This window comes from Melanostigma gelatinosum, assembly GCF_949748355.1.
Source record: "Melanostigma gelatinosum genome assembly, chromosome: 4".
In the NCBI taxonomy this organism is placed as follows: Eukaryota; Metazoa; Chordata; class Actinopteri; order Perciformes; family Zoarcidae; genus Melanostigma; species Melanostigma gelatinosum.
This window is the reverse complement of record NC_136637.1, coordinates 6,593,744-6,665,832: the sequence shown is the minus strand read 5'-3', so window position 1 is coordinate 6,665,832 and position 72,089 is coordinate 6,593,744. Positions and strand designations below refer to the sequence as shown.

Below are 72,089 nucleotides of genomic sequence, written 5' to 3'. Positions count from 1 at the left end.
AATTAGGGAAGACGATGTGAGGATGGCAAAAGACAACAGGAAAATTAAATAGTCTCTCTCTCTCTCTCTCTCTCTCTCTCCCTGGCCCTCAGGGTCTATGCAGCAATTCTAATTAAGCCCATCCAGAAAGAGAGGAGCCGGATTGGGGGCAGCTTCTCATCAGGGTCCCTCCATGAGCCTCTTTTGTCATGAACACACAGCCAATTACAAAGCTCAACAATAGAGTCGGGGAGTCTTATACCCTCCACAAAAACGAGAGACTATAGAGATCTCAGAATATCTATAGGCACGGAGTGACTTTGCGAAAACACTCTCCCCTTTCTAGTAAGTGAAATCAAAGATGTATTCTTTTTTGGGTGGAAATTAGACTTAGAACTACAGTGCAGGTTCAATTCCCTTAACACATCACTTTATGTTTCCAAGGGAACTCAACAGATCCAGTAATAGAGTGCTTAGTGTGCCCCACTAATTAACACAAAATATATTTCACTGTAAAATAGATCTCCCAATCTAAATCAAGACAAGCCAAAGAAAATCTCACTTGTTTATCGTCTTTTGCATATTAGTCTTGGCGGATAATATGTGTGGCTGTGTAATCTCCGAGCTTGCCAGACCTTAGATTATGGAGCTGTCTCTCATTTTATTCATTGTGCACACAGGGTAATTTCCCAGAGATAAGTGTTCTTCTATCGGGGTCCAGTCACATAGCTCCGAAAGCAATCTCCCTTCCCAGGCTATTTTGGCGACACCGAGTGGGAAGTGGGTGCAGGACGACGCTGGCTGAGCTTTGTGGTTGCCTGCGTTTGGATGAGGCCTCCTGACAGTCACGGCCAGGTGGGCCAATCTTTCAATCAGACACCCTATTTACCATTGCAAAGCTCTACTGCCCTGCCTCATTTGTAGCTTGTGATGAAAAGCTGATAACAGTGTACATTCACCCTTCCACCACTTTCCTCTGATGGAGGGGAAACATCCTCTGGGGGCCTTGGACTATTATTTGTTGTGTCACATCAAAAATGAATGCTCCATCGGATTTGTAGGAAAATCAGACGACGTGTCAGAAAGTGCAATTAGTCACCCGAGAGAGGATTCTATTTCACGTGTGATTTCTGATGGGGATAAGTGAGGCAAGATTAATGCTTCTAAGAAAAATCAATGAGTGGAGGAAAAACATCTTTTGTGTGGTGAATTTGTATCCGAGATGTTGCTGCTGGTCACACACACACACACACACACACACACACACAGAAATAGATGTAAAGCAAGAAAACAATAACCATCCCTCTACATGGAGGAACAGCCAACCTTGTATGATTAAAAACTACCTGTACTAATGAATGACATTGTTCAAAAATTGATGGATTCGATATGAAAAATCAGCTATTTGTTTTTATAATTTAGAGTATAAGCATATTTGTCTTTTGTAGAATTAGAAAATATATCAGTGGTCGTCCATGTATTCAATGTACAATGTGTCAACTTGTGAATCGTGGCAGGATTGGTTTACAGATTGTTGGATTCAGACCAACCAATCAGAACACAAGGTGTTGCTGTGATTTGGTGGATGTGGGTGACCAGTGGTGGAAGAAGTACTCGGATCATTTAAGCAAAGTTGCAATAGGCCACTACAATGTGGGAATACCCGGTAACGCTACAGAATACACGAGCAATGCAATTCATCCCAACCTGCAGTGTCATTGTTGACGGTGTACCACTACAGTTCCAGTCGGTGCAAAGGAACTAGATGTGAAGTCAGGGAATAAGGGGGTATCAATCTGGGAAGTCAAATATAGTTTATATCAGGTCATTTTTTAACTAACAAGTACCTATTCTAATATTAAGGGGTACAGTATGACCTAGAAATAATTACACTGCAAATTGGCAAGAATTATGCTATATATATATAGCGGGCTGTACTCTATAGTAAAAAGTACGGAAGTATTATCATCAAATTGTACTTGAGTGTCAAAGGTTAAAGGTTACCTTGCTATGACAAAAGGCCCCTTTCAGAGTGTCATGTTTATACATATTGTACAAGGAACATGTGTTCTAGCTGGTTGAGGTGGAGCTAACTTTAACTTCTCACATCCTGATCTACTGAAGTTGAATTGATACAAAGGCATATTTCATAAGATGATTTTTGTAAGTTAAATGAATAGTTTGACATTTTTGAGAGAGATCCTTATTCAAGTTCTGGTCAAGAGTTAGATGAGAAGAATGACAACCACTCTCATATTAGTACAGTAAATATTAAACTGCAGCCAGCAGCTGGCTAGCTCACCTTAGCATAAACATGTCATACCGGGGAGGCAGCTAGTCTGATTTTCCAAATCGCTGTAGAATGAATTTAGGAGAGTAAAAAGTACGCTATTTATTTGGGTAAAAGTATAAATTCGCTGTAAATGAAAAAAATCAAACAGACTTTAAGTTTAGTATGTCACTGAAAATTGTCTAAAAAAGTACAAAAACTGAGTTCATGTATTTAGTTATTTTTCACTGAAGTTTGTGACCCATAACATATCTCTCTGAGTACAGCTGCAGAGAGATTTGCATTGTCTCATTCTGAACTCTGTTTCATTTAAAACACAGCGCTGTATACTGTACATCTTTAGGATGTCAAGTTTATTTTCTGTGAGCTGAATAACCTCCTCTACATGTGTCCAAGGGACATAAGGAGACCTGATGTCTGCCACATCACAGTCACAAAAGGAATCCTGTTATGAGAGCCTTAATGAATAGCACTGAGTGTAAGTTTCTGATTATAGAAAGTAAACATCTTACCTCAACACACCAAACGGAGCCCCCCCATTGGTCAAACCATTTCTCCTCCCAAAGGAGCTAATGTAAGATGAGGTAAAGATGCAGTTATACTTCCAATGTCACAGTTTACCCTCTCATAGTCAACATCTTTAATGGAAACATAAAGAAAACACCTGGCATGACGTAACGGTCACTGAAAAAAAATTCAAATCATTTTGTTGAAATGGTTTTGTGTATGTAGTTTCCACTCATAGAGCCGATAGATCTATATCTATAATCTCGATTATTGACCTTCTGCTAGACGGACTGTTGAAATGGAAACACGTGTTGCACCAACTTGTGTCAAGAAGTCAAAGGAAAACCATTTCAGTTCCACCGGAGACTCAGGACACAGATGTTGCATACCTCGTGACCACAACAAGGTGTAACTATTGGTTCATCACAACTTGGACTTCATTTTCATATTTCCATCCATTGGTTCTATTTGTTATGGTAAGAATCACGCCACAGCACTGATAAACAAAACAGATCCAATTGGGGCAGTCTCACAACGAAATAAATCTCCTGTTTTGTCAAATTCAGAAAGGAAAACAAAGGCCAACAATAAAATGAGCCCAATGGATGCATTAAGAGAGCTGGTTATGGGCCACAACCTTTCTGTCAATTTGTGTAAGTGGCCACTTGCAATATTGCAATACAAAAATCCCCTTTCGACCACAATTATAAGAGAGATCTTTGAAGTGTTTTCAGGACACCTACGATGTTTCAAGACAAACGTTTCATCAATCCTGGCCGAAATAACCACTATTGCTGCTTTGTACATGTTTTGGAAGTCCCAGATATGCCGGGAAACCAAACGTCGCCATGTCTGGGTTCATAACATCATCTGGAGGCGCTCGGAGAACTACAGAGAGCTGTATTCACTGTATGTAGAAAGCCACACGTCGGCTGGTTTACTACAGCCGTATGAACACAAAATAAACTGATTTGCTGTGATTTCATTGCAAGAAACGGATAAAAAGGAAGACAAAATTACAACATGATGCAGATTTGTAAAACGCCTTGATTCATGCTTTGTTAGGTCTGTCAGCAAGACGAGAAGCAAAGAACTCCACTACTGATTCAACAACATCAGGACGTCTGTGATGACGGGAGGAAGATCCTAACTTGACTTCTGATGCCTGATTGAAACACCTGTGGTTGTGCATATGCGTCCTGTGCATGTGAGTGCGGGCATCTCTTGCCATACATAGTGGATTGCACCTAGCATGTCATTTCTTTTTGATTTGGACCCGTGTTTTAAAAAAGAAATGGTGGAAGGGTTGGATGATGAGGAGGCACTCCTTTACTTGGACTTAATTGGGCAGTTGTTGCTATTGTTGTAACAGGTTGTGAGGTACTTGTCTGGAAAACTCATCTCCGGGGTCTGAATCAAAGTTCTTCAGCGTCCGCGCTGCCTGGTGAGTCAGCCCATTTTTCAGGAGGTGCACATCTCTGCAGCTCTCTGCGAGCTCAGGAAACCATCTTCTGTGGCTCTGTGGAAGCTCTGCACAAGCGTTTCCACAGAAGTATAAATTAGGCATATGGTAAGTGTGGAGCTGCTATTTTAGTCACCTTATCAAAGGTAAAGATATAAAGTCCAAGAATGAAGTCCAAAAGATGGTCCTCATATAGCAGCATCAACACACACTGTAGATGCTGCTACTACTATCAGTTTGAACTTCAGAGCAAAGTCGAAATAAGGACATGTCCATGCCACTTTATTTCCCCTGTACCTCTAGTCCCACTGAAGCACCCAGAGCAAACACAGATGGAGCATGTTGATGTTTTACCTTTATTTATCATAGGAAAGGTTTCGCTAAGCGTGCATGTTCTTTCTTGTCACCGCAGACATCTAGATTTTGGCCTTTGAGCAGCATTAGCGGAACAAATGGCAGCAAAAGCGGTTGTTTTTGGAGGCGAACACATTACTCATTCCTTTTCAGCACCGAGAATGTCCCGGCTGGTGTGGGGAGTCCAACAGATACAAACCTGCTCCGCTCACTTTCAGGCTACTGCTGCCTTCGTACAAGTTCACTAAACTCATCCAAAACATACTTTGTGTTAAGATAATAGCATTATTGCTCTTATTGGTGGGATATACAGTTTAAGATATATATTGTATCCGTAGTAAGTTCTCCAAACAGCATGTTGCCTTTCTCCCCTGCTGATTCCGTACAGTCCAACCAGTTTCTGAATAGCATCATCATGTACCCCTCTTCACTAAGAAGAAGAAAAAATGACACTCCTCACAGACAAGACAAGCACGAAACCATTTCCTGGTGTCACATGGTTCTACTCTGTGAGGCAGAAACAATTCTTTCTTTCATTAAAATGAAACATGAGATGTCGGATAATCTCATAAATATGTGTTGTATTTCTTTTTCTGCACTCGTGCTGGTAGGGGGAAAGAGGCAGGCCTTTGTTTGGGGGCTTCCTGGCTCACAGGAAGTGATTGCAGTGGGACAGTGAGGGACACTCATCTCTTGGAAGGGGGGGGGGATGTATCCCTTTTTGATCAAGGCTTGCTGACGGATCGCCCGGAGAAAGGCAAATGGGGATCATACCGGGGCCTGATGACAAGAGGCCAATTTTGATGTCCCTTTTCTCTCATTGCGGTGCTTCTCTTTCAAGCCCAAATCTGGTTGAGCAGCCTGGGAAAATGGCTTTTTACTCACCTTCCTTGTCACAGAGTAGAGAGGACACGTAAGAGCTAAATTGAATTTAGATGAATGTTGAGACGAAATAAACTGCTTGTGTCTTAATTCTAGTTGCAATGAATAGGCTCCTGATTGCTTTATAGACATATTTTCATCTATTTTGCCGGATGAAAAAAACTCATCAGAAGTCTTTTAGCTGTGGTCATTTTTCTGCCTTTATCGCTAGATTTGATTCATGCACTATTCATTCACAAAAGACAAAGTCTGCCGCAAAAAAGCACACAGAGAAGGAGAACATTCAGGACCTAAAACTCCCTGAAAGGTGGACAGAGTGAGACTAAAGCGCTGAAATAAAAGCTGCCTGCGAGCAAAAACAAGGGCACTGCTTCGTTTTATCCCAAATAGTTTTATTGAAAAATGTTGACCCATGTGAGAAACATTATATTTGAGAAACATCAAGCTCCATATTCAGTGTAACTATAACCTCAAAGGCCACATGTATTCACAGTGCTTATAACGTATTAGTGGAACAAACTCCACACTGTACTCGCTCTACAAATCCCACCTGGCCTTATATTGGTTGCAGATGTGGCTCTCTAATTCATAATGAACTAATAATGGGTTTGTTAGTGCAAGACTGTTTTCCTTTCCTCCCCCTTGCACACATCTAGATGGAGATAATCTGTGCTGGAGGTGTGGCGGTGCAGGGAGAAGATATTGCACCATACATGAAACATACCGTACTTTGGAATGTGTTGTTGCAAGATAGCAAATGTGATACACTCATCATGAAATTGAATGGATCATCAAACAACAGGTTTTCTTCCTTTGGGAGTCACCTTTCTGTATCCGCCAAGATTAATAATGACTTATTTTAAAGGTGGAAAAAAAAAGAACATGAGCTCTCCAACCAACACAAGAGAGAGTTCAGCACCCTGTTTAATTGAATGTCTTTGACTGTAGTTGTGGCAAATTAAAACCACTTGACACAGAACTGCAAATGAATGACTCCATATTTTGATTGTGCGCTGATATAAAGGAGAGCTCAAGGACTAGACATACAAGTAATAGTGGAACAAAAGACGGAGATGTCACAGCATTAATCAAAAGCCTCATCCTGTCTCTGAGTCAATAGTATTTGAAATAAAATCAGATTAACTATAAAGCACAGAGGTCAATTGTGGTCAGTGCACATATACACTGTAAAACTAATTTCATTTGACAGGATACGCTCTGAATTTGTTTTTGTTTTTCACAAATGTTAAATTTTTTACATACAACAATAAAATCTCTGTAGATCTATAGATATTTGCAGTAGACTAAACATTTGCCATTCACACTACAGGTAATTAACTATAATTTAAGATTACATTAATATAATTAATGGGGGGGGCTGTGGGATTATAGGTGTGATTCCAATAACGGCAGAAATTGTAAATTTTAAAAAAGTCCAAATGTATGGTAAAAAGAGAGATGTAATCATTTCCAAAATTCACAACAGGATTTTACATAATGAAATATGCTGCTTCAATCCATATTTTACGAAGGTAAAAATGTATCGATTTTCTTATATATGTGTATCACATATCCACTTATTTGTGTCAGCTTCCTGAGTCATGTGATGCACAGCATCGGGGTCGTGTGCTTACAGTCCCACAGACTGCATGCATGGCGTTACTTTGCTACCTGTACTTCTATGTATGCTGTGGGTGATTTCAAGAAAGCCTTCCTCATTACTTTGAATCATGTTTTCATATTCATGCTATTTTTTTATTTGCTTCCAAGTCTGAGTCGCACCATTATGCGTGCAGCTGATGAAAGATTAAGATTATTCTTTGGCATACACAGATGTAATTATAGTCTGATCTACTCGTGCTCTAGATGGGGCAATGATACTGTAAGTCTAATTTACACATTCACACAGTCGCTGATTCATTACCAGCTGTTCTTCCTGCAATTAACAGCTGCAGCTGCGTTGCGTTTAGCCTTAATTATGTGTTGAACCTCTTCGCATTCATCTAATATTAAGGTGTACCCCTCATGTGGAAAACATTGCGCTCCTCTGACAGTAGACATGTTTGTGATCGGTCAGCCAAATAAAGAAAAGATGCCCTCAGGCTCCTGGACAACTTGAGTATCTGCAACCAAAATACCCTCATCCACATGTGTTCTACACAGAGCTGAAGAGATCTGAATATGAACATGTACAGCCATGTTTCGCTGGCCAGCTTTTCCTTTCCCAATGTGTAGCGTAATCCTTTTGATTTCTGGGTTGTTTTCATTCGGTGTACTCACAGACTGTTCTATGTTCTTGGATGAGAGCATCAAGCAGTTCTTCGAGGAAGGGCACAGCCTCGGACCGAAGATTCAAGACGAAGGTGGCAGTGTGGACCAGGCGAGAGGAAGAGTTGATGAGTAGGACCTCACAACAAGTGTTGGTCATCTTCCATTGTCGATCAATGTGACTCCATGGTCTATTGAATACAGAGCAGAGCCCAGTAGATGGAACAAGACCTTGAAGAGACATCGGGTGACCGGTGATGGCGACTCATCTGATGAAGACAGAACAGCTGCAGAAGCAATACTTAAAACAAAATATACACACGTCCATTTTTTCCCACTTCATTTTCAGAGGAAACTGAACTTATTTTGCGTTGACCATTATACTGTTTTATTCTTTCTTTTTTCCTTTTCTCTTTTGTTCGCGGAAGCAGCCAAAGTTCTGTGCCCGTGAGGAGCTGTTCTGCTGAGGAGGACATGACAATTGAAGTGAGAACAAAGGACATTGTCAAACCCACGGGGAAGGTTCAGGAAGAGATGTGTTTCTAACCTCAGTGAGTCCAGCGACCTGGTGGTGGAACATGGAAGACACTATCTTTGTGTGCAAGCATCATCCACACCCTCAGAACAGACATGTTCTACCGGCAGTCAGTGGGCTTGTCTGTTACCTGAGAAAGCAGAAGACCTGCTGAGTGACTCTTCTGTCAGATGCAAAGGTCTTTATGCAGGAGTGAGCCTCAGACACTGACTTGCAATTGTTGCTTTTGAAAACGATTAACGCTGATTCATTTTATCTTTGACATTTTCTTCTTTTGGACTCAGGAGGTAGAGCAGTCGTCTGGTAATGACAAGGTTCTGAGCTCAATTCTGGCTTCTAATACATCTTTATTTGTGATATGACTTTGACTATGACTTTTTTCGACAGACTACTTATTTTTGAGTCTCTCTGACATAATATTCAATCAATTGTTTCTGAATTATTTCGACATACTGTGACTTTTCAGTACGTTTTTTGACCTTTTACTAATATACAATGGCTTTGTATTACTTTATCTGACATACAAAATGAAGACTTTTTCATCATACTTCACTCTGACTTTCTATGATTTTATTTGACATACAGGATTATATATTACTTGTTTTCATTGACTATACTAAGGCTTATATATATATATATATATATTATATATATATATATATATATATATATATAATATATTAATATATAATATGATCTCACTTTTTCTTTTTCGACATACTGTACTGAGACTCTTTTCAGCAAACTATGACTTTTTTGACGAATTGACTCATTTAATCATGACTTTTTTACATGCTAATCACATGGCCTTTTTATTACTTTTCATCTTACTATACTGATATAATATCGTATAACACAATAAGTTATCTTTTTCAACTACTACAGTTCATTTTTCTTTTTGGACATTCTAAACAATGCATTTTTATACTTTTCAGCATTCTATACTATTATTAAAGTATGACTTTACTAAAGTATGTCTTTTAATGTCTCTTTTCAACATACTTTACAAACCTTTTTTTGACATACTGTGATTTAAATAAAATACTCTACAATCATTTATTTAACAGTGTACGACCACATTTTTATGACTTTTTGCAACATACTACACTATATTTTTCAATATACTACACTGTGAATTTTTAAGACTGTAAACTATACGATGATATACTATGATCTTTCATACTTCGATACATTTTTTACATTAAATGTATTATAACACACTAAACTATGATTTTTTTTACGACTATTTAAATGACTTCTTTGAACTGTACTTTAAAAGATGTTGTGAAATATTTTACAACATAAAGCACCAAAGTCACATTCACACCACGTCGGCCTTCAGAGACATCCAACACATGGCAGACCTCCCGTTTACAATCACAGTCTCGAAGATAGCGAGCAAATAGTCAATTTATGTGAATTTCATATCAGGCTGAAATATCAATATGGAAATCGCTTCTGCTGTACATGCTGCCAAATTCAAGATCATCCTATAACCCCCTTCAAAAAACTCTGCTTCTGATTTTGAAATACCACAGACGGTGTATTGAGCAGCTTATTTTTTATAATGTATCTGTATGGATTTGGCCAATCGCCTCTGCTCAAATCAGGCTCTGAGGAAAATGGAGGAAAAGGTCTGACCATGGATCATGTTTTTTTATCTATATCCCGTGTGTCTACACAGAATGATCTCATGTATTGGAGAGCTGGGCTAGACTCAGAGATAGAGCCTGACATAAATAATTGGAAATCACATCTACTGTAGAGGTAATGCTTAGTGCCAGGTGCTTTAGAAACCTCCCACATATCCATTATTTTGCACTGCAGAATAAGTGCACTTTGACAGAAAGATGCCACAGTGTACTAAGTGTGTCATCCTGCCCTGTGTTGTAAAGCTGATTCATTATGCGCAACGACCAAAGCTGGAACAGGTGCGGTGTGTTGCATCAAACTAAAACGTCTTCCTGTTGCCCTATTTTACATCGTCACGTCGATGTTTGACCTGTGAGTAAAGCTGCATGTTCTGTATCATTGCAGCGTGTGTGTGTGTCCGTGTGTGTGTGTGTGTGTGTGTAGATAAAGTTGATTCTCATTAGGGAATTTTACCTCTGCAAAAGAGTTTGCAATACGCAAAAACAAGGAAAGGAGAGAATAAAAATAAGGAGAGAAGGCAGGAGGAAATCCAGAGGGAAGAGGACTGGGGATATTGAAATGAGTTGCACCTGTTTCCTTTAACCCAGCTCCAGTTTCCCTCTACAAACGCATGCAGATTACCCATCAAAGCCCCTCGCCGCTGCCTCTACTCAATGGATCCTTTGTTGCCAGTTGTTAGGGAGGCGGCCCACAAAAGTATGTAACACAAGCAGGCCACATTGCTCTGGAACTTACAGTACATGCAAGCCTCCATCGACCACCACAGGAATAATAGTCTTTGTAGACACAGAGTCTGTGACACTCCGTGTCTGCATGTGAGACACTGTTGACAATCTTTTTTTCGGATTTGTGACCACAACAGTTGCCTGAACTGTCAGCACTGTAAAGTGGGCCTGTATGAGCTGTTAGGAGAGAGGAACGAGTTCTGCCACACAGGCCTCACACCAGCTCACTGAGACACAGGCCTATATGCAAATGTGCAAGGCACTGATATACATGTGCTGGTACTGATACACGTAACACATAGTCTCCAGCGGTTTTACTCCGATATATTACGAGACCCTTCTGAGGAATGAACAGTGTGTCTTTGTGTCCTCCAGGTTCTCGAAGTGCAGAGAATATTCACAACGATTTATTAGAATTTCGTAGGAATTTGAAATATATACATATCTTACAGCATAAGTCTGCCGGTGTTCTACTTTTTCCTTATTGTCAACATGAAAAGACCAAAGCCAACACTGGGACTGGACTGGGATCAGCAGGCGCTGATCCCAGTCCAGCGCCTGCTGTATTCCTTCACTGCTCTCCAAAAACTATTAAAAACACATGAATGAGCCCCACTGTTGCACTGGGTGACATGTTACGTCATTACTATGACAACACACATGTAGCTTATTTTGAATCAGTCCCACGCACACTGTCCTGCTGCTGTAAATGTCCTCACTTAATGTGTGTTCATCCGCCGCTGAAAATAGTCCCAATAAATGCATTATTTACTTTTGTCTGAGGAATGTTTGCTGAACGCTACAGGGCCCAGCTGTTTCAGTAAATTGCTGAGTCTTCAGGTAAACATATGTTTGTGACTTGGGACTGAGTAGAGAAATCAGAACGTTCTTGTTTTCATTGGATAGAAAAATAAAATAAATGTTTTTGAAGGTAGGGTCTAATCATTACAACATATTTCAGTGTTGAAATATGATGCATCAACAAGATGATGCAGATTATCTGTGACATCAACACTGATTTGAACTTTAAAGCTTCTAAATATAACGTAACTAAAAGGATCAAACGACATGTTACAGCCCGAAAGGGACAAATATAACAGAATACATCAGTGAGCAATACTGTGAGTTCAATAAATATAAAGTCTTGTATTTTTCCTTTATAACTAATCAGTAAATAAATAAATAAAATCAAAACTTTATTTTAGACTTTTTAAAACTTTAATTATTTCTATAAACACTTTGAGTTACTCACTTTTAACTTTAAAAAATAAAAAGCCAGTTTAACAGTGTTATTCATTGATTTAGTTGATTACATATCTGACTCATCCAATAACCTCGAACTGCTTTTTGTCAAATTTCTTCTTTTTTTTTTTCAAACTAATAACTGAAACATATCACTTGTTTCAGCTTCTAGGCCGCTTCATTTTTGATTCAGCAATACACTGATTGATTTACAGTACAGGTGTATCTCAAGTACTCAAGTACGTCCATGTAAAGTAAATGCTCACAATTAGAATGATGTCTGTGAAATGCACGGGTGTTACTTCTTCTTTGCTGTCATTACCTTCGTCAGGTTGCTGACGTGTTCCTGAACCTGAAATCATCACTGTAGGACATCACAATGAAGAACTCCTGATGAATCCACCGGTAACGATGCTGACAGCTGCTGTAGCAACATGAATGCATTTCAGACTGTACATTGACCTTCTGATTGATGGCCTCCATAATCAATATCATGTATGGTTCCCCCATGTTTTGACCATAATCTGGACCCAGCAGCTTTCCCATGTCCCCCCATATGGTCACCACATAATTAAAAACACTTAAGAGGAGCGACATTTTGGTCACTGTGCTCCTGATCCCGGATCAGCCAGACCTGTGCACAGCTGCTGCAGTCTAATGGCACTCATTTGAAGAAAGTGTCCTTGATCACGTTATTATCAAGACCATTTTGCATTTCAGCGGGAGAAGTGCAGGGAGGAGTGACAGCGATGTGGTGGAACAGTGGTATTCTCCGTCGTTGAATTGGACGCTGATAGGTTCAAACGCTCACCTCATGGGACGTATGTGACAATGAGCGCTGCGGTGGAGGCAGGGGGTAAAGGGGGAGAGAACGCTCTGCATTGAAGCGCGAATTGGAAAAATTAGATCTATGAAAGGCAGCAAGTGATCTAGGCCTTCAACCTACGCCTGTGTACCGCTGTAGCAGCACAAAGAGGGGGCAACAATAAGCACTGAGGAGGAGAGGGGGGGGGGATAAATAATTTAATCCATTATCTACTCTGCAAAGCTCATCAGCACTGCTACACAATGGCCACGATTGAATTGCTGATTGCATTTCTCTCCTACCCTCCAGGAGAAAATGCCCATGCTCCACTATGTGCTTTCAGCCTGCCGGAACAACCAAGAGCAAGAGAAAGACAGAGAGAGAGAAAGACAGAGATAGAGAGAGAGAGAGAGAGAGAGAGAGAGAGAGAGAGAGAGAGGGATGGAGGGGGGGAGAGCAGTGTAGAGTGTCTCCCACCAAGGTCAAACTACAATACAGCAATCTAATTAAGAGTATCGGAGAGTTTCCTGTACAGGGTCATCCTCCCTGTTGTGCTCACAGGCTCATAATGTCCATTATGTATTACATCATGTACTGCTGCATGTAAATGCTGGATGTGATGCTGTGATCTCCCCGTCCATATTATTCTTAATTGATAAGAGTGTAGCTGTTTGAGCAGCAGTGCGTGTGCATGGATCACTGCTCAGGTTCAGCGCCGTCTGAGGTTTGCGTTGTCGGCCGGGTCCAACACTTTGGTCCAAACTGACATATTGAAACAACTGTTTGATGGATTGCTGTGACATTTAAAACAGAAGTGCATGGTCCCTGGAGGATGAACTGCAGTAACTTTGAGGATCCACTGGCTGTTCTTCTAGCGCCACCACGAGGTTAACATTATTGCCTTTTTAGGGAAATGTCTTGACAACCATTGAATGGATTTCTATGTACATGTGATATTCATGGCCCCCTGAGGATGAATCCTATTGTTTGCGGCAATTCCCTGACCGACATTAATTCAGATTTGTAAATTTGAGTGAAATGTCTTAATAACAATTGGATGGGAAGACTCTTTTTAGAAAAAAGTCCAGTCCGCTGCATGATATAAAATGATTTATCATGCAGCGGACGGAACATTGAGTCTTTGAGGATCCCAGATATACTTTCAGAACAGCGATAAGTCATGTCAGATGACATTTAAGCATTTTCAAACATCAGCGGGTATATAGAGTTGAGAGAAATAAAGGCTTAGCTCTGTGACTTTAATGTAGAGTCACAAACTGGAGCAACGTTGTGCCTAAGAAAAGCCTCATCGAGCTTCTAGCACGGCTGTAGATCCTTAGTCTTGGCTCACTGTCCTTTTCACATCATCAAATCAAACGTCTCAGTGCCTCTGACATGGTGGCTTCATTTTACCTTCCATTTTAGTGTGGTTCATTTACATAAAACACAGCGAAAAGTAGTACACATAATAGTTCCCTTCGGCCAAGCGCTTTAAGGTCCTGTGCACAGTCCCAGTGAGGGGCAGTCAAGCTGCCTCTGCTCTGCTCTGTTTGTTTTATGGAGCAGAAGCGAAACCACTTTGGGGTCAGATAGCTGCAAAAACTGTGCTGGGTCTCCCATGGTCTGCCGGAAACGGGTCCAAACCCGATCCAGAGGTCCAGTCCTAGTAATCCAGCCAACTTTCATTGACAAAAAGAGGTCATTACTCTGTGCACAGTTACAGCAATAACTGGATCAAATGCTCTGGATGGGGCTGTAATGGAGACATTTTGCTCATGTTAGGGCTGCTGGCCTCTTGCAGAGGTGGTTGTACAGGAAGAGGCACATATTTAAAAAAAAAGACCAAAATGTCCCCTTTCAAAACATGCAGCAATTTGGGTCCTCCATTCGCACACCCTGAATTAATTCGAGTGCTGTCATTATGCAAGTACAGCACAAATTGTCCAAGACCAAGTGAAACTATTTATAGCTATCACAAGGCCTGAGAGCCAAGTGTGCCTAATGGTGTAATTTGTATTGTTAATGGCAATGCACTATTAGTTTGTTCCATTTGGCTTTGCACAGGTGCATTAATGGGGGGCTTGGTGAACCGGTTCAGTCCGTCCAAGCTCCCACGCTGCTTCTGTGCAGGCTTCTAGGAAGGACCACGGCGCCCTCTTGTGGCCCAGAGCAGAACAGCGAGGCAGAAACCAAAAGTGTTCACTAGCTGGAGTCAAGGTTAGGAGAGAAGCAGGCTATTTCTCTGCAACAAAAGGCAACCCTTTGGTTGAAGAGATGAAATCAAGTAGTGTTATTGTGACAGGAACACCTGCAGAGTCATTAAAACAACAAACAGGTCACACAACTGTCAAAGAACAAAGCAGATCAGACTTTTGAATTATTGTGTTCCTAATTAACCTTCAAGGTCATCAGCCACAATCGATATAGAGTGCAGTTTTTTTTCTTCTAATTGAGATGAAGTAATTATCAGACTGTATTCATCTCGTTAATGAAACAATGTTCCAATATGCCTGCAGCTAAACTGTTAATTGAGTTCTATTTTCTGAGACTGTCCATGGCCACAAAGCGTCAAATATGGGTTGAGGCCTTTGTGCTCGTCTCTGTGTCGACAGGAGAACAGGCTGTGGACTGGTGGAGCGTGCTAGCGCGTGCGCCCGCAGACTCCCTCCCTCCCTCCCTCCCTCCCGTCTGTGCTCCCATCGGAGGGGAGGCAGGAGATGCTTAATACCGCCGACTACAGCAGATCATCCCGTCCCAGTCTGTTATTTCACGGTTTCAGTGGTTAAGTACTCCATGTTGAGTAAGATATAGCGGGGCAATTAATCTGTAATTATGGAGCCAAAAGAAGAGAAATGGAAGTCACTGCAGGAGGGGCAAAGAGGGGGCAGAAACAAGCCCGATTGTCCACATATGAGAGTAGCAGAAGCCACTTTATAAAGAATAAAACCTTCTATCCTGACATAATCAACAGGAGACTTACAATTATTTGTGCGTCATATTTGCATATGACGGTAAAGGCCCACTAGGAATACTACTGCAGGGGCCTCTTGAGTATTGTACCGAAATACCTCCTTTGGCCAGACGTCCTTTTTGGAGCAAAAAAAACTCCTAGTGAGCGTACATGTCTGTGTATATATACTGTATGTCTACAAGTTGTGCTTTTGTTCCTAACAGGATAACACAATATGCCAAATAGTCTTACATTTGTTATTTTAAAGGCCCTTCTAGGGATGGGCATCGGGAATAAGCAGTAGCTAAATATGCTGTGTTACACCGCATTGGATAAGGTTTGTCCTATTACCTATGTTTATGTATTTGTCAATACTAAATAAACCTAACAAACCAGGAAATGTAGAAAGCAGGGATTTTAAAGCTTGTTCATCTTCATATAGAGCATGTGCTTTATCCATACGAGCTACTTCCTCATCAGTATCATGACACAAGCACTCACATTAGACAGTCAACTACAGTAAGGACAAAACAAGCCAGGAAAGTTAGTTATGGATTTATGTTGAGATTGTTGATGGGGTGTGAAACAGAACATGTGAATACACACAAAGAGAACACTGGAAAAACAATAACAAAAAGTCCACAACGTTGTAATAAAGGCACTTTCAGCTCTACCGCCACCTGTGACCACGTCAAAGCTCAACCCTGTACTCAAAACAATCCATTTGTTTTACATTAGCACCTTTCTGCTGCTCCAGCTGTGCTCATTTCACCGGCTAGAACAGCAGCTACCTGTTCCATCAAAGGTGCACGTCACCGTCTCAGTGATTAAATACGTGTCTAAAAATTGAGAACATCTCAGAACATGTCAAATACTTGTCACGCACCAAAGGATGCAATGGTCCAATCTTTTTTTTATTTTGCTACCAATTGGTCCAAGAACATGTAATACAGGAAGTACAAATGCAGCTCTGATTGGGGTTTTTTTGGTTACAGTTTTAACATTTAAACTAAAATGTGTGCACCTAAGTCAATCTGCCAGAAAAACCCATTGACCGATGGTTTTAAACTAGTTGGACTGGTTGAGGTTTGAGGCTTTTATCTTGAGACGCTTCAACCAAAAAGCAAACACAGAACTGCACGACTCAAAGGCTGCTCGTGTTTGGCTTTTGGGAAGTCTCACGTCCAGCTCTCATTTCACCCTCATCTGGGTTTGAATTCTTTCTCACCGTTCAGAATGACTGTTTATATCCACATTAAGTTCTCTCAACAGCTGCTCCCACACATTCCTCAGAGAGTCCACAGTACGGTGTGAGAAAAGGCACTCGGCAGCATCACTTGATGAACTTCCTCCCATTGTAAATGACTCTTGATGGTCTCTTTCCCGGCTTCCTGTTTTTAGCTCACTTTGGGGTAGATCTTTTCATAGAAGAAGCTCTGAGCCAGGACGTAGAGTTCTCCATCTGTTTCCCTGACAGCGTGGGTGCGCACAAACTCAAACTGTTCCAGTGCAAACTCGTAAAACTCATTTTCAATTTTCCAGATGTCGGACTGCTGCAGCCTGGCTATCGTCTCTTTGGTGGGGGGCTTTTTGTCCGTGGTCTTTCGCAGATGGGACTTCTTTCCTGGAGGAACAGAAGGTTTAATGTCAGTCTAGACAACACGGTGAGCAACAGCGGCTCAGTAACACCGACGCTTCACTTGATGATGATGTCACTACCAAGAGAGCTCACTAGTGGACACCACAAACAGGAAAACTAGTCAACCAAAACAATATCACAACCACCGTTTGGATTAATCGGCCAATAAACCTATTTTTTAAACAACGAACATTTACTTTACAAACTAGTTAAACAGTTGAATTAATACATACCAAAATAAAAATATAAATCTGGCACTGAACATCATGAAGATCATCGTTGGAATATGTTTCCATTATATTGTTACAAGTACCACTTCACGAGGTCTTTATCAGTTAATCACACAAGCACAGATATTTTCATCACAAGTGGCCCTCATTCTGTGTGTGGGGCCTCAATATAAGACGGTGACGATCAGCCATCGGCCACTCTCGGAGCCCAGTACCACCGATGGAGGCCGGCCTCTGGTCCTTACCGCTTCTGTAGAGCTGTGTGGCTCCCTTGAAGAAGCGCGGCAGTGCTGCCTCCAGGATCATGATGAAGTCCTCCAGCTCCTCCGTCACTCCGACCAGCAGGTACTCGTTCAGCAGGTTGGACTTGGCCTGCTCCAGGGCCCATCTGCTGCCTGCAGTCCTGCACACAAAACAGGAAATGAAACGTTATCAAGAAACCCCACGATGAAATATGTCCATGTGTGACATGAAACGTTCCGTGATAAGTTTCACTACGTGCTGTAGGGCGGAAACATTTGAGGGAAATATCTAGATACAATATTTCAGAGGAATGTTGCGATTGAAAGTTGAATGGCAATTATTATTTTCTGTTTCTATATTTGTGGTCTACATTAAACAAGATTACACCAAGCTTAACGACAAACAGAATCATACAGCATAATGCAGTGGCTTATGGCTGAGGGCCTTTCCAGGGTTGCTCTTTATGTATTCAGCACATTTACCTAGACTGCATCTGTCACGATAGGGAATTTTAATATTACGATTATTGTCAGAGGAAAATCACGGTTTTAGTTGTTAACCAAAATACTAATAAGCATATAGATACTGAACAAAATAATAAAAACATATTTATTTTCATCACAAACTTTTCCCTTTTATTAGGAAGTAGAAGATTGTATTTATTTTTTTTTTAATCTTGACATTCATATTTGTATTGAGCTACTTAGAGCTTAAGTTAGGAAGTTAAACAGGCCCCTTTAATATCCATTTTATGTCTATTTTATTTATGTGCAAACATTTCCATCAAACAACTCTATTTAAGTTTCTCAGCAAAACTACATTTTACGAGTTTACATTTGAACGCCTCATGATATTGTTATCATTTGCTTTCATCCAATACCCATTTTTCCTGCTTGAACGCACCAAAGTGAATGAATGGAACCTCTGCACCAATATGGCTCTGCTCCCAATGTTGCCGTCAACGTTACTAGCCTTACTAAGTTACCAGCGTTACTAGCCTTACTAAGTTACCAGCGTTACTAGCCTTACTAAGTTACTAAGTTACCAGCGTTACTAGCGTTACTAGCGTTACTAGCCTTACTAGCCTTACTAGCCTTACTAGCCTTACTAGCCTTACTAGCCTTACTAGCCTTACTAGCCTTACTAGCCTTACTAGCCTTACTAGCCTTACTAGCCTTACTAGCCTTACTAGCGTTACTAGCGTAGAAAGCATCAATGTCGATCTACAGATTGCATATTTTTTTACTTAAATGATCGGAAGCAAAACTGTTTCTCACACTGCAACGGTTAAACTGTGTAATTAATCGGCGGTTCACACGACATGTTCTCGGTTTCAGGATCTTGTTGGCAGAGTGTCTTTCCAGCTCTTCTTCTCACTGCTTCAGGCGTCCTGTACTCACTTAAACGCACTGGGCTCTGTTGGTGATGTGGCAGGTGCAGCCCACTCACCAGCACTCTGAATGGTGGCCGCAGAAGAAGGGGATCTGAAGCCAGAGTTTCTCCAGAGCACAGTCAGACCCGCCCGATGACACGCACTGATCAAAGGTCTGAAAGACAACGGAGACACCGTCACACATTCCCGTACGGGCAAACATTAGGCACTGAACAAAAAGGTTTGCTGGGATGAATAAAGACCTTTTTGTCTCCTTGTTTCCTTCGCCGTAGACCAGGTCTGTAGTCGTCTCCGAAACGTAAGAAGTAGTAGTACGACACCAGGCGCTCTATGGGGTCCCTCACCACGTTTATGTACATGGGCTTACCTTTCGCCCCATATCTAAACACAAAGAAAGAGGCTGACACATTTCATTTGCATTGAACAGACACTTGAGGATTAGTTTCAAGTCCAACATACATCAGAACATCAAGCTGCCGTCTAATTCATAGTGTTTATTGAACTACAGAAACAGCGTTTCCATCAGTGGAAGCGTGGCAGCACCAGGGAGGGAACTGAGGCTGCAGGTTAACAGGCGCGCTCTCACTGGAGAACGCTTACACCATTAGGAGAATTACCTGTGATCGCTGAAATGATAGCGACAGGAGGAGATAAGGACAACAATGCAATCAACGCTAAAGCACAGGTTAGCAATCAATACATGGCCTCCCTTTTATCTGCTCTGCTAACTGTCTGGAACGCATCTGGATATTAATGGTATGACAGGAAATGAAGGGCTTTACTTTGAGAAGTCCAGATAAGCTACATGGCCGTGGTAGAAACCGGGCTTCATCTCTCTCCATGAGGTGACATTCCCGACAAAGCGCACCTGTAGCCAAAGATAATGGAAACTAATCACGGAGCAGCAGGGAAACTCCAGCATCATGGAAAAAACAACAGCAACAACAGACAAAAGGAAACACTGGGACAGAGAGGTGAAAATGTCTGGCTTTGCTGAAGACTATAACACATTTGGATTCCTGCTGGAAAGACATGGAGTCTGTTTCACATTTGAAAAGGATGTCGTGAGTCTTTGCAGTTGACTTTGTCAGGTGAGAAGTCATGTCACAGTAAGAGGCCGTTGTGTTCAGCAGATGATCTCAAGAGGAGACCCATCAGCTGAGTGAATGGTCACACACTTCCTAATTAGATGCGCTTCTACCAAAATAATTAGGTAAAGGACAAACGCACTATTATACGTTAGCTAATTCACATGTGAGAAGCATCCGTTGCTTCCCCTTGTTCTTTTATCTGTTTTAATTCCACATGTGATTGTTAGTTGTCCTAACACCTCAGCGCCGCAGGAGGTGAAATGTTACAGTTTTGCTTACGGTTGACTTTAGTTTTAAGTTGGTGCAACTGTGCAATGTGGCGAGTTCAGTTCAGCAGTGTTCATTTGACATTTGAACTTCTCACTCAAACAGATGTTCAACTGCTGCTGATGTTTTTTGATCAGGCAGAATGTTAAACTTGCATTCTCTCTCCTGGCCAGCAGGGGGCGGCGACTCTGGTGGCAAAAAGAAGTCTGATTGTATAGAAGTCTATGAGAAAATGACTATTTCTCTCAATAATCATTGTAAACATGAGTTTATGGTCTCAATCTATAGTTTCAAGTCTTCTTCAATACAGCATGATGTTCATTGAGTAAATGATGTGTCGGTGTCAAACAGACCATAAAGCAGGGTTGCATCTTTACCACAAAGAGCCGAGTTTGGATGGATGTTTCATTCTTGCGTTTTGTTTATTTAGGAGAATATTAACTATACTTACTAAAACTATAGATTAACATGCAGACACAGGTCCTTTCACTGTCCATTCCCGGCTCCGGGTAGTGTCTGCAGTCTTCCTGTCAAGCTGCATACAGATAGGTCCATCAGAAAGGCTGAGACGTAAAGCGTGGGGCAGGAAACACTGCACCACTCTCTGCTGCCGCTGACCTTATTGCTGAGAGTGCACGGAAACAATTGAAAGAAAGGCAACTGGGATGAAATAAATCAACACTCTTTCCGACTGAGCGCATCATCTATCTGGGTTATGGAGGCGGGACAAGAAGAGGAAAATGTTCAGAGACATTTCAGAAAGAAAAGCTGAAGCTAGGAAACTTGACACGGGCAAGGCAGCCTGATGCGAGATGGCAGACGGGATAATACCTCGGACCTAACGAGCCACGAATAACACCTGCATAGCTTTGAGGCATTTACGCCTCTTATACGAATGCACTCAGTGCAACATGTTATCCCCGTAGCAGCGTGGGTTCTCTCCGGGTTCTCCCACAGTCCACAGCTGAGGTAAATGACTCTCGGTGTGGATGTGAGCGTGAATGGTTGTCCGTCTATGTGTGTCAGCCCTGCGATAGTGAGGCCAGGGTGCACTCTGACCTACAGCCGATGCTGGAACCTCAATATTGTTTGCCACCCTTCAGCTCTTTTAGTTATTATTCACATATTTTTAACGACATAAACCCAGATTGTTTGTTGTGGAATGTAAGTAAATGCACAGATTATATAATAATATAGATAGGTACAGTTATTCATTTCCCTCAGGTAGGCTACGGCTTTCATTGACCTGATCATCATGATGTGCTCATGATATGTGCTCATAATCATTAAAAGTATAGGCTCTGCGTGGGACGCACATCCTTAACACACATGAAAGCTGATCAGAAAGATTTCAGGCGCAGTAAAGCGTTTCATGCTTCGATATTTATTGCTCCACCTGGTGGAGAGATAAACCGTTGCAACTGATTACAACTTAATGGCGCCATCGGACTCACGTTCACTACATTATTGCGGGAGATCTCATTTCAGCCGACGACCGGCAAAGTCCCAGCGGTGGCCGGACAACACCTCGGTAGCAACCTGTCAATCACAAGGTGGCTAAAGCATACTCTGCTTTAGAGTCTATTTTACCCAAATGGACCATCATTTACCAAACGAACATCATGCTGTATTGAAGAAGACTTAAACTAGAGATTGAGACCATAAACTCATGTTTACAATGTTTACTGAGGGAATAAATCGAGAGAAGTAGAGTCATTTTCTCATAGACTTCTATACAATCTGACTTCTTTTTGCAACCGGAGGAGTTGCCCCCTGCTGGCCGTCAGGAAGAATGCAAGTTTGCAAGCTTCACTTTTTTTAGACCCTAAAATTTGGTTACAATGCAGGAAAAAGAATACAGCTTTCACACTGTCCATTGGTTTAGTTAAGTCAGGAATCAAACCCTTTCGTTGTTTTTTTATTTAAAATCCATAGAGCTGGAACAGTGACTGCTATAGTCTGACTGCACCATCCATCCATCTGTAATCAACGACTGAAAAGATGTCCTTCAGCGAATGACAGTATTATTGGTTTTTGTGCTGACCATGAAGCCTTTAATGAAATTTTACCATTTGATGGAAAATAAGGAAAAACCGCAGCGCTATCAAACGGCCACCTTTTATCCGGCATATTGTTTCTACAGAACTCACTGACAGATCTACAACGATGAGACAGTATTCAGAACATAAACAGAAGTACGATCTACAGTCGCAGACCTCACCAACAGACACTACTGCTGAAGTTCCACATTGCACAGATGTGAGGTCACAGTGTTAACATCGTTAGATTTTTCCCAGCACATTTGTGTGAAAATGTTTCATGTTACAACCAGAACAGCAGCTTATTTTTAGTTTCACATTTTCAGCTGTGACGATCAAAGCCTGTCATAAGGGGAGCATCTGTTATGACAACAAAGGACTCTTCTGTCTTTGATCTCTTTCTGCTTCTCTACGTTGTATTACAGACCGGATTATTAGTATAATAAGAGAAATGTGCTCGTGTGAGAGGTGGAGTCAAGTTTCTATCCAGCAGCTTTTATAGGCTGGAAATCTGTCTTTGCAGTCAAAGTAAAATTCTTTAAATCATGTAATAAATTCTGACCTTTCATGTTTTGAGTGGTATTTCGATGTTCCTGCATCTGATGGCCGTCGGCCTTACCTGGTCTTGCAGAGACATGACGGGATTGTTTTTGGTCGTATTGATGTGCAGTACGTGGAAGCGGTTCTTCGCGCACAGGTCGTAGGCGATGTTGGTGAAGGACGTGCTGGCCGTCTTGGGCACTCTGTTGTAGATGATGACCGTGTCATCCTTCTCTGCCGGCGGGGACGACTCCCACCCAGCATCTTCGCTGTGGCGCTGCTCCACTTCAGCCACCTCGTGTCTGGCAATGGAACGTTCTGTACGGGCACAAAAAAATAATAATGTATATTTACCATAGATTATCATAGACGTATGCTTTTGAAAAGACCGTCAAATATAAGCCCATTTAAATTTGTCGGTTGTTTGCGGCAAGCGTTTCTAAACAGAGACAATATGATGTTTAATTGATATGATTATGGACCGGCTGACATCCTCTGCTGCCTGGGTTTTAATGAGACAAAAGTTAGTTGATGCTTCTTGTTATTCTCATTTGGCAGCACACACACAGTAGGTGTGAGGCCACCGACACTACAATTAAGAAAAAGACAAAGGAACATCTGTTAAAAATGTAAAATGAAGTCTCGTCTTAATTAAGGAAAGCAACAAAGTCCTACAAATACAATAACGCTGAAACAAGCAATTAAGCTTTTGATGATTATATTGACAGGAGGCATAATTAAAAGTGTTTTCTCCCACGTCTCGTCTCCACTGAAATGTTAATTAAAGCCAATTACTGGAATGGCCTTGACAGCACCTCTTGGATCAGCTGTGTGTCGCTCAATGCTACCCAGCCAGCACTCCCCGTGTCTGAGCATGAGGAGAGAGGGGCCACGTATCTGCAGGATGTTAGTCACGTGCACTGAAAGGCAGACGGAGGCTTTTTGCCCCTGGCCTGTAATTACCCTCTTCTTAAGATGTTATACAGTAAATGAAGAGGCGGTAAACATGGAGTTAGCTTTACTCAAGGGCAATGTTGAGCTTGCACAGCAGCTTGATTCTCGCTATGTCACGAGATCAGAAACGCATACATCACACCATCTGGCAGGTGAGGCTGTTTTTTTCTGATCACTTCTAACAAATACTACTGTACAGTAAGATAAGATGAAACTTTATTCATCCCCAAGGAAATTGTTGTGCAGCAATTGCAACACAAAGTATAAAAGTCTACAATAACAATGTTGTATGCTGGCCTGCAGTCTCATAAGAGGCCAGCCAGCAGTCTACCCGTGAAATGAATAATTAATTACTGGAAGTAAATATATGACGTACATTTCTCCAAACACTACCGGCCTGCTGTACAGTTAGTGTCCCTTTACACCAGTTACAGGTGTTAAGAAATATGTATTATTTTGGTTTGAAGTCAGTCACAATGACTCACTGCTGAACAGTGGGCTTGATATGCCTGTTTGGACTTACAGCATATTCATCAAAAACAGTATTTAAGCCTGAATGACACTTTGAGGGAATAGTTCGCAGAGCAATGGTGATATTTTATGCTAGAAGTCTTCATATGCACTCCAACCTGCGTGTTGTATGACGCTTTGCAGCATGAGCAAGATGACCTCATTCAATTGAATTGCCTTTGTTTGACTGTGAATGTATTGATGAAAAAAGTAGAAAAACTAAATTATTCGTGTGTAAAATACATTTGTTTGGCCTTTTCTAACAATTGCTATCTCAAATAGCTGTTCATCAAAATGAAATGCAGAAAATTATTATTACAAAAAATAAGCTACAAGTAGCTTTATAAAACGAAGTATTTTTGTTTTCTCAAACTAAATTCTTCATAAAAGTCTCTTAATGTGGTGTGTTAAAACTCCGTCATTATGCTGCAAGCAGCAACACTAAATGTAATTCCGCTCTTTTGCAGCAAACATTAACGTCCCGGAGTAACTAATACTTAAAGACCCAAACAGCACTTTGCATCCACACATTAATTAATTATGCAACAATATACGCCAACAAAGTGAACGGGCCACCTTTGCTTTGGTCTTAACGTACCGAGTTTGGCTCTCGACTCCTCCAGTTTCTGGATCTGGTTCTCAATGAAGAGCATCGCCAGTGCGAATGCCAAAACAGCCAAAAGCTGGAACTTTGCGGGCATCATGGTCCTTAGAAGTCCCATCAAACCACCAGATGAATCATTCCGCGGATACGATTAAACAGTGAAACGTCTCAGATCCACTGCTAATGGCTAATAAAGCAGAGCTACCTAAATTGCTGCTAACCAACTAACCAGGTTAATCCAAGTCGATTTACTTTGCTGCTTGGTGTGTAGCGCCATTGGCGTACACTCCAGCCGTCCAACAGGGCTAACTCAACGTTAGCCAAACTAACTAACATTAGCTTCTCCGCTAACTATCATTATAAAGTCAAGTAAGGCTCACGCTGCCGTCATCTTTAAAGAACCAAGACGCTCGTCACTGCGTATGTTTTAAATGTCTAGCTTGCTTGCTTTTCACCCCGCTGACAGCACGCAGAGTCCATAAGCTCCATTTAAATGCGACTTGGTGCTGGAGGAAAAATGCATGGTCAAAAGCGACTCCCAACTATGTTCAGCAGCGTACAGGGGCTTGTTGCAGCACGTAGCGTCTTACTGTAGGCACACAAACCAGTGTTAAATGCGCTTACCGCCACCTACTGGCCCGGAGGGGTTTTACCACAGCAAAAGCTAGGCAAAAACACAATCACCGTAGAAAAACATGGGTTTTAAATTGTTCTATTCTCTGCACAAATATTGCAGTGTTAGCTGTGTGTTTCGTTTTTTTTTATTTACACTCATCTTTCATTGGCTCTCAGCAGTCTTTTTAAGCTCCTCCCCTGACACATTAATCTCATCTCACATCTCCATCTCTATATTTTATTTAAATGCTGAACATGTTCAGTCTTCTCCAGAGCATTACACCACTCACACCGCTTTGAAGGTCTCTTTTCTACAGTGTGGTGTGAAACATGCCCACGCCTTAAATAATTATGTTTGTGTAAGTAATTCGTGTCCAAATAGCACAGGCTCTGGTGGTCAACATGACATACTTGGAATAAATTACAAATGTGGTTCTTGGAATTTTACATGACAGCCCAAGTGTCCTAAATCTTTGTGAGAAGATTACAAAGGAAAACGCAGGCCTTTTATAGTGGTCTGTGCCATAAGTCACCCAGGTCATACGTGATTTTCTTAGAGGAACTCACATTTGTTGACATAGCTCTGGTGACAGTATCTCATCTTATAATAGAGCAGCTGATCCAATGTCCAATCACAGCAAAGACCAGTTACAGGAAGAAGTGAAGCCTGAGCTCTGCTATCGACACCACTGATTACACATGTGCTATATCAAATAAGTTGTACTTCCTCATGCACTGTGCGGAGGGAAGTGTGTTGAGATACCTTTACGTTATCAACAGAAAATAGGAGATGTATCAGGTGACCATAAGTTCTCTTCTTTTTTTTTTCTAGATCTCAGGTTTTGATATAGCCTCTGCTTCATGAACACAACTAGGTCAACCAGCACAAGAGGCTATTGGTTGTGTGACAGTGTGATTACGGAAGAAGACAATTGTAGTGACTTGACAGGTTGACTTCCAACAGTAATTTCACTTTCTGGCCATGTTTTGAGCTCTAAGGCCATATGGAGAGGATGGGAAATTTACTTTTCAAGATCAAGCGATCCATTACTAATCTATTCGTGGCCACAATGACCTTTCAACTCCAGCTTTGGTTCTCACCTACTGTATCGAGTGATAATAAGGAGATGGAACTAACTTACAGTAACAAAGGGAAAGCCCTGTTTAAGGTGCTGTCTGTACCTTATGTAACTGAATGTTTTAGTTTTTAATTATGACTAATCAGTTATCCATCCACATATATGTACTTATGTGTCTGCGAGCTGCTAGAAAAAATGGTAGGAATGAGAAGTTCCCCAAACCACATGCTTCATATCCATCAGTGGATTCAAGGCATCATCACCCTGGAACTTTCTTCAGCCCCGAACATTGTACTTATGACTCATGACTAGGGGTGTAACGGTTCACAAAACTCACGGTTGGGTTGGGTACGATACAGTGGAGCCACGGTTCGGTACGTTTCGGTACAGTAGAAAACTATAAATGCCAGAGAAATGTACTTGATTTTAAAATATATTTATTCATTACAACTAACATCATAAAGTTATTCTTTGACTTTTGACTTTGACTTTTGACTGGATATGCTGACATATTTAGGGCAGGCCAAACCTTCTGAAATCTATTTGCAGATTTATTCTCCGGACAAATGACTGAAGGTCTTTTGAGGGAACTTTCTGATAAGGTTAGAACAGAGAGCATTCTTCATTTCTTACATGTGTGTGATATTTGCTAGGAGGGATAATAAGATGGACACGGATGCTGTTTTTCGAAAGCACTTTTGTATGAGCCCTTTGAAGTTGCCTAAATTCCACGGTCTTGATGTGAGAAATCTGCAGCAAATTATTTGGGGCTTTGGTGTTAAGTGGTGGTGATTGTAAAGGCTACCAAGTTCAGGCAAGTGAATGAAAAATACCTTGAAAAACCTTAATATATTTTGTTAGCCTTCAAAGATGCTTTTACTTCTGCACTAAGAATATCATAAACTCAACATAAAGTCACAGCAGGTGAAAAAGAGGACAGTAAAAAGAAGGAACAGGCCTTCTGGGCAGAGCAGTGATGCACGTCTCAACCAGTAGGTGGTGCCAGAGTTCCAAGGATGAGGATATATTAGTTAGATCTACATGGTCCAACCTTACTAAAAACTTTCCCAAGAAAAAGTGATTTTCATCTGAGTGAACTGGAACTAAAATGGCAAAGTGAGGTTTACCAAATCTCCATGGGGGCCAAATTTAAGACGGATCAGTTCAACATGAGTTTGTGATTAAAACATATCACTCAAGTGGATCTTTTTTTCGCACCATCTTAAAAAATATTTTCGTTTTTAGTCAATACCTGAAAAACTGACATAAGAGATGCATTGAAATAAAATACATTTATTTAATAACAGGTTCAGGTTTAATAAACATTACCAATGATTGATGAAGTTGATGAAGATAATTAACCAGCAATTCACCATTAAAATCCTCTTAACTAAATTGAAGTCTGGGCTTCAAAAGACCTGATGCATCCATCCAAAGTGGAAAAATGCATGACCATGTAGTTATAATCAAATACTTTGTGTCAGATGTTCCACAATCTAAATATCTAAAGACCTTGTACAGAAGTGTTACAAATAATTCCCAGTTTGCCCTCACCCCAACTCTCCATCCATGAGCCGTACTGGAGGTAATAGAGTGCCGGCCAAGCCACACCTCCTCTGACATGGAAAAAGAGTAAGTAGAAAAGCAGCTTGAAAAAAGGTTTTGTCACATTGTCTTAATGCAGCCATTACTACATTTAATTAAAAACAATAAATGACTCACTTTAAGTGTCATTAAATGGTACCACCTACTTATTACTTCCATTAATTATATTATCAATAAATGGGATTTCATGCAAATCATCTAAAAACCCTTTTCTGCCCGTTCCCTGGGAAATATAGACGTATCCCAAAGGAGTAACAGAAAGTGTGCCGCATTGGTGTCAAAGACCGAGAACAAGGCTTACATCAAACATGCGCTGTCTATCTGAGGGGAACCATTTACTCTATTCAATTAGAATGCAACAATGATTTTATTCATCATATGGTGCTGGAGGGCTGGAGATAACAGGTAACTACCATGGATAAACTGATGACCACTGCATTTTCTATTGATAACACTAATAGGATAAACAACAACACAACATTCAATAGGGTTGTTTCTTTCAGATGTGTTGATGCTCTCTTTTATGACAGGTTACGTACAGATAAAATTGCCTTTTTTCCGGTGAACAGTGGGTATCATTTTATTTTCGTATGTGAAACTTTTACCATGTATTTAAAATCTGCAGTGTTCAATCTTTTCCGTTAAATTCTTGAATTAAATGGTGGAACAGTCAGTGTATGCATGGTCTTCAAACAGTTATATTATTTTTTTAATTTAGAAATGTAACTCTAATTGTGCAATCACATCAATAAATATGTTACGCATTCTTAATATGAAGGCAAATATCAGGATCGGGATATTCTATTCTTAAATCTCGAGCTACTTTCAAATTAGCAATTAAATAGATTGGTATAATTAAAACTGAAGAAAAGTCAGAGCTAGTCAAGACTTTAGTAATGTGTATATCAATTGCTACACATCGGTAGAGCTGCCCAATCAAAAGCAATCGGCTATCTAAAACTGTAACTGTAGCATAAAAAGCTGGAAAATAACTAAAAGTTACAACTGGGTCAAAATATATATCAAAATTACCAGACAATCCTCTGTTAGTGTAGTTGTGACTTTGTTTCATTTATATACACATACATGATGAAATACATGGAGACATGTGCTCGTATCCAATTAAGCTAACCTAACCAACTTTATGTGGTCATTTAAGCTAACGGTATTGACATAATGTTCATACAATTTGAGCTATGCTGGGTTCATTTTTGCAAAATGTAATTTCACGAAAGTTTACATCACAACTAAACAACATTCATATAAAGATACGATATTATCACCTCTTTTCCTCTCCAGTTTAAACGGGCGCTATATTAGCAAGCTAACGTTACATTTGTTGCTAGTAGCTAGCTACACAACAGCTACGCCTGGCATTTACTGGGTGTTCATATTGAGTAATAATTAATATCTAAATGACAAATAGTTTGTGTTTGCAGTTGTGATGCACATGAGGCTTGAACTTATGGTAGGCTACAAACAGCTGATGCGCCGGTCCAGGGTTTAGTCTATCAATATCTTTACTTTGTGTTACATGCTGAGGTGGTAATTCTTAATTACAAGTAGGAATCACATTTATTTTTTATTTCACAAAAATGATCACAATACGAAACAGCATTTGATAATTACGATTATATGAGGTTATAAAAAAAACAAAATTAAACAAACTACCATAAGTGTTTAGCAGTTCAGCCAAATTACCGGTAATTAGAGAGAAATAACAAAACAACCATTCTTCCCATGAATGCGTGCCAAAAGTAAAGAAAAACATCATCACAGAGCAACAGAATATAAAAGAGAGGCATCTATAAGAGTGAAATTATTCTACACGTAGTCAAATCTCTGGTTGGACATCCTTCCGTCCACACTATGGGCCTTGTAGGAGTCATTGATGGCTGGACGGGATCTGGGGTCGGATCTGGGGTCAGATCTGGGGTCGGTCTTGTAGATAGTGTGTTGAGTGGAGGCTTTGTAGGCCATCCCGTCGTACCTGAAGAATATCGAAACACAAGCAACTTTAAATAAAACACAGACAACAATTCAGAGTCTAGTTTGACGTGTTTTAAGTTGCTGGAGTGATTTTCGACATCCAGACTCACGCTCCTCCCTCCTCATCAGTCTCTGAACTACCCACCACTCATAAATATTAAAAACAATAGGATTGAAAACATATTCACAAGGAACAGTGTGACCAGGAGAAGTATAAGGACTTCCGTGTATTGTTTTGCAAGCAGCCTCGTAAGCATTTACAGCTCTGCATTATACATGCAGAGAAAAAAACCATACACACACACACACACACACACCAAATGACTTGCATTTACATTTTGCTGAGTACGTGTCCTTGTAGCTTTCAAAGGAACATTTTATTATTGTTTACTGCCCCACAGCATAACAGAATATATCCAGGGGTGATTGATATTGTTCAGCTTTGTCAGAAGCCAAGACTTAATTTGACAGCAGCGAACATACAATCTGCTCTAGTATTTTGCATGTAGCACCTGCTTACGAGACACTTCTGTTGGGAGTCTCTGCTGTATCTAGCAGGTTACTCATCTCTGATACTTTACTGCACAGGGAGACAGAAGTTCTGTCAAAGTTGCCGCCCGGCTCTGTTAAAGGTCAGAAAAGGTCACAGATGTTGCAACGTACCGTTGCTTACTATCCGAGGCCATTCCGCGGCAGGCCACACACATCATGATGCCTCCAATGACCAGGATGGCTCCGCCGATCCAGCCCACGAAAAGAGCGGGGCCAAAAGTGTACCTGAAAGAAAACGGTGGTGAGTAAAACATAAAGTGCTGTAGCAGATAAAACCGTGGCCTTAACTCGACTGTACCTCGGAGTCAGAGATCCTGAGAGTCCACCGATACCCCCTCCTCCCATCCCGCCGATCCCGCCACCGGCATACGTCGTGAACCGGAAACTTTGCACAACCAAGTTAGCAAAGGCCGACACCCCAGCAATGCCACAAACCCCTACGAATTAAGAGCAAACGATGGGATGAGTGCAGAATGGCGTCGCTGCAATAGCAGAACGAGACACTGTGAACGCAACTGCACCTGCGAGAAGAAACAAAATCCCGGATGTCAGAGTCATCGTGGCTTTGATGCTGTCCTCCATGTTCCCCATTTTCAAGCACTTCATTGAGAATATGGCGATCAGGCAGCCGATGGCTCCAAGGACAATACCGACGATCATCAAGGCCCTCACGGCCTGGAGCAGAGCTGAAAGTCAAAGTTACGCCGTTCAGAACCTTCCTCAGCACATTATTTGCCCACGAAATGGATTGGCAATCCGTCAAAGTACAATGCCGGAAAATAACACAAGTACATATTTATCCAAGTACTGTACAACTTTGAGGTCGTTCAACTCTGCTTGACTGGAAAATGTCTTTCCTCCCCTATATTTATTTAACAGGTACTAATTACTTTGGAGGTTAGGATTTTCGACAAACATGATCAATAAAGAAATTATGATGCGTTTTTTCCCAAAAATGTAAGTAGTTACAAAACTTCCCAACAGGATATAAAGTTGTTCAAATTAGCGCCATCTCGACCAGCAACAACACACAATGCTGCTTACACATGAGTAATGATGATCCTTCATATAAAATATATGACAGCAAAACACAATACTTATACTGTAAATATATTTTCCTGTTAACTCTGTATACTCGTAACAAAGTATTTTCACACTACTTTTAATTCTACAAGATATGAGTACTTCTCCCACCAGTCAATACACTACAAAACACACCCCGGAAATCACTTGTTATCATTAACATTTTCAAGTATTCTACTTAAGACCAATGTCTTAAGTAGAATACTGACTAACAAGAAACTGGATATCCTTTAAACAAACTTGTTTTTTCTCATATATCACTTTTGATATGAATTTGCCTAGCACCACTACGAAGGCAGTCCTGGGTGCTTTACTTAATACAACAATAAGGTAGAAACACACTCAGACACATCAACACAGGCATAACTCCTTCCACATACAAACACATATACAAAAACAACACGTACATGACTTAAAGGGGTGCTGAAAGGACTTCAGTTTGCTCCTTATGAACTTGCGAAAGTGTCGGTTCAAAATCTCCTGAAATGTCTTTTTTTCCCAGATATCGAGAATATACTTTAAATGGTGCTGAGTGAGCTCACCCCTCTTGACATCTGTTTACAATTAAAATGAGTTAAAGTAGAAATACATTAAGAAAGAAGAATTAGTTTCTTCCAGCAGCAGCGATATATAAAAACTCCTAAATCAAGACACCATGAGTGAAACATTTTGACCCAACTGCCATCTTTCAATGGCCTGAGATGTTGTACCTGTATTATTCCAGACTTAAGCCTTTAAGACCGTATGTACAATATGCTCGACACTACATTCAGCTGTTAAGTACAGATTGTGGAAATGCACTTTACATTGTGTGACACTCCGGTAAAGCTTGTGCTTGCTCAGCTAAGCTTTGGATGTCTCATCAAATTTCCATTTGATTCCGGAGAGACACCATCTTTTCTGCAGCCCGTTGCATTTTTATGCAGGTGGGAAATGGAGAAAATCTGCCCTAAAACCTCCCGAATATTCTAAAGTACCTTCCGGGGTCCTTTTGGAAAATGTTCTCCTTAATCCAGCACGAGCAGAAATGTTTGATAAATGTCTTCTTCTCTCTGAGTGTAATTCTCTTACCTGGCAGTCCCAGGATGGTGAAATACGGCCTGCACTGCGTTGTGCCGTACGATGTCCCTACGCACGAGTTCCACAACCCAGAATAAGTGTAAAAATTTGTCACAATTGTAAAAGATCGATCCTGCATGCTCCACATGTCCATTGCTGTTGCAGCTGTAATTAAGAATTGCCCCAACGCAGACAACATGAAGCCTATTAACTGAATCATCGAGGCCGCCATCTTAGATGTCCCGCTCTAACAAAGTTACCGCCAATGTCATGGAGTGGTGAAATGGCAGTGTCTGCGCTCCTGCTTATCTTTATGTATGCCTCAACAAGGAACAGGTCTTATCAGGTGTTTACCTGATTTCATGCGAGTCTTTGTCCCGGTTTCGGGTAAACGCTGGCGATGACAATTTCCACCCCTTGTTATTAACAAAGGGTGTGGTTTGAGCTTGCATCACTATATTCCCATCATTCTCAGGAAAAACTGAACTGAAATGGTTCGATATGTTATGTCTCTCGTGCCTTCATTTTCTAGAAATGACAACTTGATGATATAACAGCTTATTTAATTAGTTTGCCGCCAATATTCTAGTACAGTGCCAATGAGTAACAGCATATTAGACCACACAAATACAGCCATATTGACCTGTTCACTGTAGGTTCTGTAGAACCTGGCTATAAAGTTACATTTGGGGAAATGTATTTATTCTTCAATGTTTTTTAGGTTTTTTTTGGTTCCCTGAAGTATTTCCGTCCCTGTTGCCTCTGTGTTGCTCGTGACAAATAAAAGCGTACCTGGCAGTCCCAGAATAGTGAAGTACGGTCGGCACTCTGTGAAGCCGGAGCTCTGCCGGACGCACGAGTTCCACAGGCCCGAGTACGAGAACACGGCCGTCACAGGGTTGTCGAAGAGGTCTTCCGTCGCCCACTGGTCCATCCCCGTCGCCGCAATGATTCCCGCCACCCCTAACAAACTGAGAAGGAAGCCCATCACCTGGCAGAGAGTGGCCGCCATGGTGCTGTCTTAACTCTGCTACTGGGGGGGGAAAGAAACACTCTGGATTCAAAAACCAACGGCCTCTCCTCTGCACTGCAGGCTGTGTTTGAATATGATATCGGAAGGTGTGAGGGCAAGAAATACCTCACCAGTGACCCCGCTTGTTTGCACACAGCACAGTTATGTACAGAAGAAGTTGGGTGGAGCGTATTATTAAAAACAAAGATGAGTGTAAAAGGTGAACATGGTGTGGTTCTCTCATTATATAGAGTCACTTAAATCATTTTTAATACAAACGGTGTTTGTCGAATACCTGCACTGCTGCTGCTTATGGAGTTTGTCGGCAGCTATACTTCCTTCTTATTGCTTTAAAATCTAAATGTCGTTGGTGTAAGCTGTTTTGAATTTAATTCATCAAGACCCTGAAAGCCTACAGTATTCTCTTAACCAGCCTCTCCCTGTGAGCGGTTGGGTCCGAACAGGAACACGCCATTTTCTTCCAAACCTACAACAGTTTTGGTGATTTCACATGAAAAAGTTGCTATTTGTTATGTTGTCTGGGTTCAGGGTTTTGATGAACTGGAAAGATTTGGCGTCATGTACGTCTGCGCACCAATCCGGATTCAGCAATACTCACACCCACACAGTCACGATGAAGCACTTTAAGCTAGTTTCGGGGCTCTGGTTTTTGTTAATGCACTTATTTACTTATCCTGGTTTTGTAGGAACTTAACAAAATCCTCCTAACAGCATAGAAAAGAGTATTTGTTATGTCTCATCTGTTATCTGACCAAAAACTTATCAAAAAAACTGTCAGTGTTTTTTGGCGGGTTATGTACTATTTCTTGTCTGGGACCAGCAACTTCCTGAAGTCTGGCTATGAAATGGCGAATTGTTGGACAATTGATGTTTTTACACTTTGGTTTTTGTGTGGATGAAAGAAATGAGGTGAAAATGTTTTTGGAGACATTTTCAGGGGTTTTAAAAGAGTTGTTCGTGCCTGAATATCCTAACAATTGCTGCCATTCGTGTTTCTTTGTCTTCTGACATTGAACATTCAGTCTCACGTTTTGATGGTTGACAAAAGCACGCCGGCCTACATCCAGCTCACTGTGTGGTGTTTACAGCTGCTTGGTTGAGTCATGTCCTGATGGTGGGAAACCTTCATGTGATGGGATGGGCTGGGATGTGGCAATACCAGGCAGGATATTAAAGACACGCAAATATTTCTCCCATTACATTTCAAAAATCGCATGGTAACATTGAGCATTCCACTGTTGTGATGCAGGATAAGATGTAAAGAAATACCCTGTGATAAGGCATTGATATCAGCCTGACACTACACAAACGAATGCTTGTATTTCGTTGGTTTATTCGGGCCTGTTGATATATTAACCAGTCAAACCTTTACAATATGAACGACTTTTTATCAGTTTTATGTACAAATGTGAAACTTAAACTGGACTTTTTTGTTTTTGAAGCTCATTTACAGGTTGAACATTGTCCTACAGTGTGCCTCAGCCGGGCTGTGTTGAGCGATACTAGATGACGATGTTGTTGGGGTGGCACAGCCAAAAGTAAATACTGATATGATTGAAGCAAACTGAAACCAATTTGCATGAGGCTGATATGTCGAGGAGAACTTGAGACACCAGGACTGAGCTGAAACTGGGTTGGGGCCTTGTTCAGAGAAAAACACAGCCTTTAATAACATAGTATTTACATGTACAGTTTAATAAACAGACAGAACCGTACCTTTGTTAAACTTGAGTCAGTCAGGCGACTGGAGGGAGTTTATTAAAAAAAATGTAGCTTATGTTGTGCATTCTTTATACATAAAAAGTAAATATGATGTGACTATTAACTTGAATCTATTGTTTCTGACTGCTCATGGCTAAAAAGGCAATGCCAGACACAAATGATGACCTTTTGAAGACGGAAATGATCAAATTATTAATAATTAATTTGAGAATAATACGACATGGGAAATATATATAAATATATGTGTGTGTGTGTGTTTTACATTAGCTCTACCTATCCTGTGCATCTATATCTGTATCATATATATATATATATATATATATATATATATATATATATATATATATATATATATATATATATATATATATATTTAAAGTAACCACATCTAATTCATATTTATATTGCACAATGTTACCAGAATCTCAGCATAAATAATCAATCACGTTGTTGTGAGTAAAATCCACATGAGCTTAAGACAAGTGCAAGAAAGGTAAAATAGATGTGTTTAAAGGCAGACTTGAGCTCTCAGGTAACTCTTTGCACAGTAAATCACCAATGACAGGGTTGTGAAAGTAGTTGAAAATGACCCACCCGGTAAAGCATACGCTCCCCAAACACACACACACACACACACACACTCACACAGGCGCCTGATTTGATCACTGTCAATAGAAGTAACAGTGGCATGCTGCACTAATGATTCTTTGCTGTCTGCTGTGCAAAACCATTTGTCCCCCAGCAGGCTGAACCTTAAGCAAACAACTTTTCCAGCATCTGCAGGAGCCACTGTTTGCTTATCGTCGGCTGCCCTTTGCGACTGCACGGGGAAAGAGACGCTACTTCACACATATGGCTACGATCGCAAGACCTGTTTGTTGTGAAGGTGCTGTTTTTTCCGTGAATAAAAAGGCTTTCTCGAGCACTGTAAGAAGCAGCAAATCAATGCTGAGTGTTGTTATACCCCTAAACAAGTAGGCCAGTCAATACAAACTCATGCTCTTCACCCACATTTTGATGAAACCTACCGAACTCACAGGACCTACAGAAGATTTGTGCCCAAGACATCTGGAATATTTCCTTTGATGGAGTGGTGCAGCCATAAAAACATCAAAGAGTCTTTGATTTGAATATTTCACTCTGCGCAAACATCATACATCACACAGTGAAGCTCCAATGAAAACTTGGAACAAGCTGATACAGAATACATGTATGATACAGGCAGACATGGCAGATGTGGACGAAGGTCATTTTGACATCTTGAACTTACATTCATTGCTTTTGTTGTATCCACTTGGGAACAGCTCAACAAGCTACGACAACATTGTGAGCTTACAAAAATGACCAGCCCGTCAAATACTGACGCTTTGTCACACTTTACCTTGGCGGCTGGTACCGACCCACAATGCACCTTTAAGCGTTGTAGATGGGTCAAACAAACACAGGACTTTCAACCAGGAGATCGATGTTTGAGACCGGTGTTCGTTTCCCAAAGATACTTAATTATGTTCGTGATTTCCGTACTTATATTACGTTGTTTACATTTTACTTCGTTTCCGTAGTCGGGTAATTACAATCCGTGCTTTGTCATTACAAGCAACCTCCTTCCCAGCATTCACAGTCATTTCATCCATTTTTATAATAGCAAGGCTAAGAGTCTACATCTTAGCTACTGGCTCTGTGAGCCTGATGAAACATCAGCAAAGTACTTAGAATTCATCCTGAGGGGGACATGAATATGTGTTCCGAATTTAAAACATTTCTTTAGAAATTTTGTGAGTAAACGAGAACGTCAACCTCATGGTGGCACTAGAGTAAAAGTCAGGGAGTGGCTAACGGTACTGGGATTCATCTTCAGGGGACCAAGATTGTCAGAACAACACGTCATGGCAATCCATTCAGTAGTTGTTGACATATTTCGGTCAGGACCAAGATGGTGGACGGACCACCTGACCAACCTGGAGCCATGTGGTCAGTATGGCAAACACATATTAGGGTAGCTACAAGCTGATTAAGTGGAAACAGTGTAATCATGGGTTAAAACGTGATGCAGCCCCCACAAATGTGCAGCATAATCTGCTGTCATTTCCTCTGACTTTGTCAAAGAAAAAGTTTGGGTGACAGACTTTGAAAGACAATGTCCACACCACCTTTTTATTTTGAACTCAGAGTCGAGAGCTCCATTACCACTCAGGCTACAATAAGAAAACACTAGAAAGAGATGTGCGAGGAATGATGAAAGGCATGCCTCGGAAAGAAATGGTAGAAAAATGGCCCATTTACTTTCTTCCACCTTTTGGGGGTCTAAATGGAGCTTTATTCTGCAATCAGCGCACTGCCGGCCGGTGGACACTAGAGGGCAGAGTGGGCGCAGAGAATGCAGGCGGGCTGGCGCAGCAGGGAGCAAACTTTGCTGGGAGTGTGATAAGAAGTCCTTTCACGTAACACGGCCCGGAGTGAATGTGCTATTTCTCCTGGGGCCATCAGGAAGTGCTGCAGAATATGAGCGGGTCAGGACGAGGACAATCAGGATTTCAGTACACAGGTCCTTCCCTGCATACTGGTGTAAAAGACAGAAATCAGTAGGAATTAACGCAGTAATAACATTTGCTTATAATAGACAAAACGAGGTTTGAATGTGAGCGAGAAGGCAGACCATGGTGATCTGGTTGTGTGCTAAATGAATCAAATGAGTTCCAGCTTTCACCCACTTCAAACAATGAACACTACCTGGGCAGCCAGGGAGACGAACGCACACACACACACACACACACACACACACACACACACACACACACACACACACACACACACACACACACACGCACACACACACACACGAATCTGTTACATTTGAAGAATGAGCGAAAACTTCAAAAATCCCTGAGCAATTAACCAATCACAGTCCAGCAGGACAGTGTGACAGAGTGCACACATCATTGGTCGACAGGCTCGCATCCGTTATGCTTTCAGTGGGGCGAGATCTAAATTAGAGAGCCAATTAACTCTGCTAATAGCCCTCTCCTATTTAATCTGGAAGACAATGGGGATTGAAGAAGACGCTTTTACAATATCCTCTTTCTGCCACGATTCTGAGGGGTCTGCGTTTGCCTCCTTGTTTTCACTTCAATTAGCCCAGTGCTTTCTATGATTAAGTACCTATAATTATTTTTCAATTAAGGCTTTGATCTGGTGTGTACTGTATACAGCTCCTCGGCGTGCCTGGAAGAATGAGGATGAAACAGTAAATTTGTTCCCTTCTGTGTTGTGTTGATGAGGGTGCAAGTGAGATTAAGCTCGGAGAGCTGGGAGAGCCGCCGCAGCCGCAGAAGTTGGTCGAACATTGACAAGATTCTTTTTTGTGCAGTTACCGGCATCAAACTTTCTTTTTTGACCACTACATGGTCAATGCATGAGCAACGTTGATGGGATCGTGAAACTCCTGTGACCTGACCATATGACAGCATATTTATTCTTCTCATATCTGTCCTTTTTTATGCATTTTTAAGATGATCAGCCATTGTAATTTGTCAGTTTTCAATTTGAAAAGACCAAAATAAAACTTTTCCTTTGGTGACTTGAAGTTTGATTATTTGTGTTGATTAATTTGCAAATGTATACAATGTGAGATATATATATATATATATATATATATATATATATATATATATGTCTATTTATAAATGTATGTATTGCCAATTCAAAACAAAAGCTTAAGTGTATGATTGCCTGCAGCGTTTCAATTGTGTGTGTGTGTGTGTGTGTCTGTGCGTGTGTGTGTCTGTGTGTGTGTGTGTGCGTGTGTGTGTGTGTGCGTGTGTGTGTGTGTGGGTGTTGACCTGGGGGGCATGCTGCTGCATAAAATTGCCCCAGCAGGGATGAATGAAATTGTACTGAATTGAGTTGACATCCATCGGTATACGCGTTGCATCAAGTCGTGTTCGTCTGTTGAGTTTTTTGTGTACAACATATTTAATTAAGGTACAATATTTTTAAATGCAGTGGAGTATAGTATTAAATAAAGCAACATTAAAAACTAATTAATTTGAGTGCAGTAATTGAGTAAAAGTAGGCAAGTTTTTCATTTTTAACAGGGGGGACTGACGCGGTTCGTTTCGTTCTACTAGTGAACGAAAAGTGAACCGCCCCACGAACGACTCTTTTGGTTGATCCAAGACTTCACAGACAAAAGTAAAGCAATTACACATCCTGTCGGCTACTTCAGCACCCCGGACAGCGTTATGGATTTATCAGAACACAGCACTACTCATATTGTCGAGCCAATGGTTGGGGCCATATTCTAACTTGCACAAACCTCATTCAGATTAAAGGATCAATGAGTCAGGCAGACTTTCATCGAAACAGCCTCCGCCCCTGCACTCTCTCTGCAAATGGAAGGCAGATTAACAAGGGACATCCCCTCCTCAAGTCAAGTAAAAGTACTTTTCCATTTTCCAACACTGATCATCACACTCAAGCTTATGCTGCATGTCATGCATTTCATATTACGGTATATTTCTTTATTGTGCAGCTTGCACTGTGTAACCACACCTGCTCATATTTGTTCCCTCACTTCGACTTGATACTTTCCTAAAAACGCCTCAGTGCACACTCTCGGGTGATGCGCCGAGGCTGAGGTAGAGATCAATCAGCAAAAAACAAAGCCAAGCGCACCAGTGAAACAAACAAAACAAGCCAAAAAGTGCCTGATCCTCTCATGCACAGCGTGGTACTTAATAGCACTTATTATAATTCCTCTGTTTTCCAGCTACCTGACCTGGAAGGTAGATCAAAAGCGCTGTGATGCGCAGGGTAAAATGACAGTCGGGGTTAATTATCTGTAAAGCAGCGGAGGATTATAGGAATTTTACAATACAATGCAACAGCGAGGGTGGTGGAGAGGTGAAACAGGCTCTCTCGGGGGAGGGCAGGGGATCTATGTCATACTAAGAGAAGAGGGGGAAATGTTCAAAAGTCAACCTGATCTGAATCAGTGTTTGTTTTTCTCTCCATATAATATTCAGTTCAATGTGGTTTTAGAGGTAAAACATTGTTCTAAGTATCCATTACGGCTAATACATTCAAATGTTATTCATCGATACGAATATCAATCAAATAAAAGCGATATGGATTCAAACCCATCACATATGGATTCAAACCCATCACATGCAAATCCTCTTAAAAGTTTTCAACAAAAGAAAGAACATTCCTTACATCTGTTAGTCTTTTTTTCAGGCCCACTTCCTGTATTTGAAACTTGGGCTCTCCTAGTGTAGCAGAGGGTTAGAAACACAACTCCATTGAGAGGCCAGTAATTAACTCCTTTGCTGTAATTAAAAGACTGGAGTCTCTTAAGGGTGTCAGGCTCCTAATGAGTTGTGACATTTTTTTAGAGGCTCCGCGTACCCAAAACTGTGCCGTCACTGTGCGCTCTGTACCTTGTTACACAGGCGCTTCCTGCCAGCAAGCGCTCGTGCACAGCCGGGGCCGAGGAAGAAGGAAAGAAAATAAATAAATAAAAGGAGAAAGAGGAAGATGGGACGCTTTCATTGCCCTGGAAGGGTAGAGAGAGGAGGAAATAATGGAATATCAGGGCTTTGTGAGAAATAGAAAAATAAAAAGGGGGGTGGGGGTGCAGGTATAGGGGTGCGGTTAGGAGGAGGATGGGGGGGGGGGTTAGGAATTGTGTCTGAAACATTTTTTGTATGACCTCCTCCCTCGCCCATCCATCAGGCAGGCTGGCTCATTATTCTAACTAGCCAGCTCTTTTCTTCTGTTGCGGGACGCCATCAGCTGCAATCTGCATGCCAATTATCGGCCAGACCCCCTGATACCCCTGCATGGAAAATGATCTGTCAAGAAAAAAAAAGAAAAAAAAAAGGGAAACGAAAAAGCGAGGAGGCTCGTGCACTGTAGCCCCAATCTCTCCAACCCCCCTTCCCATCCCCCCGTTTTTACACTCTATTCCTCTCCCTCCGCTTCCCTGTACAGGCAGTGACAGGGCTTCCTGGAAAATTAATCTGTGGAAAGAGAAGAAAAAAAATTATAAATGTAGCTATTCTCCCACTCCGGACCGCTCAGTTCTCTGGGCTCCGGAGGGCAGGGGAAGTGGAGTTTGTGATAATTGCCAGGGAGAGGGGGGGGGGGGGCGATAACAAAGGGACCCTCTTCCCCTGAATGTTACACTGAGGGCAAGAGGAGCGGTCATGAAACAGCCATCATGCTTTTTACGCTCCCAGGTATGCTCCCCTTTTCTCCCTTTTCACTCCCATCCATTCCATCATCAAATTACAGATGAGATGAGCTGCCATCTCTGATCACACTCTTGATCTCTTAACTGTGCCAGACAGGCAGTGCCAGGAATAAAGAAATTTGATGTCAGCGGGCCATCTGGTAATCGCTATAACCACATGAACTGTGCCCGCTGATCATAAACAAAACCTGAATACACTTAAAAGTTACAATTGACCAATCGCTAAGTCTCTAACCCCTTGGCTACGGCTGCTGAACCTGTCGTCGTCTTCTTCTTCTTCTTCTTCTTCTTCTTCGTCTTCGTTCTGGTCTTGCACAGCATTTATGCAGTTTGCAGAGATGGTTTACCACTTTGATGAGCCCTAGATTTCAGACAGAGGGAGGCAAACGCAGGCTTCTCAATTCTGCTATTACTAGCTAGCTGATCAGGTTTTTGTCTGCGTCTGACTTCTTAATGTTCCCAGCTGAGTCCTTTTAAAACAAGTAATCTGCAACAGGGGTCTTAATTATGCTTTTGATGACTACAGACATCATATCTTGCAAAGAGTTTGAGGCTAAAGTTGCGTGTCCCATGCAAAGAAGTTGGCATCCTCAGCAGACAATGATCAATGATCAATGTAGAAGACATGGGAATATAGTAGCGTTGTTCTTGATTTGCAATGTGTAGCCTAGACTACCTGCCCAATTTTCCACTTCTCTTTGCTCTAAGCTCACCTGCACCAACTGTTGCTCTCAAGCCCTGATCCAACAGAAAGAGCTGCTGATTCGCATCAGGTATGTCATTGATTTATTTCCCACTACTCTGCTCTGCCAGTAAACTGATGACGATGACAGCAGTGCATATACAGTAGATGGGCCATTAAAAAACGTGCATGTCATGGATTCACAGAGCTTAGAAAAATGTATAACATCTTGGACATCCAGCTATTTGCCACTTAATTAGTGTGATGAACATTGTTTTTATCAGTGCTTATCATAGCAGTTCCGACCCGGCATTCTATGACATTCTATCAATAACTGCTGATTCGCTGTCAATGGTGATAAAACACTTTCTACGCTTCGCCTACGCTTTGCAACGGCAGGGAAAACCCGTGAGGTGATATTCACAAACTGGCCTTTTTTTTAATGGGAACCTTTAATCTTACAAACGAATGTAAACTAGTCAGTGAAGTGCTTCTTCGCCTTGGCGGCAGCATTTGATTCCAAGGCTGCTGTAGGTCGTAAGCTAGTTAGCCGTACACGCTAATGATTAGAGCAGACAAACGCAGAGTTGAATCCATTTCTTACACCTTTGCTCTCTCTTGTTTTTGGTTTTGGAGAGGCTTAAATAAAAGACACTATACCTTTTTAAACTCCTAAAATGCTGAGTACCACTCTTACTTCAGGAGAAATCTCAAGCTTGACAGACCTTTTGCGGCAAGTTACGATCGCTAAGTCAGAATAGTTGTAATTATGACTGTATTTCCTTTTCATTCCAGCTGCTTTGAATCAGGTGGCTGGCAAATGATGACTTCTGAGTGTATCAAATGATCTACAGATGGGATATAATCATGACAACACGCATACATAGTTACACTTTGCTGTCTGGTCTTAAAGCCAAATCCCCGTTGTCCCTTCCTTGAGAGATGAGGCAATGACTCTATGTGAGAATGACAGCTGGAAAAAAAGAAAAAAGAACCCCACAAAGCCAACCTGATCCTGATTTCCAACACGGAGAGAAAGAGGCACTGAAGCCGGGAGACGAAGAGTCACTCGGCAGAGGCAGCGGAGAATTGGGTTTGCTCTGTCTGCCTTTGTGGTGCATGTGTGTGAGCTTTGATTAAAGACAGAAGATTCTTTAAGCACATTAGGGCCATTTTGTCCAATTGTTTCACGCCCTCTTCCATATCCACCCGCACAAAAGATACAGACTGCAGCACAAAGCGATGCTCACCCTCTTTACTCTGCTCTATCACACTGAGCAGGCCCCAGCGCCGGCACAAACAGGCAAGGACCAGAGGAATTATGCTCTTGTGTAGCGCTAGTAGCAGCAGAAGCCTCAGTGTAACGTCTTATCACTGCGAGGGCAGATGAAGAATTGACACACAAAGCCGAAGGAAACAAAAGGCACCATGTACAGTATAGTCTCAAGTTCAGAGCCTGAAATGATTTACTTTTAAGTAATAATCAGGAATCAAACAATGTATATATCAGATGAAGGGTTCTCACAAAGGACAGCTGTAATATCTTGTTAATACACTGCTGTTGCAGCAGCACTGATAGGGTCTGTAATTGATGCGGTTGTAGTGCCGAAGAACCACTTCTGTAGCCCGCAGTGCACTCTGTGCAAAATCTGTGCAGCGTTGAACCGACAGCACATGCATTTCATTTGCAATCATCCCCCGAATTCAAAGTCTCGGGGTCTGGCACGGAGACGTGGCGAACAAAACTGCATTTCAATGTTCACAGAGAGGAGGAAAATGACTCTGTTAGCATACTCGGTAAGAGTGCTGAACCCAGGCCAGCTAGCCACCATACCCTAGAGTAATAATTAAGAATCCCGTCGCCAAGTTGTCAGTAGTCAATTACACCTCCCGTTTGCTCGGGCGCACGATCTGACTGCGAGCAGTGCGAAGACACTGGAGCTGTCATCAGAGATGGAAAAAGGAGGAAAATGACTGAAATGAAGATTACTGTGGAGTGGGGATTTTGAGCAGGGTTTAACAGTCTCTGTCAGGAGGTGAGTGCTGAATGCGAGTGACCAAACGCCCTCCCAAACATGAAACCATTATTGCCGATTACACAGAACGGGGACTTTGGTGGTGCATTAATTGAAGCTTTGGCTTGCATCAGTTTCCAATTACTTTTATGCTAGCCTACGGTTAATGCAGTGACAATGGATGGTGGGAGCGCGCTCCGCAGACGGAGGACTGGGTATGAGGCGAAGGGAGGTTCTTGTTGCCGTCGAACGGGAATAAAGTCAGACGTGGGAGGCAGAAGGGCTGCAGTCCTCTCAGCACGACTGTGGAAATATTCAACAAACAGAACAGGTTTAGTCCGGGCACCGACAGCTAAATCCAAGAAGTTAATGATGGTCCGCGGTCCTACTGGACACATCCAGTTCAATGTAACGGCTGTGGCCATGTAGCCAGCGTCTAGTTGCCCAGATTAGTTTAACATACATGGTCAATATCTGACACAACATATCTGATAAAACGTCTGATTGACATCATGGCAGGGACGTTAGCCTAAATGACCAAAGAACTTTAACACACAAGCTTCTTATAAAAGTGAGACTTTACTTCATAATAATGGAAAAACAACACCTTGCTATGATGCATGATGAACATAAATAGACATACTATATGTGTACATCATGTAGCTCGTCATGTGCTGACAGCTAAGAGCAGGTGCAGTTACTTCATAAGGCTGGAATATTTGTGTTTCCTGTCGTGCAAAACGGACTTATTGAAGGTTATGTGCCTTGCTTAAGGGCACATGTACGCCGACAAAGTTGCGAGAACTTCTCATTCACTTTCCTCCGCCAGCAAAATTCCACCAAACACCAGAGAGGCCAAACACCTGAAAGGGAAGTTGTGTTTTCACACTGACCTAGTTTTGTGTCTTTCTTTTCCTTTCATTGGCAACTGAAGCCTCTGTAATTATTACCTCTATAAAGGGCCACGTTTAATGCCCTAATAGCTGGATTTGCTACAAACAGATTAAACAGGAGCAAGAGGGGCTTAGGTAATTTGATAATTGCTTTTGGCACCTGCGTTTTGTGCTCCTCTCCCTGTAGCCGAGCAGAAAAGATCCCTGAGCAGGAGTTTTTTTTTTTTTTGCTTTACAGCGAAAGGCAGAGAGGGCTGAGGAGCAGCTCAGCGCCCTGCTGTGTGACGCCGTGAAAAGGGGGCTACGCTCTCACGTCTGCTCCACATTGCCCCTGCTCAGCATGTCTCAGATTCAACCACGTCCAGATTTTTATCACAACCACGAATTAAACCTTGATTTTCTGTCCACTCAGCAAGAGAGCTCCACCAGTGATTCTGGGGATACATCATTTCACACTGTGGACAGGCAATTCGCAAAGGTATGCAAAGGAATATAAACTGACTTTCTTTCTTTCTTTTTTTTTTTTGGTGATGGCCTCAAAATTGCAATAACGGTTCTTGACACTGGTTTGTATTTATTTATTTCATTTTTTTCTGCCTACCCGCGTATTCAAGCCCTTTCTGTTTCGACCCGGTCTCTGAGGATTCCTGCATGAGGAAAAGAAGAAAAAAAAAGAAAATTAAAATCCATCAGCTAATGTGTCGCCAGGTAATGAAATAAGAATCTGACACTCTCTCGCATTGAAATGCAAAAGAGGTGTCCTGGCGTTACCCTGGCAATTTATCATAAAAGCCAGTGAATTTCTACTTAATATACATGAGGTACAGTGAATTATTACAGGGCTTGCCATTATAACAAACTTCTCAAAGTGCACAGACAAAAGGGTCAAGTATATTATTTTCCCTTACGTCACTCGGACGGATGATCTAAATGGCTTTCTGAAGTTGGGGAATTTCATACTTTCTTTGAACATGTTTTATACTTTGTCCCATTTTGCACAATGCAACTCTTTTTACCCTCTGTTCCCTTTTTTTTCCTGCTGGAGAGGAAATAGAAGAGAGAAGGGAACAGAGAGGCAGGGCGAAGAAAAGTCACCTGCTCGTATCAGAGTGCTTTTTCCACAGCTCTAATTCATCTCTGCCAGCAGCATGTCTCCACTTTCCCTTTCTTCCCGACCCACACTAAAATGAGGCCCATAAGTCCACTGATTCCTCCAGTCATCAGCGTCTTAGCCTAAAGGTAACATTAACCACAACAAGAAAAAGAAAAAAATGACAAATCTGCATCGTTCTGTTGAAACAACAACTGGAAAATGATTAATCATTCTTTCTTAATCTTGTGATGCCGCCTGGTTGAAATAATCAACAGTTAACAATGCACGTGATTGATATATGATGTTCAAAAAGTGTACTCACTGAGGGACAATGGTGAATAATGCCCAATAATATCAAGTGCGCGTGCACTGTATCATTTGATTGATGAGTTTTGTCAAGCGACAGCCTCAAACAGTTTACGCATCTGTCAAATGAATGATTAATGAAAAGGAAGCTAATATCACCTCAAACAGGACCATGTTTATGTTACCAACAACCTCCCAAACTTCATACTTTGAGCATGTCCGTCGCATCACGGTAGAATTCTGATTGTGCAACACAAGAGAAATCCTGGATACAATCCCACCGTGTCAATGGCGTTCTTGAAGTGTATTATTTCACATCTTTGGCATTGTCACTGCAAAGGGTTCGAAACAGTCTTTAATGAATAAATAATGATCTTTATTTATGTTTTATAATCAAAGACCACACTTGAGCGTCGATAGATGAGCTATCCGGGGCCCAGGCACCGCCAAAATGCATTACAAGCGACACATCTGAGTGTTTCGCCGTAGACTGTCATATCAACATATGATGCATGTAGTCACTGATAATGTATAATTTATATGACACATTTTCACTGAGGCGGGCATAATGCCATTATCATTTTGGAGAATGTTTTTAGTTCTCCCGGGGGACCTCTCAACAAATCACCACGTCTCAAGCAAACCAGGGCCAAAGATTAATGATAAACATGACAAGGACAAATTAGAATATGTAGAAGTTAGCGTGTGCTGGGGGCCACACCAAATATCCTGGAGCTAAATAAATAGACATGCATTCCGATCTGTTCCCCATTGTCCAATTTTATAAATAGTCCTGTCGGCCTGTTTATGAACTTCTAGAATATGTGTTTTAAATGGACATGGGGCTCCAGCTGTCATGTGTAATAATACTGCAGACGTGGAGTGAATGATTAGCCGCACACATGCAGTCGTCGGCACCGCTGAACTGAACTAGCAACAGCGGTGGAAGAGGTACTCGGATCCTGAGTGCAAGTAGTCCCACCGCACTTTCATAAGTGCTGCTTTTAAAACAAAAGTTTTACTTTTGGGAATATACTTATACAGCCAGGAGATATTAGCTTAGCTTAGCCTAATGCTGCGTTCACACCGGTCGCGTTGATTGTTTGACGCACTGCAAAATCGCGTCCAACCCGCCGCCGGTCGTGTTCACACCAAACACCGCAAAATCGAGGGGGGCGTGGTTTATCGTCCTGGAAGCCGTTCACCTGGCCGCCATTTCTTTCCGCTGTCAACCATGAAAGGAATAAGGACAATTGCTGCTTTGTACGTGTTGTGGAAGTCCCTCAAACATCGGAATGCCAAACGCCGTCATGTCTGGTTCATAATATTGTTCAGAGGAGCTCCGTGGATTGTATCGAGCTGTATTCACTGTGTCTAGCAAGCCACCGGTCGCTGTTTACTACAGCTGTAGGAACACAAAATAAACTGATTTGGCTGTGATTCAACGGCAATAAACCGACAAAAAGGGACTCCGAAATAACTACGTAATGATGCTTATTTGTAAGCTACTTGTCTTCTCAATGGAGCTCTGATGGATCGGTGCTAGGCTATGCTAACATCGTAGCAGTTCCACCAGCACTCAATAATGTCACGTAGACGTAAATACGGCAGCGTCTATTCATTGTTTGTACCGTATGGTTTACACACACACATGTATACACATAGTTTGGTCCGGTTTCTGTTGATATGAGGTATCGTAGAGCTCTGGGTGAACACAGACGGCTACAGGATTTATTTCCTGATTCAACAACGGCAGGAAGCCAGTGATGACAGGGGGAGCAACTCAACGCTGATAGGCTATCGCGCCACAGCGTCACGCGATTATTTCTCAGAAGTTGAAAAATTTCAACTCGCGCGTTGCCGATTTTGCGGCGTCCACCGCACTGCAATAACGCGTCCAAGTGCATCGCAAAATCGCGGCGCGCCAGTCTCATCGCGTCTGTGCATAGACTTTGTATGTAATCTCGACGCGCGTCAAAAAATCAACGCGACCGGTATGAACGCAGCATTAGACGGGGAGCAGGAAACTGCTATTCTGGCTCTGTCCAAAGACAAACAAAATCTGCCTACCAGCACCTCTAAAGCTCTTTTAACGCATCGCGTCGCATTTTTTTAATACGTACAAAAACGACATGTTGCGTCATCACGTAGATTATGTTCCTATTGTTTTTTGGCTCGGTGCAATGACTTCCTGGAGTCTTGTCGAAACATCAACCACGTCATTTTTACACTTTTTGTACGGATAAAAAAAGATTTAATATTTTACTTTGTGAGCTTTCGAGGTGCTGGAAGGTGATTTATCGGTTTACCTTTGCACAGAGTTAGGCTAGCTGTTTCCCCGTTTCCAGTCTTTATGCTAAGCAAAGCTAAGCTAATATCTTGGCTGTAGCTTGATTATTTTGTACACATCTACGTCTATTAGACATTCGATTAGGTATCAATCTTCTCATCTAACTCTATTTCCCAAAAATGTCAAACTTTAAGTAAAAAATACTAAAGTTGTATCAGTAAAATGCCCCAAAGTATCAGAAGTAAAAGTACTTCATCATGCGGCAGAATTATTTATTATATAGTAAATATATTATATCATTGGAATTTCATTACTGATGCATCAATTAATCTCAAATACTGTTGAGTTTAATCAATAACTCATCATATTTCATGACCATATGTTTTGTCTGTAAAAGTCTAAAGTAACAATAGTTGTTAAATAAATGTAGCGGGGTATAAGTACCTCTAAAAAGTAGTTCCCTTTGAAATATAGTGAAGTATAAAACAGCAGAAAATGGAAACAATATCATACAGTACAGTACTTGACATTGCACCACTGGGTAGCATTCGCCCAACAGTAACCTCTTGTGTCTCACCGTGAGAACCTCTCTGTGCGCTGCCTCTGCCGAATCAGAGAGGTAGAACTTTATTGTTTTTGATGGGGAGCATAAATCCCAATAACCATCAGCGGCGAGTGCTGAGCCATTAGCCCCCCTGAGTGACTGTCACATCCAATGGAGAAGCCACTCCTCCATCTCCACCTGAGGCTCTGGAGATGGATGGCCTGGCACTCCATGGCACGCTGGCTCATTTCTGCCCCGGTTACAGAAGTCAGTGCTGATTAAAATATCCACACTGGGTCCTTATTTCTATTACCAATTCACTCAGCAAGTCCAGACCCTCTCAATTAAAGCGCCCCGGCCCAGATGAATGGAGATGAGGGGGTGAACGGTAGCTGACAGAATTACAAACGTTCACAGTCACAATTTATCCTCCTGACAATTAGGAGCAATTTGTTTCGTGCTAACTCATCCTTAAGGTTTCAGAAGGTCTTGTTTGATATCAACAGGAGTGGCTGCAGCTGTCACAATCCCCCAATATATACACATACTGCCACTCTCCATTTTGATTATACACAGCTGACTGCACTTTACAGTGCAAGTAATGGTATCCTCAATCCTTCCCTTACACATACATGAAACAGATGTTTATTATACAGCCCACGCAGAGATTAAGGCCAAAAGAAAAACAACTGGACCTCTGGGACACTGATTCAGCCGAACCTAACTCGATGATCTGCTATTCTTCTCGTCACATCAGATCTTATTCTCCCCCACATTAGTGCCTCCACACAATTACGTTCACAACGGTAATTATCATAACCGGTTATAAGGCAACACAGAAATATGTAAGCTTTCCCCCCCAAAAACCTTTTAAAGTCCAGCCGCAGCTATGAAAACTGAGAAACGATGGCGACTTCGCAGCGAGAATGTCTTAGGCTCGGGCACAATGGAGTACAGCTCTCAATGACTGAGCCACTTTCTTGAGCGGAACCGCTAAACTTCTATGGCCATATTCTATTGTGCTTTGAAAAAGGGGCTTTTGAAATGCATTAGCACTACACACTTTCTGAAGAAAGACCGAGCACGGTTTTATCCATAGCGACGGGACAAAAAAAAAGAGAAAGAATATAAATAAATAAGAGCAGCATGCAATCATTTTTTTTAGAAGATTTGCCCAGCCCCCTTGAGATCTCTGTCATTGTTTGCTGACGACTTGATACTGCAAAGTTCTATCTATTTTTTCCCTCTTCTTTTTCTTCTGCCGTGGCAAATTTGTTTTCAGGCTCCATAAAATAGCCTTTTCTTATTTCAAGCGGCAGTGTATGCAGAAAATCTTTCACATAATATATCCTTAAAAGCACATTACTCTGTCCCATACACCGTTAAGAGTTAAGAACACAGTTAATATTTACAGTTGGGGGGGAAAAAAAGAAGAAGGGAGAAAAGGAAAAAGGATTTTGCCACGGAATAAAACACCCCCACCCACGTATACACACTCACTCTCAGTGCAGCAGTTGAACAATTGCTATTCACAATCCTATCCTTAATGCCTAAGACCAACATAAAAGAGGGGAGTTTAAGAATATAGGGATAAGCCCTTTCAGCTTTTCTAAGTCTTAAGTCTGGTTTATGCTCCATGAATACTGAGCATCGGCAGCCAGTGCTGTTGCCACTCTAAATAGATATTACAATGATTTGGGAACAATGCATTCGACTGATTCCCTCAGACACAAAAATACATATATGTGTATATATAGTGAATAGGAGGCAAACATTAGCGCTCCCCGACAATACAAGCATTTTTGATGTAGAAGGGTAGAGCAAGATTAATGTCTGAGCGAGAGAAAAGGCGAGATACCACTTTGGGTGTTTGCTGGGAAAGCTGCAGCGGGAAGATGCTTTGAGAGTCTAAATCCCCCCCTGAGTACAATGCAGGGCTGCTGATACAACCAACAGACACGGGGTCACCTCCCCTCAGGGAGACAATGGAGGCACAACAACAAAACTGGAGTGAGGAAGCACCGGGGACTGTGCCGGCACAAAGAGGAAGGCAAATGGGGGGGATAAAGTAGGGGAAAAACGCAATTTGCCAGCGTTTTTCCATCATTTATAATTATTGCTAATAAGCATCAAGGGCTGCTGAATGTCAGCGGTGGCGTAAAAAAAAGATGCAGAAGAAGAAAGTGACCATTCTCCAAAGTCTCATCCTTTCCCCCGTGTCAGCAACACGAGCGGCGAGGAAAAATTAGACTTCACGTCTCACGTCCTGCTTCTATCACGCTAAACGACAACATATGGGAGCGTTTAATATGCGAAAAGATGATTTTTTTGTTTGTGAAGAGGGCCGTCTTGCAGCACAAGAGAGGTGTGGATAAGCAGCCCTTCTTTGCCACTTAAGCTTCCCAAAACGGCCTCGGGCCTCCAGAACAACTCCGACCCTTGTGTCTCCTCTCCCAATCCAAGATTAGCCTGTCTTCTTGTCTTAATCCAGCAGAAACGCTGCATCCTGACTCCAACACCTCACCACAATTACTGCACTCCATAATCCCCTGCCTGCCTCCATTTTTTCCCTACTGCTTTAAGAGGGGTAAAGATCAGGGGTGAGCACTCATCCCCGAGCCCTCCCCTGCCTCTCACCATGGCAGTTAAGTGTCTGTGGAAATCATAGAATGAGTAAGCCTTGTGACAGCTTATTAATACTTCTCTCTTCTCTGAGGTTTACCAATGGTCAGTCCTTAAGTATACTGTACTGGATTAAAAGGATTTGCTTGTAGCTCAGGTTGGCTTCTGCAAAGGAGGTATTTCGCCGCAATTCTCCCGCTCTGCTCGTACTAAGATGTCACTCGGAGGGGTCTCGAGTCGCATTGTGCGCAGAGGCCGATGGTCTATGAGATACAATGTGGAACACGAGGCTATGGTCTTTTTTCATGGTCGGCGCCTCCGACCATTTCCGAGTGGCACTTGATCCTGCCGGGGAGCGGAGGCACTCAAGCCGAAGGCCCTGAAATACAGTAGCCAGATGACCTGAGCGAGCGGCTCTTTATTCAGCAAACTTTGATCGTTTTTACCGCCGTTCCGAAAGAATGACCGACGCGGGTTCTCCCAAAAAGCTGCGGTGTACACAGCTGAGCAACAATGACTGTGGCGCTTACAAAGACGGGAGATGTGCTTAAATGAATCATCCTGCTGGCTTAGCATAGCTTGGCTGCCTCTGTGCTCTGGATGTCTTTAAATGCGTTTGTTTGCCTGCAGGCCCCTCGGATTCTTTCTTTCTTTCCCCGCTTTCTCTGCTTTCTAGCCGGGATAGATGATACGTTTGTTTGTTTGTTCTTTTCAAATATTTATTTCAAAACCTAAATGGACTTGAATCGATCAATACCTCATTGTGTGTGTGTGTGACGACAGCCGCGAGGGAGGGGGGCAACCAATATGACAGATGTTACAATTCAGATTCTCCTTTCGTTCTTTTTCAAGTAAACACAATGGCATATCGAAAGGCATTTCAAAAGCTGTTTTAAATTGATTTAAGTTAGCTCCTTGTCACAAAGCTGTGTGTTCACAAGTATCACAAAGATGACGGTGAATGGTGAAAGAGAGTAAAATAAAGCTGCCTCCTCCAAGGACTCTAAGCCATTGTAGGCTTCTACCCAAGCCTACGATTTAAAAGAAGGGACCAGGCCTGAACAGATTTGCTCAGAAGTCTTTTCAGAAGATTTTTTTTTTTTTTTGAGCCACAGATAGTCATTGAGGAGAATAAACAACTTACTTTCAGAGAAGGGAGGGACATGAAATAATACGGAGGCAAAAATGTCCCACTGGTAGGGAAATCAAGGAAAATAGAAGGGCATCAGAACCCTCTGAGCCCGCATATCAAATGTCCCACCCGATGTGGAATTCATAATAAAAAAAGACAGCATTTTTGCATAATATAACCATTGACATGACATATCACTACAGCAGAGGAAATAAAATGGTTGGGGAAAGCAGAGAGGCTTTTTTTATGTGCAGAACATATGATGTGATTAGAGCTTTTGATGCTGGGAGCTACTCATGCTTTTTTCCCCTCTTTCTGCATCAAAAGGTGAGATCTTAAGTTTCTTTCATATATCCAGTCCTCCATCGTATCGTTCAATATCTTCAAAAATTATTACTGCCGCATAACTGAATTAATCGACAGAGGTACAATTGAGCTGGAACCCCTAGTTGCCCTAGCTACGGGGACAATACCAGTGTTTTTTCAGCCAGTCTCATCTGTTCCATTTAGTCTACATGGTTTTTTTTTGGGAGCTTCTAATCTGCCATGCCTCATTCCGACAGAGTGGCGACCACAATATACACTGTGTCCCTCAAACTGTGATTGATGGACGGGGTGGAGGAGGAGGAGGACAGACAGGAAGTTGGGAAGCGATAGCGGCTCACTTCTTGGACGGGGGACAGTAGGGAGATGTGGTCGCCCCCCCCTTTCTGCAGCGCTCGAGCCATGGAGAGAACAAAAACATGCAATTAGAGCGGCAGCGCACTGTGAAGTGGTCATTACTAGAGCTAATGAGCGCGCTATCTGTCCGCACATTAAAGTGTCCGCTAACGAGGGCTTGTTCATCATCGGCGAACACAAGTCATCGCATAATCCTATCTCCTGTCCTCTCCGAGCCCCGTGGCGGGGGGAAGAGAGGCTCATTTGGGCAGGCGGGGCGGACAAAAGAAGCCAAAAACAAGGCACGGGGCATTGGCTCCGGGAGGCTTCGGCACTTTGAACTTGACCAGAGGTAGGCTACCCGTCTCTTGCTAGCTTCCCGTGCTAGCATCATGGCGACTCTTTGTTTATGCATTGTCCAAAAGAAGAAGAGAAGAAACTCTATAAATACAGATGTATATATATATATATATATATATATATATATATATATATGTGTGTGTTTGAGTCTTAGCAGAACACAAAGTATATATTAAACACGAAGTGTACCTTTTATTGTGGCTCAACACAACTTCAGGCACTCTCTCTTTGAAGACTTCTCCTCAAGTTTCTACAGTGCAAGTGCCGCCAGCCGCCACAAGAGGGCACTGCAGCCAAGCATTCTCCCCCCCCCCCCCCTCCATCATGTGCCCCTGCTGCTTCTGCTGCTGTGTGGCATCCCATACTGTAAGCTGATAAAGACAAGACAGCCGATAGTTGCATCAGATAAAAGGGGAAAGGGAACACGCTCCATAGGGTTCACAGATCCTTAAACACTTATTATCTGTTTGATTCATTCCTGATTGCAAAAAAATATTTTTCATGGGCAAATCCTCCCGAAGGGGGCAAGCAACCTCCTACCCCCCCCCCCCCCCACAACACGCTTTGTGTCCTTGTGTTTCTATTTACCCGAGAAAATAAGAAGTGGGGGGGTAGAAAGTTTAGTCCGCCACTGTCTCCGAGAAGCAGGAAATGTGTCACATTGAGACGAAATCTTTGGCATTCAGCACCCCTAAACAGTAAATAGAGCTTTACTGTAGAAAAAAAAGAAAAAAAAGTCAAGACGAGCATTTTTTAAAAGAGAGACTTACACAGGAGTGAATACATCTGTATTCAAATAAAAGAATGAAAGCATAAGGAGATGAATTTGGATTTGCTTTTTTTCTTCTTGTCCTTCTTCTTCTTCTTCTTCTTCTTCTGCATGTGTGTGTGTGCGCATTTGTTTCCCTCCTGTCTCCACGGGGCAATGTTCTGGCAGTCACAATCGGATGAACAAGTTTTTCCTCCACCATTGTCGAGTCTGTAACACTCCGCTATGTCTCATTCCATACCCTGTAATTATGTTTGGGAAGAAGAAGAACGGAGTTTAATTCTCTTTAATTGTGTAAAGCTGAGCAATCTGCAGACGTGAATGTGTTTAACCTTGGGCACCAATATCCCCAACAAACCACAACGGCGTGAGACCTCAAGATAAACGATGGGGGAAATAGGAAATAGTCGATTGCTGTGGAATTAAACAGTTTGTTTTTCCCCACATTGTCTTCAGTTTAGTGCACAATTTCTTGAGTTTAAATTTGATTTTTAGAATAAAGCAGAAAAAAAAATCCAGGTCAAGAATTGTTTTTTTCTCTTGACAGGATGCATTTTAATGGAAATAATACTGTTAATAAAATCATCCGGCAGTCTAATTGTTATATGGCACTGCAGCAGACCCTGGAGAGAGCGTATCTGCGGTGCATCTCAAGAGTGCTTCTGATTACTTCCTCTCTATTCATCATTTTGTCGTCTGGCCCCGAGGCATCAATAAACAACTGTCATGGATCCAAGTGATGGCAAATCAGTCAGCTTTCGCAGCACAAAGCTACTAATGCAATTCAATTGTTCCTTACTTTATCATAATATTATATCTATTATATCTAAACAGGCAGATTAGGAAGTCTCGCGTTTGATTATCTCGCGGGTTTTTCAGGTGAAACCGGGTTTCCACGAAAGAGATTAGCATCGCACAAACCAACCGCTATCTCCATGTTTGTGTGTCGTAATAGGGTGTGATATAGTCTATCAACTTTACCTTCAGCGTGTGTGTGTGTGTGTGTGTGTGTGTGTGTGTGTGTGTGTGTGTGTGTGTGTGTGTTGTATGCATAGATAGACACACACACACACACAGAGGCACACGGAGTGATGTGCGATCAGAAGCATCAGAGTTTAGCTGCAGCAGCATTGCCCCCGGGGGACTGCTGCTGTGCCTGTGCAAACACGTGGCCCTCGCTCCGCCACCTGGGAGCGAAAAAGGGGGGAAGACAATCACGATGAGCCGCCCAGATAATCTCTGTTTAGGACACTACATGCATTTAGGCTGAAGCGTGAGACTACAAGGGGAGTTTTTTTTGTTGTTGATCTGTACATGTTTGTTCAGCATCTATATCAGTTTTCGAGGGGGGGAGGGGGGGGGGGGGGTGAAGTAGTGAACACAGTGGCTGGAGAGGAAGGCAAAAAAAAGTAGAAAGAGGGGAACACACAGAAGTAGCTGAAATATTTCTGTCTGTGAACGCACACTTGCTAGATTGAGCTTGAATAAATTCACAATTTAATGGCACTCCAGACAAAATCTGTGCTCGGAACCAATTTCAAAGCGCCCATTTCAGGGGTCAGTCTCATCTCAGCTGTGCCCGGGCAGCAATCATACTGCGTGCACACAAATGATGCTTAACCACAATTAACCCGGAGGGTGCGGCGTGTAGTCTAGGACCATTCAATCTCACTTTCGCATCGCCAACAAGTTAGAAGTTAAGAGATTGTCTTGGCTCCCTTCTCATCAAGCATCAATAATTGATTGAGGCTTCTGGGACACATTGTGCATTGTGTCTCCGGAGGGTGATCAGCAAACGGGCCCCCGGTTCACGTGGGAGGAGCAGGCCACCCAGTGGTGCTTCGCTTGACCCCACCGATCCTCTATTATTTATTGCAGCAGAAAGGATCCTGGTGGACGGGTTAAGGAGGTCAGTCCACATTTAGTGCTTCGTCGACAGGCGTCCCCACCGGTTTAGATTGAGCATTTCGCGCTACGCTGCCTCTCCCACACATGCCCTGATTTGATATTTATATCAATCTTCTTTTTACCCTTCTCTTCATTGAGATTAGCACCCCCCCCCCCTCCCCCGTTACGACATCCATTTTGGTCCGAGGAGGACAGCGTGAAACATACTTTGCCGTAGAAGAATAAAATCCCAAATTGGTATTTTTGTGAGCGCACGCGTCCAAGTTAAGCTCACATAAGTTTATGCATTGCAAATCAACTACTCCCCCCCCCCCTCCTCGCGCATTCATACACACACACTCATGCACAAAAAACTGGCACATATCCAACATTACTTCTTGTAGCACTCAGCTGAAAGAGAGAGTTCATTATGTGGGGAAAATAACTCTTGATTGAACAATAGCTTCGTTTGAAATCTCATCCCAAACTGTTTGAAACGAAAATAGGAAGCGAGGACTTAAAATACGGCACCGCTGTCGCCAAAGAAAGGCCTGCGGCAAACGTCCTGGCCGACACCGTATCAGCGTGTCCTGTCACCCTGCCATTGTCCAACACTGACACCTGCATCCCACTCAAACACAAGCGGGGTCAAAGGTCAGACCTCCAACACTTACGCAGACGCTAACAAATGGCATACGAACGTGACCTCGGGCCCCAGGGCTAAGACAACGAGGTGAAACAACATGGCCTCTGCCGGGCTCCTTTACGTGCACTTTGCCTTTAAGTGACAATAAATCTGTATGAAAAGTCACCCTGTGAAATAATGACATTAAACCATCCATCAAAGGCTAACAACGCTCAGGCCAAAGCACTCGAAGGAAGGCGGCGAGAACAAACCTTTAAGTCTCTTATCAGCTGATGAAGGAAATTACACGGCTGCAACCCTGAAACATTTAATTCGTTTATGTACTATCATGCTATATCACATCTCTGCCGCTTCCCTACGATTGCTCTAAACGCCTCGGGGCAGTTTGCAGTCGGTTTGCGACTGAACGTTTCTTTCAGGCCTTTTGTTTCCGTTGCCGTCTGGGTCCTGCCTCTGTCTCATTGTCAAATCTCACCTGAAGTCGATTTCCTGTCTCAGATATCCTCGTTTCAGAATACACGAGAACCCATAAATACTACACACAACCGAGTGGGCGCGACAAATTAAATTCATCTCCGACAATGTGACCGCTTTGGAACATTTTCCGAAAGGGAAGAGCCCATCTTTACAGCACAGCTTTTTGCCAGCGATCACAATCAAAGTGTGTGTCTTTGTGTCCACCCCCCCCCCCCCCCCCCCCCCGGCGTGTCCCGAGTGTGTATGCGAGTGTGTGGCCGTGTACGTTCGTGTTGCCGGGTCACCTTGAAGCATTTTGGTGCACATGGCATGAGGGTCCCGCCGCTGTCTACCGGCACGCTTCGCTGAGCACTTCCTCAAGCGCGTCACTCCTACTCCAGCAGGGATTTCCACACACCAGCGGTTGAATCTTCCTCTGGGCCTCCATTGCTAACCATTAGCGGCGGATTAGGAGAGCGAGTAAACGGAAGAGGAAGGGCTCCAGGGGCTCGCTATCAGGTGGATTTCATAACCGACGTCCTCGGATGACCATCCAGGGTTAGAAAGAAGCTCAGCTCTTGGTTTCAACTTGCTATTCAAACTGTATTAACATGTGCAGTGTGTGCTAAAAGACCAGAAAACAACAAGAAGTAAAACAATCATTATCTTCCTGAAAAAGCTGTCAAAGCCTTGAACTCGGTCTGAGAGTGATCAGCTTTGCCCCGACAGGAAGTGGCTGTCTTCCACCTCTGCAGTGACAGTGTCAATACATTACCAGAGCACAGAGGCAAAGTGGGTGGCAGAATTGATGGTCAGGGCATCGCCCTATTTCACAAGACTCACCGACTCACTGGCCTCACACCCTTGACTTTCTCTTAATGATTTAAAGCAGTTGTGACAGCGCCATGAGATGTTATCAACACCTGGTGGTAAACAAGCCAATATTGCTCAAATACATTTGTCAGACGTTTAATCAGGAGATGAATTGAATGCTTTGTGAAAGAACTCATGTGGGACAGGAAATAATGAGTTTCTCTTGAAATTGTTTGAGGAGCTGCCAAAAGAAGTGAGCACAAAGAAGGAGTAGGGGCAATGGCATTCTTAAAGTTCCCCGAGAAACAGCAGTTAGCTTTTGTAATGTGACACATTTCAATGTGAAACCACATTGTTCGATGTGAAAGGAACAGAATTACAAATGAATAATTATCAGACCTTAACCACATTATTTAGAAATGCAAACAAAGTTTTTTGGCAACGGACATCCAAATACTTTTGATTTTGAGTCGTAATATTGCCATGTAAACGACTACAACTTTTTATATGATTGAAGGAGTAAGCTAGTCATTCCAAATCATATTCGTTTGGATACATGTATACAGGCAACCCCAGGGTCAAGATGAGGAAGAAAGACCTAGCGATAACTGATCAACGCAGGAACAACTCACAGTGTCTTTAAACCTGCAATAACTGATCTTTGACCATCGTAAACACAACATTGCCATGTTAACACACAGTTGATATGGGGAACATGTTGGCAATCAGTTGCTTATTTACACATCCAGCCATTCATATGTATTAGTTTAAGGAGTTAAGTCCCATGTTCACTCTCATTTTAGCTCTGTTTTTGGTCTCCACCACTTACCTAGATCTTTAGCAGCGAAGTGCTTCTCTCTGTTCACCTCCGAGTTGCTCTGGGCAGTTAGCATCGGTGGATTTATCTAAGATAGCTAAAATCAGCTCCCTGCCTCTTGAAATGACACCGATCAGACCAGTGAGACTATAACAAAATATTGAAGTTACAGGCTGTAAAACCAAAACAACGACTTAAAGGATGCTAGCTACGTAAAGCTTAGCATAGCTGCAAAGTCTGGTGTTAAATCTCTGTGCGTACTTCAGTAGCAGTATCAGCATGGGCAACTTTACTTTCCAGATACTCAACTGATCCACTGATTATTTAAAAATAGTGATTATTGCAGCTTTAAAATCAGGAGGAAACATTCCCCCAGACTCAAAAATTGGGTCAAACACTTACATGTATACATGGGTTACATGGGTTTCAGGATATACTGCTAGAACCTGTAAACCCGATCAAAGGATCCAGATATATCTTCAGCAGAGGCCAACATTGTGACCACATAAGGAGCCCGCAGGCCTCGCAGCTAGGGGCCACTGAGGTGAAACCAAGCGAATCTGAACGTTGAGCCTCTATTTGTCAAGGAGACAAAGGTCTGGTTTTCACACCGAGGTCACAGTTGCATGGAGAAGAAAGCAGGACCCCGCCAGGTAAATAGGATGGCATTGTCCCCCAACAAAAGTATAGTCTTAACCCTGTGACCTCATCAGCTTTGGGGAATGCTCCTCTATTCTCAGTCAGTCATCAGAAGAGGGAGCCTGGCTCTTTTGCAGACACTGCCCAGACACCACAGGTATTAGTTCCCTCAGGGCCCGGCGGTGCACATGCAGAACAGGATACGAGCGACTTGTGGCAACATTGCCGTTGGCTTTTCATGGCCTTAAACAGAAGCAGTTGTGATAGAAAGTTATTCCCTTACCTTTTGTGAAGAAAATGCATGCGATTAATCAGATAACTTAAAAGGTCATAAAACACGAGTAAATGCGCAACTGGGATCCCATGTCACCTTAATGATTAGAACAAGGACACATTTTGAAGGTTGCATAGAAAAATGTTACGGAGAAACTTTCAGCTGCCCGTCTGCTTTCCTGTTCCTTTACTGCCCCACATTCCTCTCAAAACCCATCAAACCGACTTTCAGAAAAATGCAGTATCACTTGTTCTGTGATCACGCTAATCTGAACGCTTTAGCAGATTGAGAGCTTCGAGTGCTGAAAGCAAAGGCAACTCAATCTTGGAATTTAAAAGGCTTCTTTTTTTTTTTCTTTGCCTCATACAGCCTGCAGCCAAATCGCACTTGTGTTCTGACACGGCACATAAACACACACAAAAGAAGTTATTAGCGTAGATGCAAATCAAATTACTAGCAGTGTAAACTGCTATTCCTCCCTGCACTTGGGCCTGTAATTACTCTGGCTTATAGGACTATAATGAATGCTAATGACACACTACTGCAAGGCCATCAGACTAACACTTGTGTGAGGTTGGGTGATTTTCACTTAAGTTATGAAAGCCCATTTCGGTCCGTGTAGTTTCCCCCTCACTCCATACTCCAGAGCAAGATTAAAGAGAACAATAATTTTTGCGAGGAACACTTGCCTGGAATATGTTTCAAGAGCAAATCATTTAAAAATTAAAGGCCATAATTGGATGCATTCAACCATATCATATATAAAGCATATTTTTGCATTTCAAAGGGGATTACAAATTCAACTACACAATGAGTCCTTGTGGAAATGACAACAGCTGCACATGCCTCAGATCTGTCAGTGTTTCCTCACTGAATCTAATTTCATTGAGCCAATAACCATTTTTGCTGCTGGGAAATCAACACACAAACACATTTCAATACTTTAACTACACAATATAGAGCAGGTTGGCCTTGAAACGTCTGCATGCTAACTCAAAAATATGGTGAGGATGTTTGGGTCTCACACATAATAAGCAGCTGGCACAAGTAGGCAAAACAATTCATTGTGCTGTTAAATAGACAAAGTTGGCACTGTCTATACAGACAATCAGTACGTTAAGTTGGTGTGAAAATGAGTCAATAAATCAACAATTCATTTCTTAACTTGCCATATTACACAATAGTGACCCAAGGTAAATGAGAATACATTTATTATAAGCAGTCACTTCAAGCACCGATATCACCTCAATCTCACCTCAAGCACCATTTGGTTGCTCTTCTGGACCTTTCAATCATTATAAATGATCTTCCTGGGCAGATAGTTTGCTCAGTTATGATAGAGGTGTAGATGTTCAAATGTCCATTTATTCTGAGGACATCTTCTCTATGTTGGCCTAAAAGTTGAGCTTTTTATCATATTACATGATCTTCCTCATCACCGCCACCTCCTCCACCCTGACCCTCAACACCGGCGTCCCACAAGGCCACGTGCTCGGCCCTCCCCTTTACTCCCATTTCACGCACGACTTTGTGGCCACACACAGAGAGGAGGTCAGAGCCCTGACATCTTGGTGCCAGGACAATGTCTTCCATCTCAACGTCAGCAAAACTAAGGAGCTGATTGTGGACAACAGGAAAACACAGGGAGAAAGACATTCTTCTTCAGCGGGACTGCGGTGGAGAGAGTCAGCAGCTTCAGGTTCCTCTGGGTTCAAAACCACGGGCAGGGATGGCAAGTAGGCATTGCTTTATTTTAAAGGGCCGCAGGTCATTAAAGCCAGAGAAAATGAGAAATTGTTTTTACAACCGCTATAGAAGCATCACAGCGTTGTCAATGAAAATGTTGGGTCAAACAATGCTGATTAAATATGTAACAAAAGAAAATCCCAGAAAAAAATACTGTATATTCAGCTTATTCATTTGCAGTTAGTCTCAACAAATATATACTTTTAAAGTAACATCTATTTTCTTTTCTTACATATTTAATGTTGGACCCAAAATTTGTGTATTTGATAATAAATAACTTGAAACATGTAACCCTTTCAGAGACAAAAATACAGTCGTAAAACAATTCCTCATTATCTGTGGCTTTCCTTCTACACAATGCAATCTGTAGTTAGCTCAGTGGTTCCAAATGTTTTTTTAAAACAAGCAAATGCTTACTTGGGAACCATAACTGTACCGTAGTTAGGGCAGAAACATATTTTCTACTTTGCTTTTATATCATCTTGTGTCATTTAACAGACAAAGCTGACCAAATACATATATACGTATATATATACATATATAAAGCCAATAGTGGGCTACAATAGTAGGACTGTGTGTTAAAAAACTGCATTAAACACCTAAGAAGTTTAAAAAGCCATGAATATTTGCAGCATATTCAAGGTCTAAGAACATGTTCTTATGCAGCATGTCTTCCTGCCTAAACAGCACATTAGCTTATCTTAGGCTTCGTGAATGACATTGTAGACTTACTGATATAACCCGGATTTCTTCCCCTCAAATAGAAGAGCGAGCCGAAGCTCCCCCATCGGCTGCCTGAATAAGGAATTTCTGATGACCTGAGCTAAAGGTCAGCAGTGCAGAAGAACTGCTGCAGTAAAGGGAATCCAGGACAGCTCAAGTCTGTGTGGATGACCAAGAGATAAGGACTGGGAGGAAGTGAAGAGGACAAGGAGCAAGTGAGCATTCTGCATCACCCTGGAGCGGCAACAACTGGGAGCTTTCCAGCACTATGCTCTTACTAAGAGAAATGAAGATAGTAGTGGCTCGTCATGTGTGTGCACATTCTCAGCTATTAGAGAAAAAGCTAATGGCCTTAACTAACACCACAGAGAATTACGATTACGTTCTGTGTTCCACCACGAAAAGATTACCAGAAGGAAACACATGTATAGAAATAAGGTCGCGCAGGCAACTGAAATGCAATTGAGTGCAATCACGATATAGAATCATAAGGCGAAATATGTCGTATTTCAGACTTTGTAATCAAATTAGTTGTATTGCTGCTAATTTCAATAAGGATATAGGGAATAGGAATAGTTAATACTTTTTTGAAAAATACGCTTATTTGCTTTCTTGCTGTGTTTCACTAGCTTAGGCCCCCACCTCGGCCGGAGCGAGCCTTCGTCGGTTGTTTGGAGTGTTGAGGAATGGTTGATGGAGATTTGGCCTGACGCGGTTTGGGGGAGGCTTAGCTGAGGATCCACTGTGGCTCCCGGGCCTTGCAGACCCCCCGATCTCCATGGGATAGGAGCATGATGACTATGGGGGGAGATAACCATTAACAAGAGGGAGGGAGGGTGGGGTGCAGAAAACGCGAGTGTGCCGAGGCTTAGAGTGGGTAGGTAGTTATAGGAGTGTGGCCGGAAGTGGGCGAGTGGCTGAGGTGTGGTCCTGCTCCTGAAATTCAGCTAAGTTTTATCTCCAATAGATGAGAAGATTGATTCCGCCTGTACGCTAAAGATGAAGCTGGCTAGCTTAGCTTAGCATGAACACAGGAAACAGTAGGGAAAACAGCTAGCCAGGCTGCTAGCATCATATTTACTGTACAGGCATAAGAGGGGTACACATTTTTCCAAAGCATCAAACTGTTTAGTTGAGAATTGTTGAGTGAATGATGACTTCATCAATTGACTAACCTAAGGTTTGGCTTATTGTTGATGAAAAGGTTTTCTTAAAGGGAGAATGTATTTGTTTTGGGGCGCTTTTAGCACCACAAGTCGATATAGTGCCTGGATTTATCTAGATCGATAAATATTACTACAGGTAAGAGGAAAGATTTGGGGGTGATTATCCCTTTATTAATGTCTTCTTTGATAATCTGAGATGGTGCTAGTGAGGCTAAAACACTGCAAATTAAGTTGGCTTGTTTATGTATATATTATATAAACACACCATATTCTAGTTATATAAAAATGCTTTTGATAACGATGTCGGTAAATTACCTTTAAATTGTATCCTACAATGGCAGGATGAATGAAGCTGCCGCCTCAGATGAGTGTTCGTTAAAATTTGGCTGCACAAAACCGCGCTGACAACTGATACGGACGCCTTTTAAAGGTCTTCTTTTTAGGCCTGTGCGTACTCTGTGTACCAAAAGGACCCGGATCCCCAGCTACAGCTCTGTACAGATCATGGTAAAACAGGGCTGTAGCAGGTGGACAACATACAGTATGTTTCCAACAATGTACTGAAACTTTACAGGATTTCCTCTCTTCCTTCAGTGACCCATGTTAACACATTAACCTACAGTACATTTTAGATTCATGTTCAAACTTACAGCATAACTTGTTGCATGCCGCAACTCTTAACCACGAAAACATATCAGGCTCTTGTACACTCAAAATGTTAAGATGTAAAACAAGTGAATATGGGACTAAAATGTGCATAGATCATTTGCCATGAACCTTTTGCCCGTACATGATTCTATACAATACATAATAAAGATCCGAGGTAACACAGTTATGCATGTTGCCTCCCTCTCCAGCCGTGTTTTGGTTTTATTTGAACCACAGGAAAGATGTTTGAGCTGTTATGAAAAGGGTAATTGTGTTGTTTAGTTGAGTATTTCATAAACTGGCTCATGAAGGCCAGTGACTTTCTTGTGTACCTCTATTAACCTAGGGAGCAATGGAATGGCGTTCAGCCCATGGAGTAAATATAGTTTCAGTTTCTAGTACATGGTCATTTCTGAAGGCAGAGAAAAAGGACTCATTAAAAAGAAATATCTATCAGTTCTGACCTTTTTCGATTGTGTCTGTTGCCAAAATGTTGCTCTCATCTCATTTGCACATTTACATTTAATAATGCCAGGTTAACTGGAGTGCTGTTCCATTAATTATCGAGCAAACAATTTCAGGTTTGTTTTGATTAAAAATGCGCCAAGGCCAGTAGCATCAGCGGCTCAGGATCAGGATGATTTTTTTCTTTTTCTTCGGACCTCGGTGGACAAAGCATCCGCAGTAAATCTCAGATCAAACAACATGCTGAAAAGTTGGATCTCAAAGTAAATAGCCATCGTCAAAGGGGTAGGAGAAGGGAGAGAAGATTGTCTCAAATGAAAGACACCCCATTGAAATCCTATTGAGCTATTTTCAGTGAGGCGCCAAGAAAAGTGAGAGAAAAGAGTGCACTGGTAAAGGTCAGCGTGAACCCAGATCATAGAACCTGAAACATGGCACACAGATAAAGGGCACAGTGAGAAATATATCAATTACGCCTTGACATTTTCCAGAGAGACAAAAGAGGCCTGTATAATACGATGGTGTGGAGCTGTGGCCACTGCAGCCTCCTCAAAAGTCACCAACACTCGGGTTGCGGAGTTACATACTAGATATAAAGAATGCTTAAATGCAAAGCAAGAAATTAAACGAGTTCATAGCTTCACACCCTCTATTATAGAGTTTTCTAATACGTGTACAAATCTCAGTAACAGAGGATGAACTTTGGCCATAAACTTAAAATTTTGTATCTAACCTGGTTTTGAATTCAGATTATTTGGCATATTTTCATTTCAAAGAGGAAGTTTGAGCCTCAGCTTTATGCACATAGAATCTCAAACATTTTTTTCATCCCATTACATTCGCATGGTGGCCCATGCAAGTTGCTCATTCCCGACCCCTGAAGCCCGAGTCACTGCAAGTTCAGACTAAATGCTTTCCATACGGTTAGGAAGCTGCTCACATTAGGCGGCAAAGTGCTATCATTCTACTTCTGTCATTCAAGAATACCTCAATGTACACTAAAAAACATTCACACAGGTGTTCTGTTCTTTCTTGCAGTGTTTCTTGTGACATTCTGGATTTCTGTTTATTTAATTAAGAACATAGACTGTATCTATGAAGTGGATGCAGTGGTCGTGATGTCACACATTGGTTTGTGGACTGTGGTTTTGAAGCCTCAAGTTTGGCATTTGGCCATTGCCATCTTGGACTTTTGCAGCCAGTAAACTATATAATGACAGCGGAGGAAGTACACCATATACGGCTCTGGTAGCAACCTGTCAATCACAAGGTAACCACGCCCTAAAGCATACCCTGCTTTATCGTCTATTTGACTCTAAATGGACCATAATTTACTAAATAAACATGCTGTAGTGAAGAAGACTTGAAACTAGAGATTGAGACCATGAATTAATGTTCATAATGTTTACTGACATAATAAATCAAGTGAGAAGTACGGTCATTTTCTTATAGACTTCTATACAATCAGACTTCTCTTTGCAACCACAGGAGTCGCCCCCTGATGGCCATTAGAGAGAATGCAAGTTAAGGCCCTTCCGCATTGGCTTCACCTTTCAGGACCAGAGGTTGTGTCTGCTTAAGAAAGAATCAACTAGCTTGCTATTGCTATCCAGGTACAGTAGAACCGGCCAAAGTGCTACTTTACCCACTGCAAGCCATTAATAAAAGATAGGAGTGAGACCAATGTGATTGCCGTACTTTTCGGACTATAAGCCGCTACTTTTTACCCCACGCTTTGAGGCGTCGGCTTATAGTCCGGTGCGATTTATATACAGATTTTTCCGTAGCTTTTCTCCACCACAACAACAACCGCAACTTCCGGTTCCGGTCTAACACAACATTTACGAGCTCCCGACACAGAACATTTGCTACCAGCAACCCCTCTGCTACCAGCTGTTACTGACAGGGTCGCTACAATATGGATGAAGTACCTTTGACCTACCTCTCACTGGGACCGTTAACAAAAAACAGTTAACATTACGGCCAATGGGGAAATGCTAACCGCCATTAGCATTAGCAAATATAATATATCTTCGTACATCTTTTCATGCAGACATACTTACAGACTAAGGTCTCTCAAGGCTACCAAACATAAGAAGTAAAACGAAGCAGAGTGTCTTCTTATTATAATCTAAAAGCAACGAGGCAATAATTGTTGTTGCTCGTAGCTCGTAGCTTCGGAATACCGTAGCTGTTGTGCTAGCAGCTAGCAGAGCTACGAGCTATGAGCAACTCGTTGCTTTTAGATTCTAATGAGAAGACACGCTGCTTCATTTTACTTCTTCCGTTTGGTAGCCTTGAGAGACCTTAGTCTGTAAGTATGTCTGCATGTGTAAATAAAAATATATTCATTCAATGTTAAATAATATGAGCTATACTTGTAAGCTTATATTGCGGAGTTGTGAGGTCACTGTAAGTAGGTCAAAAACTCCAAGCAGGACATTCAGTCGCCTGTTCGCACGATAGAAACAGATACAGTGGCCCTGAAAGAAACACTTGCTTAAACCACCAGATTAGGGCAGAAAATGCCATCTTAGAGTAGGAGAAGAGTTCTCTTTATCTATTCACACAGAGACTTCGAAATAGCTTAGAACTGCACCCTTTTTCCGGCACCTTAAGTGTTAACAATATGCAGACACACTGACGTTCCAGAGAAGGCGGTCCCGGAACTGAGCCAGTGTGGGTGAAGTTGCCCAGAGCTCCATCAGGTCATCTGAACGCTAAAAAACAGATCCACCTCCTACTTTGTATTCAACCAATAGGCTTCCATCAGAAGAACCTTTAACACACATGCGCACTCTGTCTAAGCGCCTTTTAGCTTTTCATTCGCTCCTACAGAGTGAACTTTTTCTAGGTCCGTGCACGTTTAACTGCTGGACATAATACTTCTGTTACAAATAAACCTTATTGCTTGAATTGAGCTAAACGCCTCAACCTAAGTCTGTTCACCTGAGTTGTCTCCTCAACATGAGTTTTATTCATAACACATGAAAAGATGTACGAATATATATTATATTCGCTAATGCGAATCGCGGTTAGCATTTCCCCATTGGCCGTAATGTTAAAATGAGCTTAGAAGCTAGCGACATGTTATGATGTTCAGAGAAGAAGACAACTTTAGTACTGTTAAAAGCATCTTGCTGTTCAACGGGGACACCTGCGGCTTATAGACCAGTGCGGCTTATCTATGCACACATTCTTTTTTCTTTTAAAAATCAGCAGGTGCGGCTCTATAGTCCGGAAAGTATGGTATATGACAAAACAACTACAAAAAAACCCTCAAATCAATAGATGTAGTTTTAACAATATTTTTTTTAAGTGGTGATAATATTTTGCAGTATACTATACAGCTCGGTCTCCCATCCATTTGTTTTAATTAAATTGATGCAAACAGTGGATTTTCTGGGGTCAAATAAATCCCTGCAAATCTTTTGTGTCAACTTTGGTGAATTTATGTCACGCACATTTGTGCCGTTGACCAATTCCAAACAGTCTCGATAGAGCTGACCTTTGAGGTTTGAGGAGAGCCAGAGATTCCAAAATGGAGGAATTTATCGCAGCTAATTAATTGCGTTTCAACATCCACATTTATTTACCGGCCTCAAAAGAGAAAGTAGTTCATGATACAAATACATGTACCCTTTTTTCAATGAACTGTTTGAAGTTTCTATCCTGTTATTGATCAAGCTAACGAGCTTGACAACTGACAGTTAGCAAGCTGAGAGAGCTAGCCATAACTAGCATGATCTTGACTGGCTGGCGTGTTTCCTTGTCAGTTACTCATCAACTAACCCCGAAATAGGAGTAGGAGTAGTCGTCCCTACATCACCACGAGGACATGCGGATGAACTTCAGTGTGCCGGTGTGTGTTGTGACCGGGCAACATGATCTCAAAGAAATAAGTGAAATGACAACGACCTCTTAACAGCGCATAACATGGTGGTGGCACGTAATGTGTAAAATTGTTAACAATTGAACGTTTAGGTTCAGGTAACAAAATCACCGTGTTGCGTTTTTTGAAAGAAAATCATGGTTGGGCTTAAAATAAGTACGTAAAATAAAATATAACTAAAATATATAAACACGTTACAAACTAGTAACTCAACAACCCTTTAGGACACAAACACCTCATCCTGGTTGTAGGTCCTGTGTCCGTTTTTAACACATTTTTACTCACATTCCTTTTACGTGCCACCACATCGTGATGTGTGGTTTCACGCATTTCTGTTAGACCTGGCGGTCCAGGGCCTAGAGATGTGTAACATTAAGCCTACTAGTAGCTGTTGGTAATGCAACCAGGCTGTGATCGGCCTCTAAACAACACAAAGAAAAATGATGTCTTTCTACCTGGTTTCCATCCTGTTTTTTATCACGTGTCCACAGTCAATGGCGGTTATTTCACCTCTGTCACTTGAAGCCCTTTTGTTTTTTGATGGCCACTCCAAACTGACGTCGACTCCGAAACAAGGGGAGGAAGAAGTGAGGGTACAAAGCCCGTTTTGGGGGAAGCTGCTCTTCACTTTCCACACTACTGTTTCTGGAAAGTGCTGTGACGGCTGCCACAGATAACAAGTAAGTACATTTAATAGCTTTTCAATCTTTGTTCTCCTGCTTGTTGGGGTTGTACGCATTCGCAGCATATTCACACCAACACTGATTTTTCAAATGCATGGCAGGCATGCAGGCTGCATATTTTTTGCTCATCCATTTGTCACACACAATATCTATGTCACTGCTGATCTCATTTTGACACAACATGCTGCAATTATGTATCTCACCCATGCAAGTGACATACTGGATTTGTCAGTGATCGGCACAGATGAGTTCTGCTTCATTTAAAGAGGGGGGGGGGGGACATGTTTACTACTACCAGTGACATTTTCAAGAATAAAATAAATTCCGTGGAATCAGATTCATGAGTCAGAGTCGTGTAGCGGCTACAGCATGACTGCATTCACTGAATTCATATTTAACATGACATGTGTGTTATAACCTTTGAAGCTTGTCATATGATGATTTGGCCTCGAAAAACAATGTAACAATTGAGACAATGTGAAATTACCCAAGCATCTTGTATGAGGCTCGCTATCATGTCAGGTAATGGGAGGCACCTGAATGTTACATTCTTCAACAATACGGCATATCAAGCCCCTCTGCAAGGCTGATATCTTATTCATCTGCTGCTACGCGCTTCCTCAAGTATATGCCCCCATAATTACCTGGCATGATCAACACTGTACTGCTTGGTGACGATAACAATGTTGTACAGTGAACATCATTTTGTGTTTCTACAGACTGAATGGAGAGTTAAGGGGCACCTCTCATTCACATCTTTGCTCCCGAGCCAAGGTAAATCAATACAAACCAAAAGACTGCGTATTGCTCGCAAACAAGGTTTTCCCGCAAATGATCTAAGTTGCATGCAAATTCATTCCAAATATATTTAAGAATTTCAAAACAACCACTGTGATTATAAAACCTCGGCTGTAAGGCACCCAAGGTTGTTCTTTTGCTTCCACCAGACCCTGATGGAACCACTTGTATTCATTCACTTACAGCATTAATAGGCAAGGAGAACCATAAATTACCACCACAGAACATGTACAGTAGCATGTTCAGTGAATATGATAACAGGTAAATGTCGAAACCAAAAAGCAACCCAAGAAATTATGCGTGTATACTACTAAAGTTTCCTGATGTGGTGGCTTACATAATTGCTACCTGGATTATTGATAGGCAACATTCTCTTGAGTGTTTGAAGTGCAATGTTTATGTAGCGCTCCAAAGTGGCAAGCAGGTGGACGGAGGGCGTTCAAAATTACTTTGACATCAGAGAATAGGTTTAGCATCCAGAGTGGTCAGAATTAAAACAAAAACATTTTGGTTGCAGGTAGTGAAAGTGTTTTCAGTTCAATGTCGACAGACAAGTCACGTCAGACTCAATCTTTCCACAACCTTTTGCATGTGAAAACCTGAATATACCCTAACTAATGCTGTTGTTGTTAAGCAGATATGTTATTGACAGACAGGTATTTTTTACCAAAACCAGTGAACATTATACCGATTTGTCCGATTTCTTGCTCGCATACAATGTTTTCCACAAATGATCTAAGTTGCATGAAAATTCATTCCTAATATATTTAAAATTTCAACGTCACCGTTTATGCTCTCAACACTGACACAGCTGAGCCGTCGACTAGAAGATAACAGTGCTAACAGTGAAAACAACGGCAACAGTGCTGCCAGCGCTAACAGTGTTTACCGGAGGGGACCAGAGAGTGGGCGCAATGC

General features: G+C 42.0%; 2 protein-coding genes across 4 annotated transcripts; both read right to left on the bottom strand.

Annotated features, from left to right (window-relative positions):
• Positions 1 to 16,208: 16,208 nt before the first annotated feature.
• LOC306777030 (heparan sulfate 2-O-sulfotransferase 1-like) lies at positions 16,209 to 25,690 on the bottom strand. Of its 3 annotated transcripts, none has more exons than XM_079267974.1 (7): positions 25,157 to 25,690; positions 23,174 to 23,412; positions 19,940 to 20,025; positions 19,400 to 19,538; positions 19,214 to 19,311; positions 17,767 to 17,924; positions 16,209 to 17,276 (listed from the first exon to the last, which is right to left on the bottom strand). In XM_079267974.1, exons 1-7 carry the CDS (start codon positions 25,278 to 25,280, stop codon positions 17,050 to 17,052), a joined length of 1,071 nt encoding a protein of 356 aa, XP_079124100.1. In that variant the 5' UTR covers positions 25,281 to 25,690; the 3' UTR covers positions 16,209 to 17,049. The 3 variants fall into 3 exon arrangements, with proteins under 3 accessions (XP_079124100.1, XP_079124101.1, XP_079124102.1); XM_079267975.1 differs by having other exon boundaries at positions 17,041 to 17,276; positions 17,767 to 17,916; XM_079267976.1 differs by lacking the exon at positions 16,209 to 17,276 and having other exon boundaries at positions 17,792 to 17,924; positions 19,165 to 19,311.
• A 4,595-nt stretch (positions 25,691 to 30,285) lies between these two features.
• LOC306776777 (claudin-18-like) lies at positions 30,286 to 34,156 on the bottom strand (the record flags this gene model as incomplete). Its single annotated transcript, XM_079267598.1, has 5 exons — positions 30,286 to 30,451; positions 31,114 to 31,227; positions 31,301 to 31,439; positions 31,524 to 31,688; positions 33,937 to 34,156. The coding sequence occupies 5 exons, from the start codon at positions 34,154 to 34,156 to the stop codon at positions 30,286 to 30,288; spliced, it is 804 nt and encodes a 267-aa protein (XP_079123724.1).
• Between the last annotated feature and the right edge of the window lie 37,933 nt (positions 34,157 to 72,089).

Excerpts from the sequence above, each read along its gene's own strand:
- LOC306777030 (XM_079267974.1), bottom strand. The coding sequence starts at position 25,280 with ATGGGACTTCTAAGGACCATGATGCCCGCAAAGTTCCAGCTTTTGGCT. Across the intron at positions 20,026-23,173 it reads TCATGTCTCTGCAAGACCAG|GTGCGCTTTGTCGGGAATGT; the intron begins GTAAGGCCGACG and ends CTTTGGCTACAG. Across the intron at positions 19,539-19,939 it reads GCTTATCTGGACTTCTCAAA|ATATGGGGCGAAAGGTAAGC; the intron begins GTAAAGCCCTTC and ends CTTTGTGTTTAG.